The 72,089-nt window shown below is 39.7% G+C and overlaps 1 protein-coding gene across 1 annotated transcript; it reads left to right on the top strand.

Moving 5' to 3' along the window:
* The first annotated feature begins 18,584 nt into the window (after nt 1–18,584).
* stk17al (serine/threonine kinase 17a like) lies at nt 18,585–71,727 on the top strand. The gene is made up of 7 exons (XM_072561522.1): nt 18,585–19,089; nt 45,199–45,411; nt 60,919–61,063; nt 64,015–64,141; nt 64,426–64,474; nt 65,476–65,655; nt 67,851–71,727. The coding sequence occupies exons 1-7, from the start codon at nt 18,977–18,979 to the stop codon at nt 68,110–68,112; spliced, it is 1,089 nt and encodes a 362-aa protein (XP_072417623.1). The 5' UTR covers nt 18,585–18,976; the 3' UTR covers nt 68,113–71,727.
* Nucleotides 71,728–72,089: the final 362 nt, after the last annotated feature.

Genomic DNA, 72,089 nt, shown 5'->3' with positions numbered 1-72,089 from the left:
GCATTCTTGTATCAAATTTCTTTCTTCACTAATTTAATATAGATATTAAGCAATTTGATTTAAATGATTAACATCTAAATTGAAAACGGGAGGTATTTCTTACATGCCTACAAAATATCTCAATTTTATATTTTTAACTTGCGGAAAGATTTTCAATCTTTTGTATAAATGCATGGAAACACACATACATATTTTACTTACTTACAGATGCATTTGCAGGAATACTCTTAGATTTCTTCACTTGTTGGTCAGCTACATTACATCATTTCTTACCAAGTCCTTCTCTTGCTTTAAAATCAGATACTGGGAAAGGCAGAGGAACAAGCCAAGTTGATTTTCGAGTTCCTTCATTTCCTTCATTTCTGTTGTCCCCATTCTTCAAGGATCTGCACTATACCACCTGAGGAATTATAGAGAAGCTGTATCATATATCTGATTGTTCCATTGGTTAACAAGAGAATATCATTTTTGATAGTTCAACTGTACACTTTTTAAACATTATTCATGAAACTATACAATAAAATTCAAAAGAAGCTTCTCTAGCAGTTTCAGCAAAACTCCACTATTCCACTTGACAGAAATACCACAGTTCTACTTAGTGATAATCACTAAAAGTTTATGCTGAATTCAGTCTGAGCAGCAATTTTGTTCCAGAAATGTCCCAATAAATGGTCCTTCAAGGAGTGAAGTAGTTTGCAGCCTCTGTATGAAATCAACTGGATAGCAAAAAGTGGTTTGTTAAGCATATGACCGAGTTTGTATGATCTTATCTACATACACAGATTTGTTATAATGGCTTGGCCTATGGGTAACCTAAAAAGTATCCTTTTGAGGCCGTGAAGGGGATTTATTGACATGCAGATTACATGCTGCAAATCACCACAGTTCACCATGGTGCTATCGAGACCATTAAAATCAGCGGTAGACTGTTTCTTTATGTTTTTAATTATTGTCCATTTCCTAGTTGAGTGGTGCTGAAGAGGATAAAACATTCTGAATGTTTTTATTTAACATGAAATAAAACAGCATCTATTTTTACAATCTATGCTTTTTATTAAATGTTTAAAAATTTATTAATTTGTCGGATGTGGGTGTTGCTCGCTGAGCCAGCATTTATTGCCCATCCCTAGTTGCCCTTGAGAAGGTGGTGGTGAGCGGCTTTCTTGAACCGCTGCAGTCCACCTGCTGAGGGTTGACCCACAATATCATTAGTGAGGGAATTCCAGGATTTTGACCCAGTGACAGTGAAAGAACAGCGATATATTTCCAAGTCAGGATGGAGAGTGACGTGGCGAGGAACTTGAAAGGGGTGGTGTTCTCATGTATTTGCTAGCCTTGTCCTTCTAGATGGAAATGGTTGTGGGTTTGGAAGGTGCTGTCTGAGGATCTTTGGTGAATTTCTGCCAACGAGCATCGGTGGTGGAGAGGATGGATACTTGTGGATTTTTAACAAACTATGTATTCTATCATCGATTATTTATTTACTGAGATGTACCATACTGGATACAGTATTTTGGTGAGATCAACAAAGTAAAACAGTGTAGGCTGTTTGGGCTCAAAAAGCACTAAGGAAGTTGTTTCACAACCCTAGTCTGCACATGTCCATGGGGCACACAAGTGTTAATCACTCTCAGCTGAATATGGATTCAGCAGCAGACTGGGACACCATCAGAAGAGCTTTGTAACCAATGTTAAGGTGCAGCCCTTTTGACCTCTACTACAGGATCTTTGGAAATGTTGTACCTAACTTTGCAGCTTTTATAGTGAGCTCTGACATATATTCAAGGAGGACAAAGGGTCTGATACACAAAACATATGCAAGCTGTGACTGATGTGACTCTGGGTCACGGTAATGCTAATAGCAATCTACCAGCACACAAAATCTGCTCAAATGACTAACTGCACTGCTAAAATAATTTACACTCCTCTTCAAACATAACCAAGCTCCCTGAGTTGCCTGCATCCTACAATATCGAGCCAACAAAGTCTGAAGCAGATGTAGTTAGTTGCACCAACCCAAAGTCTGTCCAGCCTTTCTGGGTACCTGCAAAGTCTTGTGACACCAAGGGACCTTAGGCACCCACATGCAGGAAGTCTAGTTCCAAAAGCCAAGCCAGACCCCACACTGAAGTGCAGGGGAACGACAAGACAGTACAACACCACAATACTGGCTGCAAGGAAAGTGTCAGGAAGATACACAAACCCGTCAAAGAGTTTCGGACTCAACCAAGCAAAAGGCAAATTTCAAAAGATGACTAAGTTTTCCATATTATTAACCTCACACACCATGTTGATGATATAAGGCAATCAGAAGTTTTTACTACCACTAATATCACATGTCCTGCAAATTCTGAACAACATACACTTAAAGCCAAAATCTACGTGGTAGTTGATGCCAACAGATTACAACTACGCCTTCTGAAAGACATGGACTTCAGCAAATGCTCCATGGTTTAGCCTAGGAGAGATAGTCTGACAGCATATAGCAGATCTCCAATCCCATGCTGTGGCAGAATACACAAGCTCATTTTAGCTTCTTGAAATCTGGTGAGGGGACTACCAGTATAGCCACAATTCATAAAATTCAAACCACACCCTCTGTGGTAGAACAGACCACAATTGATTCAGTCAATGACCTGCAAGGTACCAGAATGATTACATCTACACACTCAGCAGATTACCTAATTCATACAAAGACCACAATATTCCTCTTGAATTACATATTAATGTCTAGATTATGAAATTGAAGACATTCTCAATGTTGATCTGGTTTTGTCTGGAGCCTGTGCAATCAGTTGCAATTGCCAATTGCCAAACACGAGCAACTATATAAGTTGTAAATGATCATTATCCAGTGATGCCTGACATTGTTAAAGAAGAGCTGAAAAATGTGTTGCTGGAAAAGCGCAGCAGGTCAGGCAGAATCCAAGGAGCAGCAGAATTAATGTTTTGGGCATAAGCCCTTCTTCAGGAATGTTAAAGAAGAACCTGAGAAGATGTGTTCATTTTGGCCATACAGAGATGAACTTGGTATATCACAAATCATTTTGAAAAGCAAATACGTCCTAATACCAATGCTTCTTAGAATCATTTCCATGTTACATCAGGGACACATATGAGCGTATGAATTACAAATAGGAGGAGGCTATTCAGCCCCTCAAGTTTGCACCACCATTCAATAAGATCATGGCTGTTCTGATTGTAGCCTCAAATCCACATTCCCAGCTACTCCTGATAATCTTCCAACACTTTGCTGAATAAGAATCTATCTACCTCCACCTGAAAAATATTCATCGACTTTGCTGCCAATGCCTTTTCAGGAAGTGAGTTTCGCACATTCATGGCTATCTAAGATAAAATCTCTTAGATAATCGCTATCTCAAATGGGTGAGCTCTGTGTTTAAACAGCAACCCCTGGATCGTGATTTTTTTTCTACCCCAAACTGCTTCCACATCTTGGTTTCCTGAATCTTGGCCATGTCTCTCTATTGTATTAGCACTGTTAATGATTAACTGAGCCACCTTCCACCCTTTCTTACTTTCCTGACTCTTCCACGTTCAGGTCTCAGTCCTTGTCATTATTGCAGCTATGTCTCTGTACTGGATACCAGACTGTATTCTACTGGCACTTTGAATTGCTCTGTTTCATTTTTAATGTAATGTGTATTTGGATACAGAACCTTTATTTTTATCCTTTTACTTTGTTTGTCAATTCTAGTCTTATCTGTTGGTTAAGTCTTAAATTCATACTCTCTGTCCCATTCTGTTTACCATTGGTCTGTTTACCATTTCCCTGATTAATATATTTCTTTTTGATCTTTCTGCACTTTTTGGTTTGCCACACCTTCCTATGTTTGATCCCTTGCCCCCATTATTCAGTTTATTCAGAATTTTAAGAGAAATGTATTTGTGGGCTGTGTGGGGTTCGGGGACCATGAGGTGGAAAGCTGTGGAGGAAAAATCTCCAGAGGACACAATACAGTGACAATCCTGGAAACATCAACGCCATGTTCAGGGGCGGAGTCATGAAGCAGTGGGGGAAATCAGAGGAAATGTCTGTGAACTGGTATTCAGCCTCTGCAAAAACGTATTAGCATCTTAGAACAGTTTAAGAATGGCAGAATGGATTATGAGTCAAAGTTGCAGCAGGTAGAAGTTCCTGCATGCTAGTTTGGGCCTGAGCAAACTGGTCTGTGGCTCAAACTTTAGGAGCTGGAAACTGAACAACAAGAGATGTGAAGTTGTGAAAATTATTAGGGATGAGAAGACTTGTATAAACATTAAGAGATTCTCTTTTTTTTTCATTTCTCTGCTGTGAATTTTAAGTATGTAGTGTTTATGATTCTGAATGCCATTTGACTGAGCTTAATTGTCATTACACCTCAGATGGGAGAAAGTTTGAAATCTTCTAACACTGACTACGAATTCATTGGTAAGAAGTGGAAGAATCTCACTAATCATACACATGCTGCTGCCCCCCTGCACCGTTTTAAAACCTATTTTTAAAGGATCATGAAATACGCAGGCATCAGTCAGATTAGATCAACTCACTTGGCTTTAAACTTTTCTGATTTTCTGCAAGGGTTTGACCATTTTGCACTGATGTTGCTGAAGTAAAGAAGTAAAAACTTTACCCCCATAAAACTATTCTTGAGCAACACAGAAATCCAACATCACTGCTGAAACTTTGATGTTGCTACTGGTTAATCTAAACTGTACTTTAGATCTAAACCTATTTTGTAATGTTTGGATTCAGTTATAAACTCTCTACCTTCCAGTTACCAAATGTTTAAACCATTTTTATGAAAAATGCATGAACAATAAAACTTATGTTGAATGTATTGAGGCATTTTCAAAGGTATGGCGCTACATAAAACATTTCAGGAAATATTCATGACCTTGAGAAGTGCTGCAGATTTCAGTGTCTTTGTAAAGATGCGAACACATCTAAATAGCAAGTGAGTGTTCAAAGGCAATCAAGAAGGAAAGTTTGTAGCTTTAAAGCACAGTTTAGATTAACCAATAGTAACATCAGAGTTTCAGCAATGATGTTGGATTTCCACATTGCTTGTTAAGCTCTGATCTCCAGCATCTGCAGTCCTCACTTTCTCCTAGCTTTCTTATGAGTGGAAGGATTGTGGATTAGCTGTTACTCCATTGCAGTACTGTGGGAGTACTGCACTGTCAGCTGTAATGCCTTTTGGATTGATAAAGTTAAAAATCACAGGACACCAGGTTAAACTCCAACAAGTACTTCAACGCGAGGAGCATCCGAAATAAAGTGGGTGAACTGGCAGCGTGGGTTGGTACCTGGGACTTCGATGTTGTGCCCAGTACAGAGACATGGATAGAGCAGGGACAGGAATGACTGTTGCAGGTTCCGGGATTCAGATGTTTCAGTAAGAACAGAGAAGATTGTAAAAGAGGGGAAGGTGTGGCATTGTTGATCAGGGACAATATTACAGTTGTAGAAAGGATGTTTGGTGACTCGTTAACTGAAGTAGTATGGGCTGAGGTTAGAAACAGGAAAGGAGAAGTCACCATGCTAGGAGTTTTCTATAGGCCTCCGAATAGTCCCAGAGATGTAGAGGAAAGGATAGCAAAGATGATTCTCGATAGGAGTGAGAGAGGCAGGATAGTTGTCATGGGAGACTTCAACTATCCAAATAGTGACTGGGATCACTACAATACGAGTACTACAGATGGGTCAGTTTTTGTCCAGTATGTGCAGGAGGGCTTCCTGACACAGTATGTAGACAGGCCAACAAGGGGCGAAGCCACATTAGATTTGATACTGGGTAATGAGCCTGGCCAGGTGTTAGACTTGGAAGTAGGTGAGCACTTTGGAGACAGCGATCAAAATTCTGTCAGGTTTACTTTAGTGATGGAAAGGGATAGGTGTACTCCACCGAGCAAGAGTTACAGCTGGGGAAAGGGAAACTACAATGCAATTAGGAAAGATTTAGGAAGCATAGAATGGGGAAGGAAACTGCAGGGGATGAGCACATTAAAAATGTGGAGCTTATTCAAGGAAAAGCTCCTGTGTGTCTTAGATAAGTATGTACCTGTCAGGCAGGGAGGAAGATATAGAACACGTGAGCCATGGTTTACTAAGGAAGTAGAATCCCTGGTCAAGAAGAAGAAGAAGGCTTATGTTAGGACAAAATGTGAAAACTCAGGGCACTTGAGGGTTACAAGGAAGTCAGGAAAGACCTAAAAAGAGAGCTCAGAAGAGCCAGGAGGAGACATGAGGAGTTGTTGGCGGATAGGATCAGCATTAACCCTAAGACTTTCCATAGGTATGTCAGGAATAAAAGAATGACGAGAGTTAAATCAAGGCCAATCAAGGATAGTAGTAGGAAGTTGTGTGTGGAGTCAGAGGAGATAGGGGAAGCACTAAATAAATATTTTTCGACAGTGTTCACTATAGAAAATGAAAATGTTGGCGAGGAAGATACAGAGATACTTGCATCTAGACTAGAAGAGATTAAGGTTCACAAAGAAGAGATATTAGAAATACTGCAGAGTGTGAAAATAAACAAGTCCCCTGGGCCGGATGGGATCTATCCGAGGATCCTCTGGGAAGCAAGGGAAGAGATTGCCGAGCCTTTGGCATTGATCTTCAAATCATCATTGTCTACAGGAATAGTACCTGAGGACTGGAGGATAGCAAATGTGGCTCCCTTGTTCAAAAAGGGTAGTAGAGACAACCCTGGTAATTACAGACCAGTGAGTCTCACTTCAGTTGTTGGTAAAGTGTTGGAAAAGGTTATAAGCGATAGGATTTATAACCATCTAGAAAAGAATAATCTGATCAGGGACAGTCAGCACGGTTTTGTGAAGGGTAGGTTGTGCCTAACGAATCTTATTGACTTTTTTGACAAAGTGACCAAACAGGTAGAAGAGAGTAGACCAGTTGATGTGGTGTATATGGATTTCAGCAAGGCGTTCAATAAGGTTCCCCACAGTAGGCTATTATACAAAATGCGGAGGAATGGGATTGTGGGAGACATAGCAGTTTGGATCAGTAATTGGCTTGCTGAAAGAAAACAGAGGGCTGTATTTGATGGAACATGTTCATCTTGGTGTCCAGTTACTAGCGGCGTACCGCAAGGGTCGGTGTTGGGTCCACTGCTGTTCGTCACTTTTATAAATGACCTGGATGAGGGCTTAGAAGGGTGGGTTAATAAATTTGCGGATGACACTAAGGTCGGTGGAGTTGTGGATAGTGACGAAGGATGTAATAGGTTGCAGAGAGACATAGATATATGCAGAACTGGGCTGAGAGGTGGCAAATGGAGTTTAATGTGGGCAAGTGTGAGGTGATACACTTTGGACGGAGTAGTCAGAATGCAATGTACTGGGCTAATGGTAAGATTCTTGGGAGTGCAGATGAGCAGAGAGATCTCGGTGTCCATGTTCACAGATTCCTGAAAGTTGCCACCCAGATTGACAGGGTTGTTAAGAAGGCATACAGTGTTTTGGCCTTTATTAATAGAAGGGTTGAGTTCCGGAACGAGGAGGTTATGCTGCAGCTGTACAAAGCTCTGGTATGGCCACACTTGGAGTATTGTGTACAGTTCTGGTCACTATAAGAAGGATGTGGAAGCTTTGGAAAGGGTGCAGAGGAGATTTACTAGGATGTTGCCTGGTATGCAAGGAATGCCTTACGAGGAAAGGCTGAGGGCCTTGAGGCTGTTCTCGTTAGAGAGAAGACGGTTGAGAGGTGACTTAATAGAGACATACAAGATAATCAGAGGGTTAGATAGGGTGGACAGGGAGAGCCTTTTTCCAAGTATGGGAACAGCAAACACGAGGGGACACAACTTTAGTGAGGGGAGATAGGTATAAGACAGATGTCAGAGGTAGTTTCTTTACTCAGAGAGTAGTAAGGGTATGGAATGCTTTGCTTGCAATAGTAGTAGATTCGGCAAGTTTAAGTGCATTTAAGTCATCATTAGACAGGCATACGGACATGGAATAGTGTAGGTGGGATGGGCTTCAGATTAGTATGACAGGGTGGCGCAACATCGAGGGTTGAAGGGCCTGTGCTGTGCTGTGATGTTCTATGTTCTATGACTATAGGATTCTTGCCAAGAAATCCAATGGGATCATTGAGAGAAACCACTTTATCAAGTGTGTTCGTAAAATGTGGAATTTCATGTGATGATTAAATTGGATGTATTTAAAGGGACACCAATGAGTTATGCTGTTAGGGAAGATATAAGAAAGGGCTTTTGTCCGAAATACAATTTTACTAAAAAAAAGTTTATTTGGAAGTACTTCCAAATCAACTTGTTGAATTGTAACCTGGTGTTGTGTGATTTGTAACCTTGTCCACCCCAGTCCAACGCTGGCACCTCCTCATTTTGGACTGATGCAAGAATGAGGTTTTGTTTGATTTTTCAAGTGTACATAAAAGATGCAAAACCATACTTGATGAAGAGCAGGGGAGATAGTTCTGTTGCCCTGGACAATATTTCTCCTCAACCAACATTCCTAAGTCAAATCATCTAGACATTTTCATTCTGGACATTTTTGTTCATGTGTGCTTGCTGTGCACAAATTGGCTGCATGCTTTCTAAATTACAATAATGAATATGATTCAAAAGTATTCACTTGGTTGCAAAGTACTTTTTGGCCTTCTAAGGTCATGGAATACTATTTAATATAAGTATCTCTTTTATTTATTTCCATTAGGAAATAAATTATTAGAAACAATTACATATCTTTTGCTGTAGTTCATTGAAGGTGTTTTGTTTGTGATTATGCAAAATAAATTGAGCAGAAACATAAGCGGTAACCTAACTAGTCTAATTTCTGATGCGGTTCAGCACAACTTCCCAACACAATCTTGAGTGGACCTCCGCACTGTATATATGTGCATTGTTGCATGCTGTCTTATAATGTCACATAGATGGGTGATGTTGTTAGAGCAGGTAAAACAGATTAAACGTTTATCTAAGCTTATTAGTTCTGAATGGATACAAGATTACTTTAAAGGATAGAGAAATGAAAGCAGAATGCGGGAGTCTACCGATAAGCATTTCAATGCGGTGCAGAACATTTGTTATTTTGCCTCAATTGATTTTTTTTTGCGCTGTTTGAATCCTCCTGAGCCATGTACCATTCCAGAGATAAAACAACTTAGCTGGCGATCTGTTCAAGGACTGTTGTAATACTGCTCCGTATCCAACTCTAAGGAATTGCACTATTGTACCATGGGATCTTATGGCCTTCGATCCCCTTCTCCCAAACAGAGAAGTACTTTGTTCAAAACATGCCCAATACTCTGAGATCATAAAGCTGCAGTGCAAGGAAAAGTGGATGTCGGATTTAATTTCCCATATTGAAGTGCTTGCCTGATGGCTGCGTTTGATCCTCTTGGAGTTTCTACTTTCTGGGTGATTAATGACCTTTATATTGGAATGCCCATTCTCTTGGTGCTGCATTCTGTCAATGATATCTTGTGGCTGTTCGGACTTGCTTGTTTTAACTTCTTTATCTTTCTTTCTATTTCTGTCTTGGCAATTCATCCAATTTCATTAGTTATTTTTTCCCTTGTTCACAGTTTCTTTATTTTGACACTTCCATCTTTTTAACATCATGGAGAAAACTATAATAGTTTCAAGGTTTGAGCATTTGGTTGGGAGAAGAGCTGTATGTCACAGATATTTGATAAATAATAGAATTTAAGTGGAGGTCCATTTTCTGAGTTCTCCTGGGAAATTCCATTGCACAATTTGAAAGTATATGTAGAGGAAGTGCACAGAGGACAGCTAGAAGACAATAAAATTCCCAGACTCTCATGTCAGTTTTTCTTCTCGTGGTCTTCTTCATTACTTAGCTGCCCAAGTTCCCCAGAGATCATCAGCAATACAAAACTAAAGGATTTTCTGGGTTATTCTATCAATGCCCATGAAGGTGTGGTAACTGAAAATCATGCTAATTGGCAGAATAAGACCCAGGTTTTCGCCATGAGTGAGGTAGTGAAAATGGCAGAAATGTCTGGAAATCTTTGATCTGCCCCAAACAGAGCACTGCCAGAGGAACAGGTGAAATCAAGCTGGGTTTTGCATGTTTGGTGGTGGTAGCTGACCAGCATATTTGCCAGCTGCCTCAATTGAAGAGGGTTTTAGACATTCCTGTAGCTGACTGTGCATATTGGAACTGTTAAGAACAGGACTGAATCTTGTATGTGCATTTGGATAACCACAGTACCCATTTGGAGAGATAGGGTACCTCTTTGGTTGTGGTCCCATGGCACATTTTGCTGAGGGGGAGTGGTCAGGTGCTCTTTGGGGTGTCTAGTACCCTTTTTGGGGGTGGAAGGTGCTTAGGTGCCTTTCAATGGAACATCAAATTCTAGTTAGAAACCAAAAGCACATGAATGTCTGCAAAAAATCAGAAATCCACTGAAACTGTCAAAACTGTCAAAGAACTGGCAAGACTATCAAGAAATTTATATCTGTGAGGCTTATTTTTTAAAAAATCTACATGGAGTTAAAATATTAATTGCTAGGTATTTCAGTGTATCCATTGATATAAACCATTATAGGATTTCTGCTGCACAACTGATTTCCTGCCCTATCATTTTCAAAGTGGGATGCCTATGAAGTGAACAGTTTGCTGCACTGCTTCAAGTGTTTGTACAATAAAAATCTTTGTTTCCATAACAGTTTCATTGAAGAAGATTCATTTCAATGTAGTGCTTTTTCTTTTTATCAACTGGAATTTTTAAAACAGTAATAGCATTAATAGACATGTAATTTTATTTTATGTCTGATTGGCTCCAGAGATTTTCCCATTGCAAATACTAAGGAAGTTGGCACGGAGAGGAAATGGTTAAAGGTGATGGGTGAGAGGTATGGATTGATTTGAGGGTTGAAGAGTGTGGTGCTGGAAATGCACATCCAGTCAGGCAGCATCCGAGGAGCAGGAGAGTCGACGTTTTGAGCATAAGTTCTCCTGCCTCTCGGATACTGCCTGACTGGCTGTGCTTTTCCAGCACCACACTCTTTGACTCTGATCCCCAGCATCTGTCATCCTCACTTTCTCCTAATGGATTGGTATGAGTTGATCATGTTGGTATAGAAAGTATAAGGACCATAGAGATGAATATGGGGCATTGATTAGCATAGGGGGTATGAGGGTATACGGATGATAGGTAAGAGTGACGAGGAGTGGCATAGGGGCTCAAAAGAGCATGGACATGTGCAGAGGGCATTCAGTAACACAGAGTATATGAGGGATACTGGAGGTAAATAGGAGCATAGGTTTGCATTGTAGGTGGGGTGCAGTCATGGGTTTGGCATAGGTGTGAGATGGCATGGATTATCATGGAGGATCATCGGGAATGTGTTTGGAGAAGGGAGGGAATATGAAAGGTGCAATCTGGAAGATTTTGTTCAATTTTTATCTATCTTTCACAGATTCCAGGTACATGGGTGCAGGCCTAGCACTTAGGCCACATCCACAACGAGCAGCCCTGGGTGACCAGCTCGAGTCCCAGGGAACCATGACATGAATGAAATTCCAGGCAGCCAGGCCAGTTTTTCCAAGTTTGCTCCCTTCTCTGCGAATGGAAATTGAGGCTTTTGTCTTTGTTAAGTAGAAATTTAACATTATATTGAAAATAATTTATCTGTGTAAAATGGTCCACCATGCATTTACACAGCACCTTTAATATAGTAAATTATCTCAAGTATTTTAAGGAGATATATTGAACAAAATTTGACACTGAGCCACAGGGTATTTGGACAGGTACCTTTTAAACGTGCACTTAATGGAGGTGAAAAGGCATTAATGTGTACAGAGGGAATTCCAGAATTCAGAGAATAGACAGCTAAAGGCATGGCCACTAGTGAGGAATATGGGAATGCGGAAAAAATCAGAACTGAAGGTGCACAGAGATCTCACACGATTGTAAACTGGAGGAGGTTACTCAGAAGGCAGGGGTGGATGGCATCAGAACACAAGGAAGAAAAGTTTTAAATCAAAGCAATTCCTAATTTCGATGCTACACAGCTCAGCAAACACAGAATAACGGTAAGTGAAACTTGGTGACATTTAAGATGTGAGCAACAGAAATCTGGAGAGTGCACATTTACAGATGATGGTAGGCTGGGAGAATATTGCAACAATGTAAATTCCACGCTATGGTACATATAACATCCCTTTAAAGCTTCCTCAAAGTTTTAACAAAAATCTTAAGCTCAAATATTTCATCACAGTTTGTCAGTTTTTCTCTCATTTCCACAAAAAAAATGTTAAAATTAGTTCATTATTGTGTGAGATCTGATTTTAAACAAAGGCATTCACTATTTTTATTCTTTTTTATGTATCAGTTCTGTGTGGCTTTTCTTGAAATAAATAAAACAGAATTTTGTTTCTGACATGCTAAGGCTCACTAAAATCACCAAATTTGTAAATTTAGCATTCAGATCATGATGTACAATTTACATAAACTGAAACTCTGATACAAAGATTCTGGAAAGTGGTGGTTACCCACAACCTAAAGGATCTATAAAGGAAGGCACAGTAACTGCTTAGAGCTCAGTTCCTGGAACCATCTATACTTCAAACTTCATCAGAATGTGACTTTGTGAAAGGTTACATTGCTACCCTATTTATTCCAGTTTGAATCATTTTACAAATAATTTCTGTTCAGAAGTACCATGTTTAAAGCATTTTAACCTCTCTAACAATTGCATGCAGTGGAAGAAGGCAACCCACTTTAACGAGTCTTACCTAGCAACCATAAGTAGAAAGGAACAGCAGTGGTCATTCAACTCTTCAAGACTGTTCCATCTCTCAATGAGATCTTAACTGATCTGTACCTTAACTCCATCTAGTAACTTGACATGATAACCCTTTGTCCTTGTCTAATAAAAATCTATTGCATCTGCATTTTAACATCCTAGTAAGGAACATCAACCACTCTAGAGATGACAGTAAGGGGACCCAAGTTGCAAATGAAAGCACCTGAGGAAACAGGAGTGAAAATTATGCTTCTCCATCCTTTTACAATTAAGTTATGACTAAAGTGTTGATTAACTACAAATTTGGCAACAAATAACGAGGTTGAATTAGCTTTTAATTTGGAAAGCTTCTAATATCTGATCTATATTCATGGCACAAAAAGTACATAATTCCATGCAGAAGCAGCCAAAATATGTAAATTGAAATAGGAATGCACTGGTAACCAATTTTCTGATCTTGTTTCATTGCCCTAGCTTTTGATATCTGGAGCTAGGATTCTTTATCAGTTTGGAGGACAAGCAGGACTTTGGAAAAACATGCTTCGTTGCAAATTGGATGCAACACTTCCCATTGCTCTCTGAGTTAGCAATCCCTCTCTGTCTTAGTTACCAATTACAGCTATACAACTGTGAGAAAGTGTTCAGTAACTTCAAACAATTGCTCATTTAACTGACAAAAGAGTCACTGTGGGCCATATAAAAGCACTTCTTGGTGGTTGGTTTCTCAGCTATGCTATTAGAAACCTTTAGAGCAACTTCTCTGTCTGCCATCTAACCAAAGGTAACATGCAGAACAGGAAGGCTGATAGAAAAAGGAAGGGCAGAAACCAAAATCATTAATCAAGGAAGTGGCTCAGTGGCTATCATTGCTACCTCACAGTGGTAGGGACCTGAGTTTGATTCCAGCCTCTGGTGGCTGTCTATGTGGTGTTTGCATATTCTCCTTGTTTAAAGTTTGGGAGAAGATTTGTAGCTCGGGTGCTCGTTGTTGTGGTTCTCTTCACCGAGCTGGGAATTTGTGTTGCAAACATTTCGTCCCCTGTCTAGGTGACATCCTCAGTGCTTGGGAGCCTCCTGTGAAGCACTGCCACTATAAATGCCGGAGGAAACACCGGTTTCTACCCACAGTCCAAAGATGTGCAAGTATGTGATTGGTCATGTTAAATTGTTCATTGTGTCTAGGAATGTGCAGACAAGATGGGTTAGTCATGGGAAATGCAGGGTTACAGGTGGGTCTGGGTGGAATGCTTTTTGGAGGGCCAGTGTGACTCAATGAGTCAGATGGCCATTGTAGGGGTTGTATGCAATAGGAACTCCCATTTTCAATAAATTATGGGCATTGTCCATCATTTTAAGGACTTCACCCAGTAATTTCATTTTCAAAGTTTGGGAGAAGATTTGTAGCTCGGGTGCTCGTTGTTGTGGTTCTGTTCGCCGAGCTGGGAATTTGTCTTGCAAACGTTTCGTCCCCTGTCTAGGTGACATCCTCAGTGCTTGGGAGCCTCCTGTGAAGCGCTTCTGTGATGTTTCCTCCGGCATTTATAGTGGCCTGTCTCTGCCGCTTCCAATTGTCAGTTCCAGCTGTCCGCTGCAGTGGCTGGTATATTGGGTCCAGGTCGATGTGTTTGTTGATAGAATCTGTGGATGAGTGCCATGCCTCTAGGAATTCCCTGGCTGTTCTCTGTTTGGCTTGCCCTACAATGGTAGTGTTGTCCCAGTCGAATTCATGTTGCTTGTCATCTGTGTGTGTGGCTACTAAAGATAGCTGGTCGTGTCGTTTCATGGCTAGTGTACAAAATCCCATGCAAGGACTACACAAAACACTACATAGGACAAACAGGAAGACAGCTAACAATCCGTATCCATGAACACCAACTAGCCACGAAACGACACGACCAGCTATCCTTAGTAGCCACACACGCAGATGACAAGCAACATGAATTCGACTGGGACAACACTACCATTGTAGGGCAAGCCAAACAGAGAACAGCCAGGGAATTCCTAGAGGCATGGCACTCATCCACAGACTCTATCAACAAACACATCGACCTGGACCCAATATACCGGCCACTACAGCGGACAGCTGGAACTGACAACCGGAAGCGGCAGAGACAGGCCACTATAAATGCCGGAGGAAACATCACAGAAGCGCTTCACTGGAGGCTCCCAAGCACTGAGGATGTCACCTAGACAGGGGAAAAAACGTTTGCAAGACAAATTCCCAGCTCGGCAAACAGAACCACAACAGTAGATTAGATTAGATTACTTACAGTGTGGAAACAGGCCCTTCGGCCCAACAAGTCCACACCGCCCCGCCGAAGCGCAACCCACCCATACCCCTACATCTACCCCTTACCTAACACTACGGGCAATTTAGCATGGCCAATTCACCTGACCTGCACATCTTTGGACTGTGGGAGGAAACCGGAGCACCCAGAGGAAACCCACGCAGACATGGGGAGAATTGCAAACTCCACACAGCCTGAGGCGGGAATTGAACCCAGGTCTCTGGCGCTGTGAGGCAGCAGTGCTAACTACTGTGCCACCGTGCCGCCCCCAAGTAATTTCATTTTTGACAAATTAATACAATGGGTCAATGCAGACTCCAGTATCAGGAAAGAAATCAAGAAGGAAAATGCTGTATAAACACCTGATTAAGGATTCAGATGATATGTCAAATTAGTGATTAAACAAGCAATAGATACCTGGGAAAAAAACTGTCTGATAAACTGCAGCAACTAAGTCCAAGCAATTTTTATGCATCTTAACGACTGACTGTGTGGAGTTTGCACATTCTCCCTGTGTCTGCGTGGGTTTCCTCCAGGTGCTCCGGTTTCCTCCCACAGTCCCAAAATGTGCAGGTTAGGTGAATTGGCCATGCTAAATTGCCCGTAGTGTTAGGTCAAGGGGTAAAATGTAGGGGAATGGGTCTGAGTGGATTGTGCTTCGGCAGGTTGGTGTGGACTTGTTGGGCCAAAGGGCCTGTTTCCACACTGTAAGTAATCTAATCTAAAGAAGTGTGCAACTTCAACCACAACGTTTGTTCAGCTCTAAGAAATTACACAGCCCAAGCCATTTCCTCTTCCTCCAAAAAAAACATATGCTGTGTTAAACCCCCACCTTCTCCTTCAATAGGTAATTCATTATCCATCCGGGCTGTAGCAGTTGCTTTGTCCCAGGTGAATAAAGATAGTGGGAGAATAAGTTTTCTTTTACAAAGGTGAGACCAATACTCCATGATGTGGAAGTTCCGGCATTGGATTGGGATGGACAAAATCAGAGGTCACATGACACCAGGTTATAGTCCAACAGTTTTACTTGAAACCACAAGCTTTCAGAGCGTTGACGAAGGAGCAATGCTCCGAAAGTTTGCAATTTCAAAAAAACCTATAACCTGGTGTCATGTGATTTCTGACTTTGAGACAAATAAGGGCTGAGCATTCCTCTCTGGATAAAGATTGGTACTGGAGATCTGTATTTTCATATCATTAAAGAGCTGACAAGCTAGATTAAGGACTTAGTTATGATCGAGGTCAGGTTTTAAAAAATCTGTTGCACTTGAAAAGGCTCTTTAGGTTGTGCCGGTATTGAAACAGTCGTTTGGGAAATCTCAAATGATTTGAGCATTGGCTGTGCTATGTTTATGCAATATTTCAAGTTCATCAAAGGTAATTGAATAAAGTTTTGCTACCTGCTAGTTTTTAATATCAACAACTTGCATTTTTATAACACTTTTAAAACTACAGAGTGCTTTACAGAACAAAAAAAGTCACAGAATGAAATGAACAGACATATGGACAGATGGTCAAAGAGGTAATTGTAAAAAACACCTTCATTCAAATGCTACCACCCAGATGTTACGCAGGAACAGAGGAACCTTAAGGTACATATTCATAAATTAATGAAAGTAGCAAGACAAGATGATATGTCAAGTAAGAAAGGACATGGGCTACTTGCCTTTTCACTAAAGGCTATGAAGAAAAAAAATGAAATTAGAGGAAAGTTCTGTGAATTCTGGAGATATGAAATAAAAACAGCAAGGAAGGGAAAATCAGCAAGTCTGGCAGCATCTGTGCAGGTAAAGAAAGAATTAACATTTTGAGTCCAAAGGAGAGACATACTGTGAAAGGGAGGTGGAGGTGATTGATCTGGACTCAACTCAACCCTTTCTCACTCAGCATGTCAATTTAACATTGGATGGGCTTGCTGAGATGGTCTTTTAATATGTCACATTCTTGACAATCCCATACAGGGTCCTGCCATTGATGGATTTTGCATCTAGATTTCAACTGGCTTTGGCCTCAAGATCTTGGAGCAATGATTCAGACAACATATAGCGCTGAGTCTGCTCAGCCATAGATAACATGAGTGAAAAGGTGATAAAATTGGGAGAATCATGTGAGTTTGACAATAAGGAGATTCCAAATGATAACAGGACAAACTGTTATTTTCCAACCAACCATGAAGTGACGACATGAGATTCTCATCTATGAACAGTAAGAGGTCAATTTGCAAGCATGAGCATATATTGACATCTCATTATTACATCATCTCCCTTCACTTAGATATAGTTTCCCGTTCTCTCACCTGCTGGATGGAAACTAGATGTCAACCATTCATGACATGAAAATCATTCTGGTTACCCCAGTTCACTGCTGGTTCCTCTGACCCTTCATCTTAGACACAAGTGTATGTATGTTTCAGAGACATCAACTATATACACTCCCAATGGAGTCCAATGGGGATCCAGATTCGTGTCAGCAAAGTGGAATGCCAATTACCCTCTGCTTGACATGTCTGGGGTAATTGACAGAGCCATGCAGGGTAGTTCCAGACTGCTCAATTTGGTACGTGTCTATGCTTTAAAGATGGCACCGATGCATTGGCCAGTACTTGCATCTCTGGTGAGTGGGGACACACAACAGGGGGTCAGGGTTGGGTGGGTGGGTGCGGTGGGGTACAGAGAGTCATGATGCATTGGTATTGAGGTGAATTTGGGAAAATCACATGGGAAAACTAGCTAGACCTCACAGGGAGAAACCTTCCATGAAACTTGCTAAAAGTAACATATAGCTGACTTTGCTAAAGTTCACCCCTTAATTCTGCTCCCCAAGGTGTTTCTATGACTCGTTTTAGCAAATAGGGCGTCCCTGAGGTTTCTGAAGAAAGATCACTGGGCTCCACATGTTAACTCTGCTTTATGTCCAAACCTGCAGAGTTTGTCCAGTCGTTTCTCATTCGTCACTCAGATTTCATTCAGTCATTTGTCCATTGCATCAGCAGTACCTTTGTTTTTATTTTAGTCCTTGAAGATTGTTGATCCTACTCTTAATCTGGTTTGGGTTTGACAATAAGTAGAGCATACCCCAACTTCATATTCAAGAGTTTGTAAATATTTCACACAGAGAGTGGTACATGTATGGAATGAGCTGCCAGAGGATGTGGTGGAGGCTGGTACAATTGCAACATTTAAAAGGCATTTGGATGGGTATATGAATAGGAAGGGTTTGGAGGGATATGGGCTGGGTGCTGGCAGGTGGGACGAGATTGGGTTGGGATATCTTGTCAGCATGGATGGGTATATGAATAGGAAGGGTTTGGAGGGATATGGGCCGGGTGCTGGCAGGTGGGACGAGATTGGGTTGGGATATCTGGTCAGCATGGATGGGTTGGACCGAAGAGTTTGTTTCCATGCTGTACATCTCTATGACTCTCTCAGTGCACAGGTTGGACTGCAGTCTGGTGCAGTTTGCAACTAAGCCTGAACAGCCTTGGTGTCGCTCCTTTGCAGCGGTTCAGCAGCTTTCTGTTGAGGCTGTGATTGGTTCTCTCGGGGTGATGTCGCTTGGATCTCCGTGTTTTGATGCCTGGCCACGGCTTGTGTGTTGCTAGAAATCTTGGAGGCGTTGAGCTGAATGAAACCTCAGCTCCCAGACGTTCATTGCGACGCGGACAGAGGCTGTGCAATTACCCCGTCGCCTGAAATCACAAGTCAGCGGGACTCAGAAAGTAAAAGACAGAGAGAAAAGCAAGAAAAACACAATTGTCAGCTCCCACCTAGTGCACGAGTTGAAAAAGTGGAAGCTACTTGTACCGAGAAAATGAACTGAATTCCCCATCGTATCGGACTGTCTGCAAGCTTCACTTTGCTGTGACTGATACGTGGGAGGTTTTGTTTTTAATTCTGTATTTCGAGAGCCCGCGACCGGTGGTGAATGCCCGAGACTACAATGATGAACCGCAAAGGGATGGTGGCCAAGATTTTGTCCCGAATAAGGACCGACTCTTTCCACAGTAATTACACTCTCCTGGGAAAAGAACTGGGAAGGTAAGGGTGAAAGGGATCCACCCGTCGGAAGCTCAGGTCTATCGATATTTCTTCCAGTCAGACCATTTAGTACATACCTGTGGTGCCCGAAATCCGACCTGACCGATTGCTGTAAATAAATCGCTGGGATGTATAAATAAATATTAGCAAGATGTATCGATGTTCAGTTGTGGGGGAGGACAGGAGTCTATACCAAAGGGTTAATTAATGACGACTTTTGGGGGGAGAGTGGGTATGGGTATGTTATGCACGAGTGGGCATTGTTTCTGAATTGAAGTTTTTTGGCGAACGCAAATGAAAGGGTTATTTTTCTAGGTTGGTCTTCAAAGGGTTAAAAAGGGACTGCAGTATGAGGCGCCTGGAGAAGTTGCACGGGGTTAACTTTGCACTGTAGTGCCAGTAAATGTAATCACCAGTTCAGAGTCTTAATTGTTGTTTAGCATTTTGCACAGCCGTAGGTAGTGAACATTTTTTAAAAAACAAGTAAAGCACCACAGCTACATTTAATCATAGCTCAACATTGAACCAGGATGCAAGCAAGCATTGAGGAAAATAGAGACTCTGGTCACTTTATGACTGGATAAATGCAATTTTTGAGAGCAACCTTTTACATAATCATCCCTGGTATTATCAGACTTCAGAGAATATGTATTTTTTTTTAGATTAAATGCAACAAAGAATATAAATGTAACTATTTTTGCTCATGGCAGACTTACCCCTTCCATCCTTAGCAATAGTCAGTCAGATTGTTTTTCGGTGAAGGCAGTTTTTTAGATGGGTGGTCAAGTCAGTGACATTAAGCCTGCAGTATTTAGGAGCACATTTTTATTGGTGTTGTGTGTTTTGTATCTCTATTGTACAAGAATTGATGGCTATTTGATTTTAAATGCATAATGTTTTCTTTATATTTGCCTTTTTAGGGAATAATTGCTGTGAATTTGGACATAATTCCTGTTTTCTGCAGATATTTGCTCAGGTGCTGCTCTGTGCACTTGTAATTGCAGTAATTTTCCCATGATTTCAGTCTCTTTGCTGTAACCCCAAGGGTGTTGAATGCCAAAGTCATTTGAGTTCAAATTGATCGAAGTTCTCTGCAGGATATTTGAGTTCACCCAGGTCAGGCTGATTTATCTGCAGACATCCAGACGAAGCTAAACTGCACCTTCAAGTACCTTGAATGATTGTGAGTTTTTAGATCATTCAATCTGAGATGTACTTTAGAAAATCAGGGAATAATGCTTGAGACATGAATTTGTGTATCCCCAAATTAGACACCAATGTCATAGCCTTAATAAATAGACAGCAACCTTTCCCGAAGAAAAAGTGTAATTCAGCAGCACCTCAGATTCCAGTGGTCTGTCTTTTGTCCTGGGATCTGTAAACTAACAATGCAACATTGGTCAGTGTATACCTTATCGATTGTCAGTTTATCTATTGTCTCCTAACCCTTCATAATTAATAGCTGTATATGGATTGACAGCACTGTCTCAAGACTAACTCTGACAAGAAACCTGTTTGAGAATTGGAGAATAGTGATATGAAGCAAGCGTAGGCCATTCAGCCCTTTTGAGTCTGCCCTGCCATTCAATGAACTCAAGGCCGATCTGATAGTGGTAACATTGTATTCCCACCTACCCGGTAACATTTGATCTGTTATTATGTTTATATATTATTATTGTGTTGGGGTAGGAAGGGATGGCTTTGTTGGAAGCCTTACAACAAGTAATGAAAGTTGCATGGTAACAGTTTATCTGGTATTGTTAATATCTCCTCAAGATTTGATTGTCTGAAGTACTGAAACTGAACAGATAAATGACAATAGATAATTATGTAGCCCTGTTTGGAGGATGAGCATGCATTTCCCACTTATACATACTGGGATACATTTGTAGCTCAAAATAAACTGTGTTTGTGATGTCCTTATCTGAGCAAATCTACTCTCTAGTAGAACTTGCAACTCCTTCCCTTACGCTTTCTTCTCACGTTCACGGAAGGTCCGAAGTCTTGCTGGGACATTGTTGCAAATGTGGTGTTCGAACAGTGACCTAGTATCCCATCACATCATTGTTCTTCACCTCGGAGTTGAAGGAGTCAACTATCAGAAGCTGAAAGGCCATGGCATTGAGATAGTTTTCATTTTCACTGCCATCAGCAATCCAATTTGGCAACTTTCAAGACTCTAATCCCGTAAGACCTAGAAGCAGAAATAGGCCATTCAGCCCATTGAGTCTGCTGCTACATTCAATGAGATCATGGCTGATGTGATAATCCTCAACTCCACTTTCCTACCTTTTCTTTATGCTCCTCGACTCCCTTACTGTTTAAAATCTCTGTTTCAGCCTCAACTCAGCCTTGACAGTCCAATGTGGCAAAGAATTCATAACCAACTGAGAGAAGAAGTTCCTCCCTAATTCTGTTCATACATACCAATCAATGTAGTCGGGAAATAGAAGCACAGATTCCTATTAGTATTCAGAACTATTTTGGGCATTTGGAATAATTCAGTGGAAATAATTGTCCAGTTTAAAAAAACAATTCCAGCAATAATTATGTAGTATAAAAGATGTCCTGTCTGCGCATGTCTCTGAAGTGTAAAGGAGGTATAAATGATAACCAGGTAGGATTGACAAAAATAACATGTGGAATAAAATGAGGAAATATCTTAAAATGCAGCATAGACAATTTTTGATCTAACTGTAATGGGAACGTACAGGCAAAACATGGATTCTGCACTTTGTTTTAAAAATGGTGTCGTATTACTTTATTAAAGACCTTCTCAAAATAAGAATTGCATAGCTGGGGTTATCCAGCAGGGTGGTTTTAGATACACCAGTAGCTTTTACAATAACAAAGTATTTTGGAAAGTTTCAAAAATGCTGACCATATTGCTCAGTTTTCCAGGATGACGCACCCTTTAAAACAATTTAAATTTGTATTAAAAAGCTGAAAGTATTCTACTTTTCTGTGCAAACTGAAAAGAAAAACTTAAACGTTATAAGGGTATATATCTCTCTGATTTAAAGTTATTTCCTTGTGGTCAGACTGATTTAATTGCTAATGTGACTGAGCTTGAAGTATAGATTGTCTGTCTATCTCCAAAGCACAGTTTGGAACTAAATCTTTATCCTCCGGTGAATCTCTGCAGTGTTACTTTTGTTGATCTCATTAACGTTCTGAATAAATCTGAGAAAATCTTTCAGAACATCTTACCATAACTTTCTTGTAATTCAGTAAAACCAGAATGTTGCTAAACTAAATAGAGCTTTGACACTTTTTAACCTAAATGTTTGGTGAAGATTACTAATCTGCAGAAGAAATTTGCTGCTGAAGAAGGGAAGGCAGGTATATTTCTGGAGAGTAGCCACTTCACAATAACACAACCTAAGAAGTCTTGCATTGTGCGTCTACAGGATTCCTTCCCATTCTGTGATCCGTATTATCCTCTACACAAGTTCTCTCTGTTGGAGCAATCCCCAGATTGGAATCTGTGGTGACACTGCCAGCTGTCAGCTTAAGATCAGCCACAGATTTGCTGGTTAGATCTGGGCGTTGCGCCAGAACAGCTCCTGTATCTTCCTGCCTCTGACTGCAAAGGCAGATCCTTGTAGATGAAGATGTAAATCAATTAATCTAATTAAAGTAGAATTGTAGCCCTTTATTCAGTCATCTTAGGGATTAAAACAAGTAGCTTATAAAGTTAAGTACAAATCTGTAATATTATCACTAGTACAGTCGATGATTGCTTGCACTAATGTATATTTTTATTAGCTCCCATAGCAGGAAATTAGATTTTCTGCTTTTAGTTAATTTCCCAAAAAATTGACATTTCATATTTTTAACTCCAGTCCTGTCTAGGAACTAAGTAACGCTTTCAAGAACTGGATTAAATGTACTGCATGTGTATTGTCTCTTCCTTTTACTTAATACAGATTTAATCTTGCACATTGTCACACTCTAGTTAGTCCTATTCAGGGCCAAACAAGAGGCACAGATTTTGCTCCTGAAACCTTGCAGATAGGGAACAAAACCTGAAAGAGCCCTATTTAGGCCTTCATTGCAAAATTAGCATCTGTTTTGAAGTTTGCTGCTGCATGTTAGACAGAAGCTGTTTCTGAACATCCTGCTCTTATAAAGCAACCCCCCTCCCCAAATCTCTCCATATTGGGACATGATGTAAGCATTTATTTGCATTTAGGTCTAGTACTGTGTTTGGAATTGCAAAAGAATGTGGAATTAGTTTTCTGGTTTGCTGAGTCTAACATCCTTTTGGAATGCTGAATAATCCAGTACAGTTGACCCATGAGTTGTTCAAGACCTAAAAGATCTGACTTGCCAAAGGGTATGCTGGAAAGTGGAGTTATTAATGAATCCCATGCATAAAAAAAAATTCAGATGCTATCTACTCAGACTGTGATCATGTATACATTTAGTGCTCAAATTTATATTGCCCTTTTCTGTCTCCTTCCCCAATTTGGCTAAGCAAGGTACTTGAGATTTCAAGAAAACCAAAAACACTGTAAATGCACAATGCATTGTTAACCCATGCACAATGACCTTATGAGGAAAACCCCATGCAAAACCAATTGTTCTGCCCACTGCCAGCAGTAGCCTGTTTTCCTGCTTAGTGAGGGAAAGCACTGGGGAAAAAGCATGAGCTGACTGCAGAGTTGGTGGAATGGACAGAGGAGGAACTGCTATTTTCCATCCACCTTGTGAGCTCCCAAAACCACCCGCAGTAGAATTTGGTTCTTTTAGCCACAACGGTGTCAAAATGAACAGGAAATCTGCTTGCTGTTTTTCAGTGCAATGAACAGGAACATGACGCTAATAAAGACGTAGAACTTATTACAAAATCGCAATTGAAATTAAATTGTGGACAGTTGGTACAAAGAGGACAAGATATATAATGTATTTATGTGTTAAGAATACAGATGCAATAAAGTTTCTTCTATACATGGTGGTCGGTTTATCGTGAAATTTCAGCTGAGAATCTGTTGACCACAATCTGTGGCTGTGAGGGAGAAATTGATATGCTGACACCAGACCGACACACCAGCTCGATGCAGATAGTCTGTGGGGGGAAAAAGAAATCTGCTCGATGCTGGCAGGCAAATCGTTTAACACTTCCTCACTGCCCCAGAGCTGAGACCTAAGGAGATCTGTGTCCATAGCCTGGCAGTCTCTTTCATTGTAGCATGTTCATGTTTCGAGTTGAATGCACTCATCACCAGGATTGCTGCTGGGACAAGTCAGCTGAATATTTACATTAAACCCAAAGATTGAAATCCTCTGACAAATATGTTCTTCAGAGCAGTGCAAACTTCTCCACAGATGAACAAAACGCGACAGAGAAATGTTTGAGCAATGTAGGAACTTAAAGAGCATTGTTGTTGGGCTAGGCTTTTTGCAAATGGACTTATTTTCTCTGACAGTGCCTGCCAGAGAGCTCCTGTTGAGTGGTGGTGGAAGGGGTCTGCCTGTTTCCTGATACCTTCTGTTTTCTGTCAGGCCAGTATTTTCCCAAGGTGCTTTCATTTAAAACTCACCCTTTCATTCCTGTGGTGATGGCTCAAACTGTAGTGCAATTCCAAGCAGTTATCAGCTCCTTACATCTTTTCCAAAGCAATCATTTTTCCCCTGTCCCATTAGAGCATGAATCATAATTCTCTCATGCACATAAGATCTCCATCAGGAGTATTTGATTCGTGATTAGGAGTTGGAATATTGGCCATTTTTCCCTTCCACTGCTGGGTGACATTGCGACCAAGAGACAACGCCACAGCTGACCTGGCTCTGATTACTTACCCACTCAGAGACAGAGGAAGTGAAATTAAACTTCAAGATTCAATCATTTTCAGGCTATGCAGTTTCCCATTGACCAGGATGTTGCAAATTATATGTTGCTCCTAATTCTAGTGGAGTCCGTGTGCAATTAATAAACACAGTGTTGAATGCCAAGATTAGGATTCTTGTGGTGCAGTGGTAGTTACCTCTGAGCCAGAAGGTCCAGGTTCAAGTCCCAACTGCTCCAGAGATATCATCACAGCCCTGAACAGGTTAATTGGAAACTATCTTGAATGCAAAAATCATGTCAATCCCTCAGGGATTTTTCTAAGACTTCACATTGATGGTTTTTCCTCTTAATATTTAAAACTTAGGTTATATGAGCTGTAAAGGTTGCCTCCATTAGTACTGTTTTGTGATAAATGCTGTGTCATTAGATCATTCTTTCTAATGGTATAAGAGGTCAGCCCATGATATGTTCCAGGATTGTAATGAAGTACCAAATGTTTTAGTAATGTTGCACTCATTCTCATTGCAAAACTGCAGTCGCTATGTCTTAAACATTATTGAGTCAGTTACTTAGCCAGTTTCCTGTAGAGGGAAATTAAGCAGCAGCTAATCTGTACATTTCAATCATTGACACATAGCTATCCCCACTCTTTGACCTTCTGCCAACCACCTGCATTGAAAATGTCTTGAGGACTCTCTATTGTCGCAGTGTTTGCTTCCCTGCTTGTAATGGATATTTGAAGAGTAGTTGGGGGCTGTTCATCTTGAAGTAAGTTGCAAATACCCTCACAATGCTTCGGGGGAGCATGACCTGAAATAAAAAGGATTAGACTTTTAGTTTTGCCATTCCTGGCACCTTAGTTTTCTTTTCTGAGCGTTTAAACAATACTTCACTCAAATTGAACTCTTTGCGTTGATGACCATGCTAGGGCTCCATGGTTAATGAATTAGGAGGTGTTTTGCTACTGAACTATTTTGATTCTGTTTAGGTCTCGACAACTGGCAACCTTGTCATTTTATGTCAAGTCTAATTTCTGGAACTGTTGATGACTTTAACAAGGTTATTAACAGTAAAAAAAAAGTCACAATTGATATTATTCTTTATCAGGTTTAAACCCCCTTTGTTCAGCTTTTCCAAGGTTTTCAGTGATTTTTTTTTCCATCAAAATTACAATCGAAGATCAGAAAAATCCCTATGGAAAATTTCTCTCTAGAAATCGTAGTGGTGCAAATGGAATTATCAGTTGAAATGCAAAAGTAAAGTTTTGTCAAGAGTTTAATATTCCAGATTTCTGGAAGCTTTAAAATCATATTTAGTGTACAAGATTAAATCCTTTAACTGGTTGGATTAGGACATGTCAACTTTACTGCCTGCAGCTCTCACAAGGGCCTTTTATGCTGTAAGCTACATCAAAGAGAAAGTGCCTGTGTGTGTCAGCAGCAGAAGAGATGCACACGTAGACCACGATTATGTCAAACTGATCACTGTGCCTGTTCAACAGAATTGTGTCGTGACATTGTTAACTAATGACATTAGTGTGCAAGACATATGTATCATTAAACAATTGCCACCAGTGCAGTGGTTTCACAAGGCACAATCAGGACGAGACCAGGCACTAGGACCCAAGAGGTAAAAGGAAGTGGGTATTCTTAGCCTAATCCTTAGACTGCAGGTGGCAATCAGAGCCAGGAGCCAAAGGACAATATAAAAGCAGCTAAAGTTACATCGAGTGTCACTGACCAGTTTCCCTCATTAACCTTCTGACCTTCCTTCAAAAGGAGCCAGACCTTGTGTGCTCCCAATCCAGCTTTATATCTACCAATACCTTCTGTATTTAGTCCTAGGAAACAACTGCAGATCAATTGTGTAAAGCTGGCCGTAATTTAATAGCAATTGCCTTCTTGTAATGTGCAACTTAGAGTGGTGCTTAATTTACCAAATTCGATAAAATAGTTCTAACCAGTCTGAAAATATAAATTGTCATCACACATTTGCAATGGAGGAAGTCACTGCATTGACCTAGAACAGTCAACTCTGTAACCTCTGTTCAAAGTCTGTCATATGAACAGGCTGCAACTGTTAGTTGTGTGTTGTAAAAGTTTTTTGTTCATGTATGTCAGGAAGACTATTCAAAAGGCAAAACTGATTCTTAATCTTTGAAAGGGGGGGAACAGGCAGACGAATGAGCCTAACTGAAGAGGTCTTTCAAAGAGCTGTCACAGATATGATGGTTGAATGGCCTCCTTTGTGCTGTCATTTCTATGATCCCAACCTTGCCTCTGTATAGGAAAACATCATTGGTGATCCTGATATTGCCACATCGATTGTCACATTAAATTTCTGTGTGTGTTATAAATGAATTTTTTAAAAATGTTTTTGGACAGGTTATAATACACTTCTGGGCTGGTGAGACTTTAGCTCAGATGTTCTGGCTCAGAGGTAGGGTATTGCCACTGTAGCATAAGACCCTCTGTTTGCATATTATATCCAATCATGGTAATTGTATTTTAATTTGTCTCAGTAGTATAAATGTGATGTTTTTAAATTTTCACCCCATTGAATCCTGATTGACTCACTAATAAGTTGTGCAGGAACCTTTTCCCAACACTGGGGAAGATACTGGCTTCCCAGAGTTAATCAAACAAATATTCAAACAAAGCTGCTTTAACTATAGGACTATGATATGCTCAGAACATAAGCAATTCAACTTAGCAAATGTACCCTTTCTTGCTCTTGTTAATGAAGTAGGGAGGTGATGGCCTAGTGGTATTATCACTAGACTCTTCATCCAGAAATTCAGCTAATGTTCAGGGGACCCAAGTTTGATTCCCGCCATGGCACATATCTGATGACTTTGAAACTGTTGTCAGAAAAACCCATCTGGCTCACTAATGTCCTTTCAGGAAGGAGATCTGACATTCTTATCTGGTCTGGTCTACTTGTGACTCCAGACCCATAGCAACATGGTTGACTCTCACCTCCCCTCTCAAGTAGCTTAGCAGGCCCCTCAGCTGCATTAATCACTACAAAGTCTCAAAAGAGAAATTAAACCAAAAGGACCGCTAGCATTGACCTAGACATTGGAAAAGACAATGATGGCAGAAATAGCACCTCCTTACCAACATCTGGAGGTTGGTGCCAGAATTGGGAGAGCTGTCTCACAGACAAGTCAAGCAACAGCCTGCCATTGTCTGTAATGTATGATTCAATGAGTATGACCATGTCCCAGCCACCACTATCATCATCCCTGGATATGTCCTGTCCCACTGACAGGACAGATCCAGCAGAGATGGTGACACAATGGTATGTTTTCAGGAAGGAGATGCCCTGGGAGTTGTGAACATTGACTCTGGATCCCATGAAGTCCAATGGCTTCAGGTTATACATGAGCAAAGAAACCTTCTGCTGATTATCATGTACTGTCCTCCCTTGCCTACAACACTCGAAGGATGTACTGGTGGCAAGGGTGCAGAATGTACTCTCGGTGGGGATTTCAGTGTTCATCACCAAGAGTGGCTCAACAGCAGGACTACTGATTGAGCTGGTCAGATCGTAAGGGGCATAGCTGCTAGACTAGGTCTTTGGCAAGTGCTGAGGGAACCAACAAGAGGGAAAAATTTACTTAATCTTATCTGTCTGTGATAGTATTGGTAAAAGTGAACAGTGTACGCCTTCGCATTGAGAATACCCTCCATTGTGTTGTGTTATCACTGTGCTAAATGGGAAAGACTTCGGACAGATCTAGCAACTCAAGTTTGGGCATCCTTGAGATGCTATGGGCCATCAACAGCAGCAGATTTGTACTCCAGCACAATTTGCAACCTCATGGTCCAGATATTCCCCACTCAACCATTACCATCAAGTCAGGGCAACAACCCTGGTTCAATAGACAGTGCAGAAGGGCATGCCAGCAGCAGCACCAGGTTTTTCTAAAAATGTGGTGTCAACCTGATGAAGCTACCAAACAGGAATACTTGTGTGCCAAACAGCACAAGCAGCAAGTGATAGACAGAGCTAAGTGACCAGTGGATCAGAGCTAATCTCTGTAATCCTGCAACATTCAGTCTTGAATGGTGAGTGGACAATTTAAACAACTCACTGGGTGAGGCTCCATAAACCTCCCATCCTCAATGATGGAAGAGTCCAACATATTAGTGCAAAAAATCACGCCAAAGCATTTGTAGCAGTCTTCAGTCAGAAGTGCCAAATGGATGATCCATCTCTGCCTTCTCCACTGGTCCCCAGCATCATAGATACAAGTCTTCAGCCAGTTTGATTCACTCCACATATTATCAAGAAAATGTTGAAGGCACTGGATACTGTAAAGCTTTTGAGCCCTGGCGACATTTTGGTAACGGTACTGAAGACATACTCCAGAACTTGCCCTTCCCCTAGCCAAGCTAATCCAGTACAAATCCAACACTGGCATCTACCTGACAATGTGGAAAATTGCCCAGATAGGTCCTGTACACACAATGCAGTAGAAATCCACCCAGCCACTTACCGTCCCATCAGTTACACTCAATCATCAGTAAAGTGTGATGGAAGGTATCAGCAGTGCTATCAAGCAGCACCTGCTCAGTGATGCCCAGTTTGGTTTCCACCAGGGCTATAAGCTCCTGACCTCATTACAGCCTTGATTCAAACTCGAACAAAAGAACTGAATTCCAGAAGGGAGAAGAGAGTGACAGCCCTTGATATCAAGGCTGACTTCGATTGAGTGTAGCATCAAGAAGCTCTAGCAAAACTGTTTCAGGGGCAAACTCTCTGCTGCTTGGAGTCATAGCTGGCACATAGGAAGATGGTTGTGGTTGTTGGAGATCAGTCATCTCAGCTCTCGGACATTTCTTTCAGAGTTCTTCAGGCCAGCCAGCAACAATCACAAGTAAATTAGAAAAGTAAATTTCTTTATCTGTCTAAGAGCTGATGATAGAACAATTCTTCTAAGGGTCCACATGTTAATTAGTTGTCTAGTTTCAATTGTGTTGACTGTCAAAATACTGCTGGGGAAAGAGTCTGTGTGGATGTGTGTATACAGACAGAGAATCAGGGTTGGGTGTCACTTCAGATCCCTAATTGGCAGAAGTGTTATATTGTCACTGCAAATAATTTTAATGTTGCAATATCTAAAGCTAGTCTATTTTTGTAGTTATTCTCTATTCATGCTGGTGATCATAAAGCATTGATAATGGTTAATTGGGTAAGTAGTATTAACATCACCCAGTTTTTAGCAAATGGTTGCTCAAATATATGTTGAGCAATGATCTGTGGATATGTTGAGTAATTTCATATCTGTGCGAACTTCCCCTCAAGACTTTGCAGAGGCTTGTTACATTTGCTGTGCAAAACATGATTTTACAAATAATGCACTCCTTTTCCTCTCAGGATCAATAAGCTCACCATAACCCACTTTCGAGATGTTGTTAATGGTGGTCTGTTGGTATTCCCATTAATTGACCATGTGTTGTAGAATGTAACACACGACCTTGAGTGTCCCAGTGGTTTTGGAGACATGTATTTAGTTGGAGATGCATTGGATGTCCTCTTAAAAAAAAAAGAGCCATTTTTGAAATTTCCTTGTCCCAATCAATCATGTGTCTCAGGCCTGCAATAACCTTCATACCAGATTGAAAGCATAAAGAGGAAAAGCCCAACGTTAGATTAGATTAGATTAGATTCCCTACCGTGAGGAAACAGGGCATTTGGCCCAACAAGGCCACACCAACCTATTCCTCTACCCTATATATATGCTCCTGACATGCAGCTCATGGGCTTCCAAATAACTTGTGCCACGTGGAATTGCTGCTGTAAACACTGACATTTCTTCTATTGACCTCCATTGAATTAAGTTTCCATATCCTCCTCCTTTATTCCTGACTTCTCCAGTATGTTTCCCTCTATTGTCAAATGGTTGTTTTGTAAATTGCAATATCAATTCTGTAATTTGACTTTGTAATGCAGATGACAGGATGTGCCAAGGAAAGCTGATTTTATTCATCTAATTATTAAAGTAGAGTTAAGTAAAAGAAGTTGAAACTTCAACCACAGAAGCCCAGTTATGAATAATGTCTAAATTTATTGGAAACAAGTTACTGTCCTCGACATGTCAACAGGTTTTGTTCTGATATAAAATAAACATGTCAGTTAAAATGGAAATATTAGACTTTTCTTAGAACCTGAATAAGCAGTTTTGAATTTTAATGCGCACATCTGTTATTCAAAGATGTTGGTCAGAAGTGAACTTGTATAATCATGTCATCTTAAGTACTTGTTCATTCTGAATGGATAGAAGGGAACTGGGCTTACATCATAGTAGCTTCAAGTTGCATAAATTCACTGTGTCAATTCATATGCCGTGCCTCATCTTGTCTTTTTAGGATAACTACATAATCCAAAAGGAGCCAAAACTGTTCTCCTTATTCTGTCCTTGAGATTGGAAACTTAGATTGACCACTAACAATCCTACACTCACGGAAAAAGGCCTCAGATTTTCTGGTTATAAAACATGACAAAGACATACCAATTCCTGCTTGTGAACATAGGTGAGAACTTAGGGTCACTGAGTCATAGAGATGTACAGCACGGAAACAGACCCTTCAGTCCAACTCATCCATACCGACTAGTAATCCCAACCTAATCTATTCCCATTTGCCAACATTTGCCCCATATCCCTCTAAACCCTTCCTTCCTATTCCTATACCCATCAAGATGCCTTTTAAATGCTGTAATTGTGCCAGCCTACACCACTTCCTCTGGTAGCTCATCCATACACCACCGCCAGTAAAAGTCGCCCCTTAGGTCCCTTTTATATCTTGCCCCTCTCACCCTAAACCTATGCCCTCTAGTTCTAGACTCCACACACCAGGGAAAAGACCTTGTCTATTTATCTTATCCATGCCCCTCATGATTTTATAAACCTCTATAAGGTTACTCCTCAGCCTCTGACACTCCAGCCTATTCAGCCTCTCCCTATGGTTGAAATAGGGATTTACTTCCTTGTAAATCTTTTCTGAACCCTTTCAAGTTTCACAACATCCTTCTGATAGGAGGGAAGTCAGAATTCCAATATTCCAAAAGTGGCCTAACCAATGTCCTGTACAGCTGCATCATGACCTCCCAACTCCTGTACTCAATGCTCTGACCAGTAAAGGAAAGCATACTGAACACTTTCTTCACTATCTTATCTACCTGCGACTCCACTTTCAAGGAGCTATGAACCTGTACTCCAAGGTCTCTTTGTTAAGTAAAACTCCCCAGGACCTTTACCATTAAGTGTTTAAGTCCTGCTCTGATTTGCTTTTCCAAAATGCAGCACCTCATATTTATCTAAATTATCCATCTGCCATTCCTCAGTCCACTGGCCCATCTGATTAAGATCCCATTGTACTCTGAGGTAACCTCCTTCGGTGCCCACTCCACCTTCAAGTTTGGTGTCACCTCAAAACTTACTAATAATATCTCCTTTGTTCACACTCAAAACATTTTTAAAAATGATGAAAAGCAGTGGACCGAGCCTCATTTGTGCACATTATGTATGGTACCCACAGAGATTTTCACTTAAACTACAGTAGTCTATAAAAGAATGTCAATTCTGATTTTGTTTGTTAATCTAATTTTAATTTTCAGCATTGGGCTTGTTTAGTCAACTTTTCCAGTGGGCCTTTTGGATGAGGAGATGTGTATGTTAAAAAGCTCCATTTAAAATGTTCTTCTAAACTTTGTGCAGACTTGTGACGACCCAATAGTTTCCAAAGATAGTGTTGTCATCAGTGACACAAACTTAACAGTAATAGAGATCTTATCAACACTCTTATCTGTCAATTCATTCTCATGTTACAAGAAATTGTTCTATTATTGCCCCGTACAGCTTGTTGCAAAGATTTGAACAATGTTCTTTGTCACACTATTTAAAGAAAAGGACTTGCTTTCACTCTAAATTACCTCTAGATGTACTGTGTCTTTTTATTTTTAGATTCATTCCTTGGAATATCCTGAATATTGTGATTTGTTCCACAGCATGTGCAGCCCATCAGTACCTCATTCAAATGCTCAGGCTACGTGTATTAACCAAGACCATGGGTATCAGCTCCCTGGTCAAGTGCAATGTAGTCGAGTCATTACCTGTTCTTTCATGAAGTCTTAAATTCACTTCTCAATTGGGATCACAAAAATTCCAGACTAGATCTGGTGTTTCTTTTCTCTTCCTTTGCTCTCCTTTCCTCACCTAGGGATGGTTAGGCATGCTTTAATTGTTAAGTTTTAAAACCAATTAGATTGAAATCCGTTAACTCAGTACAGGGTGCTTTAAAAAAAAAATTCCTCTCTTTCAATCTCCCCAGTATTCCCATGAAAGTCATAATACTAGACCACCGCTGTCTTTTGTAATGCTTTTTGAATCATTACTTGACAGTTCTGTCCATTGAGGCATCTTTTCATTCCTCATCCCAGTTTTGAGTTGTTAACTTAAGTCCAGTAAAATGACATAAGGCACCACTACTGCAATGAAGACTGATGATATGCTTAATTTATTAAACAGTTGTACTATGCATTTGGAGACTGCAGGTCCTTTGTTACTGCAGTACTGCATGAGCAGTTCAATTACAATTTCAGATTTCAAAGTGCGTTCATGTTAATTATCTAAAACATTTTGCTTGGGGAAAGAAAACAATTTTGTAGGCTTGTAAGGGCAAAGTCACAGAAGGGTCTGTGAGAAATCATGCTCAGCATCATTGATGCCCAGCCTGTGCTATCCCTCAGAAGGATAATCGGGCAGACATCCTGACAAACTGGCAATTCTCTGCAGCTGACTGTCCTCTTTGTTTTAATCCAAGTAAATGCAAATTCTATTTTTGTAATTTTAAGGAGGTAGAAGTAACCTGCGTTATCATTTCAAAATAGACTCAGAGCAAATCAGTATCTAATTTTTTTTTGTTTTAATTCACCCTATCTTCTTTACACTGAAATTCACCAAACAATAATTTGTACTTATTTGGTTGACTAACTCCTGCCTTACTCACTTTTACCTGATTTGAAATTGAAAGTGTTGAAAATATAAGCCAATGGAAAAGAACCAGAGAGACTAAAAAAAAATCAGCTGTTATGTCCCTGTTAAATTTCACCCCCAAATGGAGATGATGTCAGGTGACTAATTAGATCTGCAAACATTAGAGGTTAAACTGTAGATCAGCATATTTTAAGAATTTTTAGTTTGTAATCTGCAGAATCACTTATTAACCTAAGACCATAGCTCACTGCACCTGGGCACCCACTGTAGAAGGCACTAGAATAAGATTATCATAGTCTGTATAATTTCATTTCAACAATGGACACATAGATGGGAGTTGAGGTGCAAACTCACACTGTGAGGTTCTATCACGGTGTGATAGAATGGCAGAACTGATTTGATGGACTGAATGTCCTACCTCCTGTTTACGCATCCACGATCTGCTTGCCCATCATGATAAACCCAAAGACAAAGCCCTTTCTAAGTGTCATTGGGTATACTGACCTTAATTTTCCATTGTCTGTTTGTATGTTGGATTTGGGCAACATAAAATTAACCTCTGTCACAGCAATATTACAAGACTGTTTTAATACTAAGCAACCAGTAATTTATTTAAAGTGAATTTCCATTTTCAGACCTTGAAACATGCTTGGTGTTGGGACTGGTGTCCTGGCTTTAGAGAGAAATGAGCTGTGTATGAAAATCTTTCTCTTTACCTTCTGAGCTCAGCATTTATCATGAGTTGCAGGAAGTCTGAGCATTTGTAATTTGACGATGGTTTCCACAGAATTCAGATACCACTTGAAAAGTACACAGGCTGGATTAACACACACCTGCAGTTCTGACAGGCATAGCAACTTAAGACCAGCTTGGTGTTCATTAGCCAATTACCAGTGACACATACAAGAGCAAAATACTGTGGCAGTTGGTGTCCAGAGTAGTGTGTGTGTGTGTTGGAAGTGCTCAACACACCTTGAAGCGTCTGTGAAGAAAGAAGCAGTACAGTTCTGAAGTTTTATGAATTGAGCATTGATTCTGTTTCTCACTCCCTACCTGGTGCCAGGCCTGCTGAGTATTTCCAACACTTTGTTTTATACCAGTCATTCCAATGTGCTTATAAAGGACGGTGCAGTTCTGTATCATTGCCACTCTCATCATGTATTTTTTGTTACATTTAAGTGATATCATGTGTATTGAGTAGAACTGTGGAGTGTAATTGGTTGGGCCAGAACAGTGTAAAGCTTCATGAAATCACCATCATTATACAATTGACTGACAGTCACCTCTAGAATTGCGATAGCTCTTTAGAAAACTGAGTCTCTTTCAACATTGGTTTAGTGTAGTAGACGCCCTAAAGACCTTGATTTTTGTCCTTGAATTCATGCAAAACAGTGAAATATGCCAACAGGTATGTAATCTAGATGGTTTCCGTTTTAGTAAGAGGGCAATAAGCATTTTGTTCAATGCTTCAAGTTCTGCTTTCCCCAGAGATGAGTTGAATTTGGGTGAACCAGTTACCTTATGGACCAGAGCAAAACCCTGTTAGATTTTCAGGGCCCATTTTCCTTTTGTACGGTGGCAATTTTTTTTAACTCCCCACTTCACTGCATTTTAAACAGGTGAACATCATGTGAACAGATGTTATTCATTTTGTGCACAATCTAAACTGACTGACTGAGTTCCGTAAACATTCAACAAATATCAAACATTAACCACAGTTATGAAGCCAAGGTCCAGTTAAAGGGGTAACTGGGACTGAATCTGAATGCCTCCTGGGAATAATTTTAGCAAGATAATTATGTAGGATGTTTTAACTATTCTCAACATGTGCTTGCTGCAAGTTAATTGGTCTTGTCTGCTTCATATGCCATCTTGTGGGGTCCATAATGCGCTATTAACTAACATGAGAGAGACAAATTAGTGTGAAGCCAAAACTATGCTGTGGTGGTTCTTAGTGATATTTTCAAGAGGATATGTTTTTGAGAGGCGAGCACCCAAAACCTGTTTTGTATCACAATATCAAATAAATCTAGTTAGCCATGAAAACCTGTTTGCTCCTTACAGTATAAACACAGCTCTGGAATTTGGCTCCCAGATCAGATGCACAAAGATGGGATTCAGATGCACAATCTCTTACAAAAGCTACCATTGGAATTCACAGTCCCCTTTGTAACTGTCAAATATGAAATAGCAGGAACCCCACTTGTGATGAAGGTTGGTTTTGAATTCAGTCATGCAGCAGTAATCCAGCAACAGAGCCCCCAGGCTTATGACAACAAATGTTGGGAAATAGCAAAAAAAAATTAACACTTCAAACATTTTTCACAGATCTAAGGGGCAGGATGTTTAAGTCTCTTAACAGTTTAACAGCTTCTATTGATGAGTCCATTTAACAAATCCTGTTAGCGCTTTCGATAAGTCCCTTTTACAGGTGCTCTTGACTCTTGAGTTTGATAGGTCTTTTGGCCATTCCAAAGGAATTAACAGTAGTGAGTTTATATGCTTTTTTTTTGCACATGTATGCTTGCTTTAAACTATTCCACAGGCCACATGACTGCCACCATAGGGCACTTTATGCCCTGTAAAGGTGTTCTAAGACCTGTTCCAAAGGAGTACCTCTCAAAAGGGACACCCTGTTCATTCAAAGAAATTCAAAGTTCCGTGCATCTCTTACCAGGTCTACGCATGAAGGCTACCAATGTCCCATTTCCTTGGAGCCTGTTGATTGTTTGTGGCCAACTGCTGCTGTGAATTGCAGATGCTCAAAATCAACCCCCACAAAAGTGCAAAGCACTGTTTTTGAGGGAAGGGACCTCCAGTTTCTGGGCTCTTGCTATTGTTGCTGCCATGGAATGGCTTTCCATTTTGGCAAAAAGTGCAGACAACTGTCTCCTTTCCATTGAAGTGCAGAGGGAGAGTCTTGACCTATCAAGCTGGAGAACCTCTGCTGATCTATCTCAATCAAATAGGGCATTCAATTCTAGAAAATATTCCAGATATTGTGAACACATCATGCTGTCGGGACATGGGAGGTTAAATTGTTTCTGAGTAGAACCAAACAATGTAAATTAAGGAAACATCATATGCACACTACAGCACTTACTATAAAATAACCATTCCTGGCTGTCCCTAGGGCCCTCTTTGAATCAAGAAATATTTGTTTTAGACCATGCCTTCAAAAAAATTCCTCAGTGGAACATTCTTCCTTTAAGATAACAGACTTAAAAGATATTTAATTTCTCTTTGTATTCCAGCCATGCCAATGCTGCCCTGATATGTGGAATTTGCTTCCACATCTTGTACTACTTATAAAACTGCAAATTGTATGCGTGACAAACTGTGACAGCTAACAAACCTGCCCTAGCTTGTATTCGTGGGTGGAAAGTTTATAGATGGAAAATTGCAACAAATAACTCTTGTGTTCATCGTTTGTCACCAGTGGAATTTTACTGTTGAAAGGTGAGGAAATAAGCATTTGACTTGGAGCCAGGAATTCCACGTCTGCAAAACTCATCTAATTTGTCAGTGATTATGAATAAGTAGCACCACCACACCAACCAGGTGGGATATGTCGGTGGGTTTGAGCTGATGAGCATGGGTCTTGACTATAAATGCCATTAAGAAAAGGGAAAAGTAATGTCAGACAAGAGCTGATGTACCTGTAGCTTTGATAAAACTGGAATTGAGGTGACAGTTTTAGTGAGAAGCTCAATCTTGACTCCTGGTAATCTTAGAGTAAAAAGACTTTGGAGGAATGAGTTGTGAGTCACGCTCTCTCTGGACCTGATTTTCCATAGAAGTACTTCAGCTACTGAATTGGATGTTTAACGATCCAGCACCACTAATCCAGAATCTGATTTCCAGCATCTGCAGTAATTGTTTTTACCTGTTTAACGATCAGTAGAGTCTGAACATTGACATTAATTACCAACTGCCAACAGCGGGGCAGAACATGTCACCCGAACGTTCTGTTGAGATGGTGGATTTGCTAGTGGTCTTTGTTGGATGGAACAGCTGGAACTGCCAACCAAAGAATAAAAATAAATGAGAACAAAATTCTCTGGATGCTGGAAATCTGAAATAAAAACTAAAGCTTCAAGAAACGGCCTGGTGGACTTTCAACAGTAACTCTGTTTCTTTCTCCACAGATGCTGCCAAACCTGCTGAGTTTCTCTTCTTATTAATTTTGTCTTTTTTTTTCCCAGTTTCCTTTCTTTGAAGCAGGAAGGGTCTGGCCACTTTGATTCAGCTTGGCATCTGACCCAGTCAATATTTTTGAGGCCCTGCCCTCCAAGCTACATTGGAGGACCCATTGGTGTCTACAGCTCGCCACTCCCCTGAGGATGAGGCCCTAGGCTTAATTTTGATTGAGCTTAGACTCAACTTCTTTCAGTGCAGTGAAGACTTTGCTGCGTGTCTCCTACAGTATGTAGGATCTACTTGCGTTTCTCCCCTTTACAGTCGTCAAGATCAAATTGCTCATATTTATCAATAATTTTTGATTTATTTGAAGTAAGAGCAGCACAGATCATACTTCTGGAATAAAGATAAAAGACTGCTGGTGCTTGAAATCTGAAACAAACTGTGCTGGAGACACTCAACAAGTCTGACAGTATTTCTAGAGAGAAAGAGTTAATGGGTTTGCGTATGGCTTCTTCAATACTTCTTCGTTTTTATATATATGTATATTATGTATCTTTGAATAAGAGCTGATCAATCTCTTTGTCACTAACCTGAAATAGAGTTGTAGGCGGACAGGGTGGTGAAGGAGGTGTTTGGTACACTTGCCTTCATTGGTCAGAATATTGAGAGCAGGAGTTGGGACCTCATGTTGCAGCTGTACAGGACATTGGTGAGGCTGTTTCTAGAATAATGCATACAGTTCTGGTTGCCCTCCTACAGGAAGGACGCTGTTAAATCTTTTCTGCACCCTCTCAAATTTATGAGGATGTTGCTGGGACCGGAACGTTTGAATTATAGGGAGAGGCTGAATAGACTGGGGATTTTTTTCTTTGGAGTGTCAAAGGCTGAGGGGTGATCTTATAGAGGTTTATAAAATCATGAGGGGCACTGAGAAGGTAAATAGACAGGTCTTCTTCACTGGGTGGCTGAGTCCAAAAGGAGAGAGCATACTTTTAAGGTGAGAGAGCAAAGATTTAAAAATGACTTGAGGGGTAATTTTTTCATGCTGAGGATGCTGTGTGTATGTAATGAGCTGCCAGAGGAAGTGGTGGAGGTGAGTACAATTACAACATTTAAAAGGTCCCTGTATGGGTATATGAATAGGAAGGGTTTAGATGGAGGGCAAATGCAGGCAAATGGGACTAGCTCAGATTGAGATATCTGGTCCATGTGGACAAGTTGGACCAAAGGGTCTATTTCCGTGCTTTATGACACTATAAAGACCATCCATTCAGCAACCTGTCCTGTTCTCCCTTCACATTGCAGTGTTCCTTCTCTGAGATTTCCACTGTCCTTTCTCTGAACCTTTTCTCTTTGACTTCTCTCTCATTTCCTTGCATGCTGCAGTTCCATCCACAAGATCACCCTCCCTTCCATGACCATATGCCTATTCCAAGCTTTCACTCCTCAGATCCTGACCTTTTGAGCACCCCTCCCAAAACCCTGCCTTATTGGCCAGTGATGCTAAGGAACGTCATCAGACACAGAATCTCCATGTTCTAGGAATTTGCTTCCTCACCTTCACCTTCCTCTTGTCCTGTACGAACTTCCTATAAACTGACCTCTTCAACCATAATTTGGTTACTTATCCTCATACTATCCTATTCCCATCTCTCCTACTTTTAATGCACCTTTTCATTGCCAGGCATTTCACAAAGAGTCAATGTTTTGCTTGTAAAAGGCTATATGTAGATAGACATTGTTGGATTAAAGAGATACATGCGTGAATGTACACACACTGTAGAGATGTTAACAAGAAAATCTCACACAGGCCCAACTTCTCCACCACATTGCCATGCCCAACTGAATATTCCAACAATTAATACAGTTCAAACGTTAAAAGAGTCTATCTGTCCCATATGTCAGACTGGAAAGGGTAGTTTCTTCTCCAGGTACAAAGAACAATGAGCAATAGCAGCTTATCCAATTTTTATTCAGTTTTCTTCAACTCCAGTCCAAAGAGGTGAATTGGCCATGCTAAATTGCCCATAGTGTTAGGTGTATTAGTCAGAGGGAAATGAATCTGGGTGGATTATTCTTCAGAGGGTCGGCATGGACTTGTTGGGCCAAGTGGCCTGTTTCCACTCTGTAAGGAACCTAATCTAATCTATTCAGGATGGCCATTGATTTGGCTACAAGTTAGTTTACAATCTGCGAAAGAGCAGATAGTTTAAAATTAAAACCCAAGTCAGCCACAGGTAATTTTCCCTAGCAGTTTTAGTGAGGCTTGAGGTTTGTAACTATCTAGACATCATCATCCACTCAATGACTCAGGTGCCTGACCTTCTCTTTGTGCTGAGAACACACAGACATGGAAGGGAGCTTGCACGCAGCTACTCCCGTCACTTTATCTTACAAAGTGATTATAGAATAAACGAATTGTGCATACATAACAATCTCAAGGTCTGTTAATAATTTGCTGATTGCTCCCATACTTCTGAAGGTTCAGAAATGGGATTTGACATCATTCTGAAGAATGATTAATCAGCATTTGTTCATTTGAATTCAATTCAAATGAAGCAAAAAGTAGGCTTGAATAAAATGTGAAAATCGTCTAATATGGCGAGTATTCACTTCATCCAACTATTGTACAATGCTACTCAGTCTTGTCCTGGAGATAAACATATGGATTCCCTGCAACTGAATAAATAAGAATTATGTGATGTACCTGAAGTGAAATATATATAATTTGAATATTCAGTTTAATGCATAGTTGGCAACCAGTGACAAGCACTGTATGTCATATGCTTTAAATTAGGTGTTAACTGGTTCTATAAACATTGAAAAATATTCCAATTGTCTTTCAAACGGTGTTTCTTTTTGCAAGAAACCCACTAAAAAGACCCTGAAGATTCAATACAGTGTTGCCAAGTGTGAAGCACAGAAACATCTCTAAGGAGCTTTCTTACAAAATAGCGTGAGATTAAGGTAAATGCTGAATCTTCATGTATGATTTTAGACAAGTCAGTTGATTAAAATAATAATTAAGACAGATGGCTCTAGAAAGTGCCTCACATAACTTGCTTCTCAACTTGTTTTGCTTTGAACTATTTGTGTCCCTCAAAGTACTACATTGTACTTTTGAGGAAATTCACCTACTCCGTTCTGGTTTGGGGATGCCTTCTTTGCCTACACACATTCACATCTAGAGAGCAAATGGGTAAAGACTTTAGAGTAAAACTGATGACTCACGAGTCTCATGTTTGGACCAAATGACCTTGGACTGAAACCTCAAAGTTTTCCTGGTGCTCAGTAACCCGATTAAACCCCTAAATGGATTCAATGCCAAGTGCATAGCACATCAACTAACCTGGGTAGATTCTGCCAAAGGTATTAATGCTAAAGTAAGAAATAACATGTTGGCTCTATCCTGTTAGGTGGATGCTGATGGAGGTTCAAGTTGTAATTCTGAGATGATTGGACCAATCTTTACAATTTTGAGAAGGTTATGCTGTTAGCAAAGCTGTAAAATTGGATGTATTTTTGGTCTTTTCGTAATCACATCTGGATACTTAGCCATAACCCCACATAACAGACATTGCACATAGGTCGGAGCAAGTTGTGGCAGCTAAACCAGGGTTTAATATATGGAATGTGTTCCTCTGTCTGTTGTAATGCATTCTTGTGAATATTCAAACAAACCTTTTTACAACCCTTGTATCCATATGACATTCAGACTATTAACTCGACGCATGTGAAATCTTTGTGTTTGCGTAGTTAACGTTTGTGCCCAGTTTGAGAAATGAATTAAGTTGTTAGATAGAGTGAACGCTCTTTGTTTTTAACATTTTTATAGCTATTTTTAATCCCCCTGTTCAGAGTTTTTATGAACATTGATCCCATAATGTGCAATGCATTGCTAAGGTTGGTGAGTTGCTTATTCAATCACTGTTTAAATTTCTCCTCCCCTGATCAGAACATAACCTGATATAAAAAGAATGGAAGCACTTTCATTTGATTAACAACTGTACAGCAGTGATGAGCTATTTAAAGTGCTCGTTAACCTGTTAATCCTCCCTAAGGACAATTTAGCTGTCTATTAATAAAGCTGCTAATTTGCACTTGACTTATTAATAATAATACAGCTATGGCAATTGGCTTTAAATAATGAGAAACTGCCATTAATGTGGTCAGCCTAATGAGACTGCACTTAGAACAATCTGTGATGGCAGGAGCAGATGGGGTTCTGGCTTTGGAAAGAAGCCTTTGATTTTTAAATGATTGAAAATCACAAACACTGTGTGAATATATCCAACCTACTTGTAAAACTTTTTAAGTAGGATTACCCCAAGCAGATATGCAAATAAGTTCATGATTGTGCTGCACTGCAGTTCTGATTTACATTCACTTCTCCCTCGTGTCTATTTGGGGTAATTTTTGTAGCACCTGGTTTTTCACTTTGTTAGCACCTCTGATTATATTCTTGATGCTTGCTCTGCTTCCCCTCATTGATTTCAAGGGTATTCCTTTCAGGACTGTTGTGTATACCTCCTCGATTGTTTCTGTTTGTCCTGTTACAGCAGCCTTTGGCTGTGATAGTCACACCATTGCTATCAAACACCATATGTTTGAAAGATGTGTATGAAATTTACATGAGCTCTTGCTTTTGGTAGCTGCACCGCTACCTCTATTTGTATCTCCACATCCTGTTGATGGCTTAATTAGACCTTTTTAAAAGTTGCTAACATTTATAGGTCTTCTGGTGCAGTGGTAATGTCCTGCTTTCTGGGCCAGGTTCAAGTTCCACTTGTCCTGAAAGTATGCCTTAGCATGTCAGAACGGGTTGATTAAAAATATTTGAGCGGATCTTGTATCACTTTGGTAGTGGCCCTACTTCTGCAGCAGAATATCCGGGTCTAATCACCTCAGCAAATGGCAGTAACAGTGAACACATTGAAACAGGTTGGCAATACATTTTTCATTGAAATATAGCAACTTGGAGCTCAATACATGCTCTATTTCATACTATGCCTTTTTAATCCTGGGAAATCATTTGTAAAATGTGTATCTCATTCTGCATGTTATAACTACTGAAAGATTGACAATGCTAAACTAAATAATTAAACCTGCATGCAAACATAGCTGTTTGCCACATGCTGATCAGCAATTGTTTATCCCAAAAATATTTCATTGCCAAGGATGTCAGATTAGCAAATATTAATTTACATAAAAATACGGTAGTTTAGGCAACTCGCTGTTCGTAGCTGGTAATGCCACTTCTCTTTTTTTTAGTTACTATTGACTGCTGGATACTTTCTTTAGTTCTTAAATAGAGGAAGTTATTACTACCTGGTATAGCCTTTCGTGCTTTGTCGTGCCTATTTAGCTAGCCACAACTTGACTAATGCATAATGAACCATTAGATTGAGGCGAGCTGTGTGAATGATTGATTGAAGTCCTGACCATACAAAGGCCTGTGGTTAACATCTATATCCATAAGACAATGCAGCACGCATCACCAGTCTAAACCAAAAAGATCACGCTACGTGATGGTTAACCATTTTCAGTACTTAACTTGATCAACCTTTTGCTAACTAGTTAAAAACATGGATTTTTAAGAGCAGGAGGAGGCCATTCATTCATTTTGATTCGCTCCATTATTTGATAAATTCATGGCTGATCTGATTGTGGTCTCAACCCTGCCGCCTTGTGTGGCCACTGAAAAGTTACCAAACCTTTAACCTGGAGAAAGCAACATTCTGTTGCCAGTCTCTCCATCTCCACCAGACTGAAATAAGATGGATGGTTGGCGAAGATAATGAAGGGAGAAAACTTGGCATTGGGTGGGCTAGCCAATGAATATCAAATAGAACTATGAATTAAATGCAACAGAACTTTTTGTTTTGTCAAACCCATCCTCCGGCAGCATAATATAGAACAATGTTCTGCAGCTCCCTCCTCTTCTGTGTTTCAAGTTCAAAGATATTTGAAAAGGTGCCAAGCCACCACATTCTACTGACTTGTGGAAAAGAAATCTTTAAGATGTTTTAAGGGAAAAGATATGAGGGCTTTAGGGAATTTGCTGCATTCTTCAAAAGCCTGCATGCAATACTTTTGAGATGTGAAAAAGAACAACAAAGTATTTGAGCTGGGAATATTTTATTTTCGAGAAACTGTTGTAATCATTGCAAAATTATCACTGAAGTGAATTGCACAATTGACATACATCCTTAAAGGACTGTCTGTAATTTTTCTTACTTAAAACCGTATACAAAATCAGAGATTAATGGTTTCCAGAAAAAGCCACAAACATCTCAAGCACCTTGGTATGAGCATAATCGAGGTCTCTTATGCACGAATATTGGGAATTTCCAGCCTATTGAAACAGCCATTAATGTAAATGTGAAAAGATACTATCTGTAATTTCTGGCCTGTCACTGAAATGAAAACATGCTTCTCTGCTCTCCATTCCTGAGGCTTGGTTCTAAATGCACAGCCACATGATAAAGAGTTGGGTTCAATGCCAAAGAAATCCAGAGTTTGGAGCAGTGAATCATGGATTGTATTAAAAATAAGGAGTGAAACATTTCCTTTTTCCTCTGCTGGTTGGATATATTTTTTGCAAATGTTGCCAGATTTTTAGCCAACTCAAGCCAATTTTACCCAATCCTAACGGTAGTCTGTTGCAGTCAGAGTAGCTCTCATTTACCTTTCCTTCAGCACAGTGAATGGTATGCCTTCACAGTTGTACAGTGTCGATGCACAATATTTCACTGTATTCTGTTGGGATGGTGATCAGCTATTTCTACCACCAATGTTTTCAATTAGAATAAATATGTAAAGTTTTGGACAAGTTTAGTAATTATTGAAAATTATAGAACTTTCAGCAATATTACTTTGACACTTTCCCACAATGAATGATAGGAAAAGCTTGATGGGCTGAATGGTCTACTCCTATTCCTATATATTTAACTTCTATAAAGTGTAATCTGTAAGTCTATAAATCTTATGATAAATTGCTTCTTGATGTAACAACTGTGTGTCCAGAAAGTATCAGTGAACTTAAGAGTAGTGACCCAGTAGTTCTAAATGTGATTGTCTTCGTCCAAATTTCAGGTTGAAACTATGTTGAACATGATTTTTTTAACCCACAGACAGTACCTAATGCAAGAATAATTTTTGCTCACAGGGGAAAATTTGCTGTTGTCAAGAAATGCATGGAAAATCCTTCTGGAAAGGAATATGCTGCCAAGTTCTTACGGAAGCGAAGGAAAGGACAGGATTGCCGCATGGATATTATTAATGAGATTGCAATTCTTGAGATCGCAAAAAGCAACTCTCATGTGGTAGACCTGCATGAAGTGTATGAGACAACTTCAGAAATCATCTTGGTGCTAGAATAGTAAGTACTCTGCAATAATCTCCGTGTATGCGAATGCGAAATGTTTGAGTGTTTTCTTTTCAGTGATATACTTCGTCTTCAGTCTCACGATGGAAGATTGCTGTGGTGTGTGGTACTCCTGTTACAAAATAATACAAATATTAATGGTTTTGCTCATGACCACATAAAGTATGATATCTGCAAGAATGATGAGTGTAAAATCTTTTTATTAATTAGGTCAATGAGTTGACGTGCATCTTGCTGTGTCATCAGCAATTTATGGACATTTTACCACTCAATGAACATATGATACACATTTCTGATAACGGGTGATGCAGTTGATTAATATGGAAGGGAAATACCCTTTTGTGTTTCATATTCAAAGATTCTGTTGGCTTGGCATTTTTACAAGGTTGCTAAAATGCTTGTGACAGCAAAACCTAATGGAGCACTTGAAGTGGCAAAGCATTCAAAACTGCAGGGGTCATTCATTAGTCCTCCAGCATACACTTCTGGAAAAATCAATTCCCTTGAGAATCAGAAGGCAGTCAGTTTAAATTATTACTCCACCACTTGACCACGTAATCTAACCTGATACATAAGTGTGTAATGATAATCATGATGTGTTGTAGGAAGTGCTGTCATTTCCAGTGAATTTTTTAAATCAAAGTGCATTTTGCCTGTCCACATGCTTCAGAACAGCTGGGAATCTTCCAGTATCCTGATCACCATTAATCATCTTTAATCTGAACAGGTTGGATGATTGTTTCTTTCTTTACCTGCCAGTATTAACTATATGACAAAAGTACCTAACTTTCAGAAGTGATTTAATGGATGCTAACCTCACCAAAGCTGCTCTAACAGCAGCTTCCAAACCCAGAAACTGTATCATTTAACAAGATGGGAGCAAGAGATGCACGAAGACACAATTAAGTTCTCTCCAACCTACACACTGTCCTGATGTGGAACAATATGGCTGCCATCCCTTCACAGCACATGGCCTGCAACAATTTATGAAGGTGGCTGAGCATCAACTTCTGAAAGGCACTTAGAGATGGGGAGCAAATGCAGGCCACATCCCTTGTAAGAATAAAAGCAACATCTTGAGATAAAATAATGATGTGTAGGTATTGTATGAATGCAAGTCCTATAGTTCTTTAACTATAAAATAATTCTTGCCTAACTTGCCCTTACTTGTGAAGTTTTCAGATAGGACAGATCTGAGAAGTGAAACATCCATGACTGAATTCTCTTAAGGATTGAATGAATTCCTTAAAGAACAATATATCTAAACTCTGGCCATAATGGCACTTGCACAGTATTTAAGGAACTTGAAGCAACATTTACCCGTGCATGGTACGAGCTTTATAAATCAAAGTCTTTGCAACATGATGGGTGACACATTCTGTTGGCGGTCATGTTCATCACAGAATTATTTGAAGTTACAAAATAAGTGACATTGCCAAAGGTTATGAGGAAAAATAGTGATAGTAACACAGATAGCTTTTTAAAATTCCTGTCACCACAAAATGTGTTTTATTTTCAGTTGGCATTTCTTAAGCTACACACCAGCTCTCTGGTTAATCCACCATTTGTTGCTTTGTATAACACTACAAGAAAAGTGGGGCATCTACAATATTGCAGGTGAAGTTCCTAATCAGCAAGGCTATGACCCTTTGATGGCAAAGAGTGGTTGCTGTTATCCGCCTAGGATGTAAAAAATATAGTGGAATTAATTTTTGCCTTCATCTATTGGAGAGTAATGTAACAGGACTGATAGCAGTTCATTAAAGTATCCATCATTGAAATCAATGAGCAAAAACTGGTCAGGACAGAGGATCCAACATTTGCAGTCCAGGCCCTGCAGGTAAACATCTAATCCAGTGAGTGTAAGGTGCTGCATTTTTGCAGAGTGGAAAAAAGTCAACTCTGTGGCCTGAGTATCAATGGTGTTGGAGTTGAACACAAAACTTCAGTCTTGTTTGGAAGTTATTCAGAAATTATTGATATTTCTTGCCTTATTTACTATTTCACTAGGATAATACTTGGACTTTTATTCATTAAAATGCTAAAATATAGAATTGAGAGGCTTATGAGAACTTTAATATTAATTACTTGAAACAGCTGTAGCTTGCACGCATTTCCTGTTGCAAAAGCAGACAGAATTGTGAAGCCACATCCTCAGTCTGACTTTATTGGTCAGACTATCTCCGGTAACTGTCAACAGATGACTCCAAATGATATTGACTGCAAATCATACAGACTATTGTCCGTATATGGTTATGTGAAGTGATCGTAACTTAATGCTGGTCCTTAACTAGACTTATGAGGTTTTCTTTAGTATGGCTGGGAGAAAAAATGGTATAACATTTGTAAGCTATGATTGAGCTGGACAATGTTGAAATAAACTGAATGTAAATTGCTTTGGCTGATATTCCTGGACACCACTTTAGCATTGCAAGGCCATGTGCATGGATTAAAACATTAAAGGAAAATATTTAGAATTCAAGGGTATAACAATAGAAGGACTAGCTCCTGATGGCAAAATGTAGGTTGGGTGGTGGAAAAGCAGTAAATCAAAGGGAAAAGAAGGTACAGTATGTGACTGGACATGGCTAGGATAGATATGGCTAGGCAGAGGCCACGAAGTTGGTTGTATGGGATTCAGGGATCCTATGTAACACAAAAAAAAGGATAACTGACTCTGATCACCCAGTAATCCAGTAGTAAAAATGTGAGGTAAGTGTTCACTATCACTTCATTCTATAGATTGAGCTATTTCTTTGTTTTCAATAGAATCCTCCATCTCAACTTCAGAATTCAATGTAATTCATATATGGGAATGAAGTGATCCATTTTATAAGCATACTGCAGATATTAATGTAAAAACAAAGTGACGTCATTGTATCTATTTGCTACATTTTGAGATTTTTAAAAATTTCAATGTCTTACTTTTTCTTTTGAAAGTCGATTCTGGAGCACAGTTTCACGTGTTCTGAGTTTGCACTTCCTCAGTCAAGTGGGAGCAAACATTGACTATCAATTTGGTTGTATTTGAGAAATTAAAACCTAATCTTACCCTTCACTCACCAGTCTACAGACAGCTTTCAAAGGCATTCACTTGATAGCCATCATTTGTTAGTACCTTTGCACACTGTTCGACTCTTACTGCCCTGAAGTCATTTGATGTAATTTTGACCAAGAATTAAGGCATATGATCAGAAGCAGGCCATTCAGCCCATTGAGTCTGCTCCACCATTTAAAGAAATCATGGCTGATCTGATCCCCAATTCCACTTTCCTGCTTTTTCCCGATTAACCCTTGATTCTCTTACCGATGTAAGGTTTGTCGATCTCAGCTTTAGATGTACTTAATGACCCAGCCTCAAGAGCTTTCCAACTTCCTAGTCTTTATTGCTACATCTACATTAGTCAGTGCACTTATGAATGGATAGCGAGGGGAGTTAAAGGATTATTTCTAAAGTTGTTCATCAAGATAGCTTCTAACATTAAAATTTATATATTGTTGAGGTTACTAAAACCTTTTCTGTGTATAGGATTTATTTTCCAGTCTAAGCTGCAGTATTCAGACTGCACACTCTCTGGATATAGTCTTTCCATTTTCTGTGCCTCCGATACAATATTCTTTCAAGCTTATGGTCTCCTGTGACCTACTTTGAGCTGAAAGTGCCATCTAAAACTATCTAAAAATAGAACGATTCTTTATCTGGAGAGGTACACTTGATTGGGATTGCCTTCAGGTCTTTTTCTTTTGTTCACTTACATAAAGTAAAAGTTACACTTTCCAGTCTCCCAGTCAACAGTGACAGTGCCATAGAACATTAAAAATGGCATCTTTCAGTCTTGCCTTTAAAATTTAAGAATACATCAGATCAGCATTTTTCAAGGTGATTTACATTTTGAGAGAGAAGTTTATAAAGTAATGCACTGAAAGGTAGGTGTGTGGTTATGTGGTCTGCCTAGACATTCATTCTAAAAGCTAGCTTGAAGCACGAGTTCTTGTTTCACACGTAACTTGTCATCCGGTGGTTTCATCTGGTTCAGCAAGCATCATTCGAGAAAATGTGCTCAAATAATGAGAATTTGCATACATCCTATGCACCACTTCTTTGAACTTCAGCGTTTTGCTGAAAGATTCTGAACTTTACAAATGTTCAGCAACATGCTGACCAGTGAAGTGATCTGACTTTAAAAGGAAAAACAATTGTATGGTTATTAATGGTTAGAACAGGGAGGGTTTCTGAAAGGAAGCAAATTGTTGCAGGGACATATGGATGGCCTTATTGCATTTGGATGAATTGTGTTAAGTGGGCTGACGTAAGGTTCAGTTTAGATACATGAGCCAAACTGAGCAATCCTCTCTCTCTAACCTTCAAAAGTTGGATAATATCTACATGTCCTGCCATGAAACTTTCCTCTTCCATCATTCCTTAGCCCCATCATTGTCAGCTAGATCACAACATCTAGCTGATCATGCAGGAAGTACCTGAAGGGAGGAAGCAGATTGTAAGGGTGGTATTCTGGAGCTGGATATCTCTGAAAAAAGTCTCAGCCAACAATTTTGGAGCAGCTAAAATCAGGAATGTACAAGCTACCAGAATTGGAGAAGCCCCTCTGGGCTAAAGGTGGAGGAGGTTACAGAGATGAAGACAGACAAAGTCATAAGAGGAATTTGAAAATGAGGATAAGAATTTAAAAGCTGAGGTATTTCCAGATCCAGCGTCAATGTGAAACAGGTGAGCAGAGGCTGATGGGTAAACAAGACTTTGGTGCAGAGCAGGATAACTGCTGCAGAATTCTGGATGAGTAGAAGTTTATGGAAGGTGGAAAGTAGAATGAGGGTGCAGTCACAACAGCATTTGAATAGTGATGTCTAGAGGTGAAGAACTTGGGATTGAATGTTTCAGCAGTTGTTAAATTGTGGGAGGAGTGGAAATCTGCATTATTAAGGAGGTGCAAGTTGGGAGTTTTGTTGGGAAGGATACTGGGTTGAGAACTTGGCTCAGGGTCAGATAGGATGCTAGGCATGATGATCCTTTCAGTTGATGTAAAATACATGCGTTTTAATGTTTGGTATTTATTTCATCCATTAGTGACAGTAATTCTCTTTCTTTACTGTCTGCTGTAACTGTGTCCTGGTGACTCTTGTGCATATTTGAAACCTGTCACTCACTGCGATGTGCTTTGAAAATATATAACTGTGGTTCAGTTCACATGCTACCATCATCAGATATTCTCATGAAAATAGCTTCACATGTAAATGGAGAGTTGCATAGGCTTTTTATATTGCATTTATATCACTTTCAAAGACTTAACACACCCTAGGTTTCATACGCCAATCATAAATTTCTAAATTCACTCTTTAACTTTATAATGCCTTCTTAACATGTCAAAGAGTGACACACCCCAATCTGCACATTATCCAGGGCTGATTAGAAAAAATGTTTGGCACGAAATAGATACCATTTCTTTTCCAGCACAGTTAATTACCTGCTAGTGAGGCGTTTGAGCACACGCTGCTACATTCACAGTGATACTTTATACATGCTGATGGCTGATAACCGTGCAGCAAATGATTGCCTGCCACTGACTGAAAATAACTGCTTTAATAGGAGAGTGAAAGCCAGCACCTGCAAGATTCAGGAAATGAATCTCACTTGGGCAACTGGCAACCATCTCTACTGCTTTAAATATTCAGATAAAATGTCTTTTTGATCGCCAGTTCTCTCAATTAAAAAAAGGTTTTGCATTTCTATCATGACTACTGGATGTCTCAAGTGCTCTATTGGCTACGAAGTGCTTTTTTTGAAATACAGTCACTGCTGTGAAGTAAGAATAAAGCAGGAATGTAATGGAGTTTGACTGTTTATGAAAGTTAGTAACTTTTTTTAAGCTCAAATGAAGACTATTTATAAGCTGCTGTTGCACTGTCCTGACTTTGCTTTTCGATCAGAACTAAGGAATGGTAGAGACAAGGAGAAAGTGAGGTCTGCAGATGCTGGAGATCAGAGTCGAGAGTGTGGTGCTGGAAAAGCACAGCAGGTCAGGCAGCATCCGAGGAACAGGGGAATCGATGTTTTGGGCAAGAGCCCTTCATCAGAAATGATAGAGACAAGTTAGGCTATTTTAATGTTTTCTAGTTCTGATCAGGCAAGGGGATCTGAAAACTTGTTGTTCTCCCTCCACTGTGCCTGACCTGCTGAATCTCTCCAGCATTGGTTTTCACTTCAGAAATAGTACATTGGTTAAATATTGCTGTGGATAACAAAAGTCTCAGCAGGTTTCCAAAAGTTGATGCTTTGCTCCTGGTTTTACCGAGAAAATGGAATCTCTGACCTTATTTTATATATGATTCATTTCTGTACCACCTCAAAACCTGCCAGATCATTGGAAAGCCTAAATGTTACATTTCCTTCCTGTTGAGAATTAATTCACAAGTCTGACTGTATTGAAATAGTACTAAAACAGTGCTACAATCTCAAGGACATGTTCAATGCATACCTACAGTTCCATGATTGAAACCCCTCTAAAGCAGTTGGTAATATTGATACTTTTTTTTTAAAAGAAATCCAGTATCAAATATACCAGAACAGGTTTTGCAATTTTTGAATACACAACTGTAAACTGAAACAAAACAGAAACTCCAAAACAGGATTATTGAGCCTGTGATTAAGTATGTCAGCTGTCTTAAAAGGATACGCATAATTACAAAACACTTGAATAAGGATGTTGACCATTTTTCATACAAAATAGAATGTCACGGCGGTTTTCCAGTGTATAAGAGATACTTTGTTCATTACTGACTTCTGATCGATCAAGAATGGGGCCAATTATTAAAAACGTGTGACCCATGTTAACTGCGCTATGTCCAAACTGACTACATCCTGTCTACATTGGGCCTGCTCTGCCACTTCAATAAATGGGATAGGGGGTCCGCTTTGGTTAGTATTTAGTGCATTGTTAAGGGCACAGTATATTAAGAAGCAGCACTCATTTCCTTTTAGTCAACTCTTCCAGGGCACAGGTAGCCACACTCTCTGGTTTTTAGAAATGTAGAAAATAGGACCAGGAGTCGACATACTGTAAAATACCCTGTATCCTCAACATTTTGTGTGTGCTGCGGTGCTCTCCTTGTTTAATTGGTAACTTAATTCTGTGAAACCTGTAAACCACGATTTTGTCCAAGCATTAGAAGTGTGAAGGATTATTCTCTAATTGATGCGTACAACTCCAACAATCCACAGACACTTAACACCATCCAAGTCAATGCAGCAGCCCATCCACTACCTAATACATTCACTCCCCTCTGCCAGTGGCATGCAGTGTGTGCTGTCTGCAAGATGTACTGAAGCAACCTGTCATCAAGCTCCTTGAACAGCACCTCCCAAAGTCATGTCCTCTACCACTTAGAAGGTCCATGGCAACACCTGCATCTGTTACACCCTGGGAATGTATCAATGTTGCTATCAAAATCCTAGAGCCCTGTCCGTAACTAAGATTTGGAAGGTGATGTCTAAGGAACCTGGTGTGTTATTGTAGTTCCTTTTTATAGACTGTGTAAAGCTGCCAATCAAGCTGGCTGGTGACAGCTTCCTTGTGTGTTGTTGAAGGTGCACTGCTCCAGGCAGGTGGGAAGGATTTCATCAAATTCCTGACTTGTGTCTCTTAAATGATGGACAGGCTTTAGGAAGTCAGGAGGTGAATTACTCAGCACAGGATTCTTAGCCTCTGACCTGCTTTTACAGCCTCAGTATTTACATAGCCAGTATAATTCATTCTGTGGTCAGTGGTGACCCCAGGATGTTGATAGTGGGGGAATTCAGTGATGGTGATGCCATTGAATATCAAGGGGTGCAGGATCGATTCTCTCTTGGTGATATTCATTGCCTGGAAATTGCGCAAATGTTATTTATCAGCCCAATCCTGGGTGTTTTTTGCGTCTTGCTGCAGGTGGACATGGACTAATTTTAACAAAATAAGAAGCTTTAGCATGCATTTGAAAAGTTGATTTCTGAGCGAGTTAATTTGTCCCTTTGATTAGAAAGGAAGTGGTGTCTATACTTAGCGGTGGCTAAGTTTTATATGAGGAAGTGAAGTAGACTAATTTTGTTCATTCTGTATCATTTGATTTCTGTTTGCTGTTTCCACACTCTGGTCTGGTTTTGGTAGTTGATAGTTGAAGTGATCTCTCTGCATTTTGAGTACCTATCTATGTGCAAAGTCAGATTTTTAGGTGGTGATATCCCAATAGTTACCATTGATATGAGATTCTGATAATTGGTGGGAGAGAGAGAGAAGGAGAAGTAACAAACTACCTAATTAATCATTCTTAAATGAGCAGATAGCATTTGAAAATACCATTTTGTTTTTCTCATTTTCCTGTAACATTGCTGAAGTTAACTTGAGGTTTGCATCTATTTTGGCTTTCAACAATTGCATAAACGTCATTTTTTGGAATTGCTTTTCCATAGTAACTTTGTGCTTGGATGATAATTCTCTGCTGGAATTATGAAGCTATCTGGAGTCTGATGTTTAATTTGGGGTCAAGAATGTTGTCAGAAAATTTGCTTGGTTATGATGAAGTTCAGTGAATTGGTTGAGTCAACATAAAGTTCCCAGACACATTAATATGTACAGATGAAGATTAAGGAATTCATCACATTGGGTCTTGAGTAGAATTGGATGATAAAGGGCCAAGTGGTGTGTATCTTTTTCTACAGTCTTGTATTTGTATTCAGCACTTTTTGCCTACAGAAGCCACAACGTATTGCAGTATTATATTAAGCTCTTAAAACCAATGTATTCTGTAACTTCTTCTATTCAATTCAGAGCCATTGTTTTGACAGTGTGCCAGTGCAAGCATAGTACTTCAACTGGCAAAGTTTCTCCTGTAGTTTTTATTGTTTATGGCTGGCATTACCTTCCATGTAGGATTAACTTTTGTTGAGTTACATCCAAGGGTAAATACCAACAGAAACCTCTCTGTGAAGAGTATTAAAGACTGAAAATTGTTGTACTGATTTTGTGGTGAAGATAGCTTTGTTCTTTCAAATTTAAGTAGATGGCAAGGTGGAGACCATTGTAGTGATTTTTCTGGGTGTGTAAATTGATGTGGACCAAATAGCCTCCCTCACTTGTATTTATTTAGGAAACACCAGTCTCTGGTGGTGCCCTGTCTGTTGTTTCTGTAGACAGTTTACAGTCAGATAGTGGATGCGTTGGGGGTAGGGAAGGAGTGGATTTGAACATTACGACAAGAAATGACCTTGTTATCTAATCCACAGTGTTTGTTTTTCTAAGTCACTAAGACGTATGGTCACAGCAGCCATCTCACCAAACTCCGCAAAGTGTAATTAGTGCAGTTTTGTGCAGCGATTGATTTGTACTTTACATGAGGACACTGTCATTCAGGACTCCAGCTAATGAGCCAGCTCAGAACAAGGTAAACTCAGCCAGCGATTGGCCAAGTTACAGAATAAACATGCAATATGTTTACCGGAAAGCCTGGTTTCCTTCTGCTATTGGCCACGGTGTTAATCTGTTGAGTGAACAAATGTCACCACTAGAGAACAGAAAGAAGAATTTAGTATTAATGCAATGCCATTTATTGCTGCTACCTTCACAGGATAATTTCACTGCCTTTGGAATAAGAATTGTTTCCTGCTGGGTAGGTCAAATAGAAATCTGTGGTCTGCTTTCGCTCAGCTGAAACTGCATTCCGACTGCTAACTGATTCCCAACCTTTTGAAAGCGATACCATTCTTTCCCTGAGAGAGATCACTGCAATATCCAGGTAGCTGCAGAAACATAGGCCTATAAACCCTTTGTCAGTGACTGTTAAGACATAATCTGTTTGTGACCAAAGTTTAAAAATGGAAGATGGACGCCTATAATACCACAGAATGCACATTCCTGAGCCAAAAAGATGGCAATGTATCAACCAATGAAATGTTCAAGGAATTCTGCCTTGGGTAAACATCCTACTTCTATCAGCTTGGTAGCAGATTAATAATCTTTTAATACCCTGCACAGACAAGAGCCTGTATTTCAGGATAAGCCATATCTGAGCAAAAACCACAGCCAAAAACAATAAGACCAAAAGATCTGCGGTGCTTTTGATTTTTTGATGGCAGGCAACAGCTTTATATTGCCTGCAACTTTATCCTGTTGAAATATTTTATGAAAGCTCTTTTCTTAAGCTATAATTAACTATTTCTTTCCCACCCCCTGAAGTTTGTTAGTCTTCCTTAGTGCAACTACTTTGTGGTATTTTTCTGCAATTTAGGCCTATTTCCTAGGGACATTGCTCCCTTTTTATGTAAAGAATCTGAACCTGGAAAATAGATGGAAGTGGACTGGTTGAATTCCATGCTGGGTTACTGAAGTACTGCACCATGCAGTGTTGAGATACAAATCTTAAACAATCAATCAAGTATTAGGAAAGCTGATACGCCTCCTGCCTTCAAGCGAGGAAATAGACAGATGACAAATGTATATTTTTATTCAGTGAGAAGCCAAGATGAAATTTTCGAGGCAAAGATATTGCCAAGCTAGTAATATAATCAATGCTAACATAAGTCTAACAGTAGGGTTCAGTGACTGTCAGGTTTGGGTTTTAAGGAGCTCGAGGAAGGGATGATTGTGAGATGTGTAAGGTTCCCCGGTTTTGAGTAGGAGATTATGGAATCGACCCCAATTTCAGTACAGTTAGGATGTGGATCCTGTAGCTTAGAGGGACATAAGAGGGACAATCAGAGGAGTGTTGAGTGTAGTTGTGGAGCTGTGGCACAGTTGGTCTCACAGTAAGCCCTTAGTCAGAAAGTTGAGAGTTCAAGTCCCATTCCAGGACTTCAGCACAAAAATCAAGGTGCAGTAAAGTACGGTGTGTTGAAGGTGCCATCTTTTGGCTCCCTCTGTCCTCTTGAGTGAATGTAAAAGGTCCCTTTGTCACCATTTTGAAGAAGAGAAAGGTGTTTCAGGTGACCTGACCAATATTGATCCCTGGAGCTAGTTGCCTTAATTGGCTAAGAGCAGGCAGCACTGGTTCAATTTCTCTGGTGACTTGGAGTTTATCTCACCTTGCCGCATGGCGATGTCATGGTACAAGGCACAATTAGCAACACTAAGTGGACTGTGGTAAAGGGCAAAAGCAATGAAACAGCCAGTCCTGGGTGTCTGCTGCAGGTGTCCAGCTACCCAGACATCTTGGCTCATCCTTGCCTCTGGGATCATGTGTAAACAATCAAGGAAATGGAGGCAGCAACACAAACCTTTCCTCCAGATAATCAAATTCCTTTAGCTGCAAAAGGTGTATGCTGTGAAATCACTCACTGCTGGAGCATGGAGCCTACCACTATTTATTTCTCAATCATCAGAAAAGCAGAATATCTGGTCCTTGCTATTTGAGGGAGCATGTGGTTGTACTTGCTGCATTTAAAACAGAGAACAGACTTCAAAAGCGTTCATTTTGCCTTCTGGCTGTGAAAGGTGTGATATAAATGTACTGACAACAGGCTGTTCTTATCTCCAGACCATAAATAAATACATATGGTCATTCCTTTGGGAGGGGTGGGGGTGGGGGGGAGGAGAGAGTGGGGAGGGGAGGGGGAGTGTTTAAAAAGAGACCAAAATGGATTCGATAAATCACCATAATGGACAGGCGTGCAGAATTAAATTGAAACAATAACCAGGAGAAATCTTAAAAAAAAATACAAGAGCACCTTTCACCATTTTTTGCTGCAAAGATGTGGCATTACATTTTCAAACAGGTGATATTCCTTTAGTTTCAAGCAGCGTCTGTTCCTCGAGTATTTCCCACCCCAGCCACTTCCAATTTCCCAGCACGCTGACCCAGGGACTGCAACATGGAAGTTGCCCTTGGTCAGTCATTGCCAGCAAAATAATCCAGTGGGTGAGTTTTGAGAAGGTTTGTAGCTCAGGTTGAGTTCCTGGATGTAGGTTTGCTCGCTGAGCTGGAAGGTTCATTTTCAGACGTTTCATCACCATATTAGGTAACATCTTCAGTGAGCCTCCGGACAAAGCACTGCTGATGATTCCTGCTTTCTATTTATATGTTTGGGTTACTTTGGATACGTGATGTCATTTCCTGTGGTGATGTCAATTCCTGTTCTTTTTCTCAGGGGTTGGGAAATAGGGGCCAAGTCAATGCGTTTATTAATAGAGTTCGGGTTGGAATGCCGTGCTTCTAGGAAGTCTCTTGCATGTCTTTGTTTCGCTTGTCTTAGGATGGATGTGTTGTTCAGTGGGTCATGACAGCTGGGTCACACCAAATTGGCCATGTTGCCAGAGTTGGAGGATCTGAGCTACAGGGAGAGACTGAACAGGCTGGGGCTGTTTTCCCTGGAGTGTCGGAGGCTGAGGGGTGACCTTATAGAAGTTTATAAAATTATAAGGGGCATGGATAAGGTAAATAGGCAAAGTCTTTTCCCTGGGGTCGGGGAGCCCAGAACTAGAGGGCATATGTTTAGGGTGAGAGGGGAAAGATATAAAAGAGACCTACAGGGCAACGTTTTCACATAGAGGGTGGAACTTGTATGGAATGAGCTGCCAGAGGAAGTGGTGGAGGCTGGTACAATTGCAACATTTAAGAGGAATTTGGATGGGTATATGAATAGGAAGGGTTTGGAGGGATATGGGCCGGGTGCTGGCAGGTGGGACTAGATTGGGTTGGGATATCTAGTCGGCATGGATGGGGTGGACTGAAGGGTCTGTTTCCATGCTGTACATCTCTATAGCTCTATGAATGCCCAGTGTCAGGATGAAAATTGTCAGTTTAAGCCATTTGAAGACTGCTTGCATGTTGTGAATTGAAAGAAAGACTTGCATTTAGGTAGCATCCTTCACAAATACACCGTCCCAAAGTATTTTTTGAAGTATCCTCACTATTCCAGGACTGGATTTGCAGCAGGCAGTTTGTGCAAAACAAGCTCCCTCAAACAGCTCTGTGATAATGACTAGACAATTTACTTTGTTGATTGAGGGATAAATACTGGCCACGGCTTTAGGGATAGCCACTACTCTTTGAAAATCGTGCTGAAGATCTTTTACCCGATTTTGGGGGGTTTGGGACGAGACATGATATGGCCTCCGTTAACCCTCTCATTCAAAACAGTGGATGTCTAATGTGCAGCACTGTCAGTGTATGAAAGTGTCAGCCTTAATTTTTGTGTTCAAGCAGTAATATTGAATCTGTACCCACAACCCTCCTCAGTTAGAAGTGAGAGTCCTGTCATTAGTGATGTGGTTTGAATCCTGGATGGGTGTGTGTACCTGTTTGCAAGGTGAAGAAAGAGACCACATTCTGCAAAAAGGTATCTGTGTCTTGCTTGAGCTTATCTTAAACATCAAAATTATCAGATTAACTGCTTGTTAACAGCAAGATGAGCATTTTGCATGCATTTAGGTTGACTGTACATTGCAAATTGGTAAAACCTGGGTTAATGAAAACATTTTAAAAAGTTAGCTTATCTAATTTTTATAGACACAAAAACTGCAGATGCTGGAATCCAAAGTAGACAGGCTGGAAGAACACAGCAAGCCAGGCAGCATCTGGAGGTGGCGAAGTCGACGTTTCGGGTTATGAAGAGGGGTTGACTTCTCCACCTCCTGATGCTGCCAGGCCTGCTGTGTTCTTCCAGCCTCCTGCCTGTCTACTGTCTAATTTTTTCCAGCATTGTACTAATCTCGATTTAGATGTAGAATTTAACAGTTAATCAAGCTGTTCTTGATTAAAACGAAGGTTTCCACTTTCACCTGTCACATGATGTGATGGTCTGCATTCGCTCAGCTTGCATTGTTGACCATCCACTTATCAGGGCCAAGTTGGCCCAGGAACCAAGGGAACTTGAGATCAGTGAGTCAGATTTGAAATTTGTCCCATCACCAAAAGTGCATTGTCCAGTTACCTGTCACTGCCAGTAACCTTTAGCATATCTACACTTCTGGGAAGCTTCTGTGTTCTAGGAACATAAGAACAGGAGTAGGCCATTGAGCCTGCCCTGCTGTTCATAGCTCAAGGAATGCCTCAATGCCTTTATGCAGCCCATTCCAATAACTGTATGGACCACTGGCAGTGAAGTCATGGGTTCTAAACTGGATTTGAAGATTTAAGGATGGACACTGTGTTTTCCCCATTAGAAAGGAAATGGATTATCAGTTGCTAATGGAGTAGGGAATTGCCTTTTTTGACCGGGCATGCATTAGCAAATGCCTTGATTTCTTCAATAAAACATGTATAGAATTATCTATCATTACACTACACTAATCTTGGAGAAATTTTTAAAATTCCTCTAGCGGCTGTCAAGCAATTCCAAAGGACGTAATCAGTCTATAATCAAATCAAAAATAACTATCTTTTCCCCTATTTTGATGTTTCCATGAAAATGTCTTGTTTCTTAAATTTTGCCCCAAGTATTTTAGAACGTACATCTTGTGTTTATGCGGCCTTCAGCTGTATAGTTCTCATCATTGGCCAGAAAATAGTCAAAGTTTTTGAAGTTCTCCTCCACTCATTGTGCATGGGTAGATTTGTCAGTGTGAGAGAAAGGGAAGAGAACATATGTGAAAAAGCAAACATTTACAAAAGTCTTTTGTTTCACAATAGTTAGTTGGTAAGTCAAGCAAAGCAGAATATTGCACAACAGTTTAAGGCATTTCTACAAAACAACACCAATAAGCTAAATAAAATCAGTTCCAAATAATAATTCCTGAAAAATGGAACACACCACTTGTTTGTACAAATACTGATGGATGATTCAGACTCTGTCTTTCAGGAGGTACTATTTTGCCTTCAGTTATTTTAATCAAAATTTTGGATCAGTGATGGAGGGGAACTAGCAAAATCATGGTCTTAAAGAGTATATTTAACCGTTCTCCTGTTTAATAGTTCACATCAAATTGCTTCTGTACTCTGCCCCTAATGGAAATTAACTTTTCAATTTTTGATTAAAGTCATCTTCTCCGCTCCAGTAATCACGAGGTAGCTGCAGAATGTTTGTTTGTGGTGACATATCTCTCTCAAATGGAAGAGTTAGCTTAATGGGGAGTGTAAGGTGTGACAATTTTTCCACATCAACATTTTAAAATGCAGGGTGTGGCTTGTTTTCCATTGATGAAGTAAAGTATACCTTTGTCACTGTTCTGTGAGCTAAAACATCTAAGCCTGGCATTTACTGTTGATGATACTAACTGCGTAGTATGTTGGCAGAACGTTGCATCCAGTCAAGAGAATCTGAAGAAAAACTAGCTCCTATGCTAAGCTTACTAACATACTTTAAGGTTGAAAGTAGTTTGACAAGTGATAAACATTCGGTACTTATTAAGTTGCCATCAAAGCATTTCAATATCTGTGCTGTACATCAGGAATTTTGAATCCCTTTATGGGGGGGGCAGGAAAACAGTTATGAATAACATCCTTCAGCATTAGATTTTGCTTTGTTCATTTAATAAGCTTGATGTTAATGATTACTTTACCTTACCCCATTTACAGTGCTGCAGGTGGAGAAATCTTTAACCAGTGTGTTGCTGATAAAGATGAGGCTTTCAAAGAGAAAGATGTCATCCGTCTTGTGCGTCAAATCCTAGATGGAGTCTCCTATTTGCATGGGAATAATATAGTGCATCTAGACCTAAAGGTAAGGCTATTCCTCAGCATATTAAACTTGGAATAATTTGATGTCTAGAGTTCATTGCTGCCAATTCTGAACAACCAGAAAGCACAGGTTCTGTGGTTTGAGTAAAATTGTCACCTTTGCACCATATGTTGCAATTATGCAATGGTTGATGTGTTTTTGCACGATTCTTGCTTGGGCTGTACCAATAAAGACAGGAACCCATTCCAATAATTTAAAAGCTGCTGAGATTGAGGAAATCTCTTGGTTTACATCTGAGAATTATCTACATTGGCCACGTATTGCTTTCCAGATTTTGTGGTGATTACCAATGAATGAATGAATGGAATGATAAGGCCATTTGCTCTCATTCAGTTGGTCAGAAGTTTAAAGCACTGGCCTCAGTGCTGCCACTGTTTCATTTGACAAATCAAAATGTGCCAGCAGAAGCTTTCTTTCCACAGACAAGGAGCAGCGGGATCAATAAACATCATGACATTTTATTTTGTACGTATGAAACCTTTCCCTAATTTTCTTAAGTATGTTCCACTAAAGGTGCTTTATGCTCAAATACTAACCTACATGATGTTGACTAAGTTTTCGTAACATGGACGTCAACCCACAACACCACATTGAGATTATAGATGCGTCTCAATCAAGGCTTGATAGTGTGCCTGCTTGTACATGTTACTTAATTGATGGATTTAATGACCTAGTGGTACATTATGACACATTTGTACAACAAGACTCTCTCTGACTTTTTACAAGATTGCTGCCTACTCATTTCATTTCATCTGTGGCTAAGTGGATTTTACCTGAGGTTCCACGGGATACTTGCCAGGTTGTAATTAGCTGCTGATTCCTTGTTTTTTTTTATTTGGCAACTGTTCAGCAACTACAGACACAAGTGCAGGTCTTGACTGGTAAACAGTATGGATGCAGTTCATAGGAGTTAACAGTAGACCATTTGCCTTATGTTTTCCTATCTTGGCTCGTTACATGTTAGCTTAATGCTGCAATTAAGAATGACCTTTTATTCATGTTAGTTTAAAATTTACAATATACCTGGAATTGAATCTAAATTAGAAATTTAACTCTATTGTGACTCTTTTTACTTTACATGACTGTCATCTGTTGAAGAAAATTCCCCTTAAGAACAAGCGGCATAGGGTTAGAATGAGTGAAACACTGACTCTGTATGCACCTGAACTTCAGATGTTTCAAATGCTTTCAATACATTTATCAACTGAGAGTCCATTTTGAAGCTGGAAAATTGCAAATGAAACCTGAGAGAGTCGGGTGGTAATGAGCTGGGACGTGGAGGGATGACCAAATGCTTAACCTACAGACAGCATTTCAAATCAAAAATCACTAGCTTTGTGAGCAGGAATCCAACCTCAAAGATTTATCTGTTGTCCAGTGCCCATGATTCTTCAAAGAAAAAAAAAATCAGGATTTAAATGGACCTCTCAGCTGTTGATGCTCGGTCAGAGGTCACAGCAGCTATGGCTGCCTTACAAGTCTCAACCCCAGAATGTCACTTCAAAACCCCAGTGAGTGTCGCGACCTGTAATCTGGGATGCCCTGAACTAATGGGTCAGATTCAGGTCTGTGTTTGTGTAAAGTGGAACTGTGTTATGGTGTAACCAATGTATGCAGCACCATCATGTGCAAAATGGGAATCCACAAAACATCGCCAGTGGCTGTGGGGAACTAATCTTTCAACGTGCATGTGCTTCCCTATTTTGTTAACATACTGCCTTCTGAGGAAATTTAATTTCGCAGCAGTCCATTCTATTAATTGAGTATTAATTCTTCCAAAATATAAAATATCATAATTCCAAGAGGCAGAGATCCAGAAGGAATGTTGATCATTTTGATTGTGATTACTTGAGTCATTAATAGCACAATCTTTTGTTACCAATTAAGCTTGCAACGTCACATTGAGATGGTAAACAACAAAAGAATTTCCAAACATTTTGTTCATGAAGAATGTGCTTCCTTAAACATAAATAATTGTCAATACACATCAAGTTTGTAGTTGACAAAGCAATTTGCCATCATTGCTCTCGTACGATCCAGTTCAATCAGTGTCTAGCACACTTTACCCATTCTTTCACTGCCCTGTTTGTAATTATAAATCCACTTTGAACTGAAGCTCTTTTGTTAAGATGCCCTTGATGCTCTATGGGTTACAAGACTGGACCAGCAACACAGATCTCACAAGGGCAAGTTGTGAAATTAAGTCAGTAATTCTGATAACCAGCAAAAGAAGCAGAGGAGAAATGCCTTTTTATTATACATAAGTTATAGTGATCTGCAATCTACTGCCTGAAAGAATGAAGACAGCAGTTCAGAAATAATTTCCAAAAATAAAATGGATAAAAAGATTAGATGCAAAAAGATCAGGGGTGTGGAAAGATTCAAAGTGAGTGCCTTAGGCAGAATGGCTTCCTCCTGTATTGTGTAATTCTTTGATTCTGTGCAGCAGAAGGGCTATGATGATATAAAGTTGCTGATCATTAATGTTCCATTGGGAAGGGAACAGGTAACTCTTGCCCCTATAGACTGACAAGCAATTCTAGCCTGTGCCTTTTGATTGAAATTATTTGGCAAGGTGTGTAGTTGTTTTTAAAAGTCCAGAGTGACTCAGGATGGGCGAGAAGTGTGGCTTTTAATGTTACCTCCATTCCAAGAGCAAATAGGTTTCTCTTGAATATGTTTTGCTAATTAAAGTTGCTAAGTCTGGTGTTATGTGACCTTTTTATTACTTGCAAGCAATCTTTACAAACTCAGAAACTGTAAATTTTTGACTATACTGTTCCTATCAGTGTGCTAACTATATAATAGCTTGGCAGAGCAGTCGTACATTTAAGAACCTATGTCCTATGTTCTTGACCGTATTTGTGCTCTGAACCTGAAAATCAGTGAACAGTGTACTAGAAACTTTATTTCTGTTCTGCTCCCCCTTTCAGCCTCAAAACATCTTGCTGACCAGCTGCAATCCATTGGGCAACATCCGGATCGTTGACTTTGGGCTATCCAGGAGAGTGGATAATGTTGAAGAGATTAGGGAAATTATGGGCACTCCAGAGTATGTAGGTAAGTGCCAACTGACAACACATGTCTTAACAAAACTGTTAGCAGTCTGCTAAGAATTGAGAATTAATATTAAAATGTACGTTTGCCTAAAATTCAGGTAGCATAATATGCTACATTTACAGTAGCTAATATGTTTAGAAATAATTGAATTCTTGTATTTTAATTGAATCACATTGTGCAGGGAGTGAAACCACTAAAAAGTGTTGTCAAATGGTTAGTCAACTGTGCATAGACAACAGATCCTCAACTTCCAAGGTATCTAATTGTGTTTTCAATTCCATTAGCTCCTGAAATATTAAATTATGAGGCAATCACAACAGCGACAGATATGTGGTAAGTGCTTTTTTTTTTGCTGTATTGGTAGGTGTGGATTTTAGTGGTATTTTCTGACCAATATGCAAATTGAAAATCATTGACATGTGTACCTAGTCACTGATATATAATACCTATGGGCTTGGGTAGTTGCCAAAAATGTAAGGTCAATATTTTATTTTTAAGTCATTCTCTGGATGTGAACATCACGTTATTGCCCACCTCTAATTTTTTCTCAAAGGTTGTGGTGCACTGTAGCCTTGAATACAACTGAGTGGCTTGCTGGGCTGTTAAGGATCGACCATATTATTATGTCACACTGTAGATTAGACTGGGTGAGGATGGCGGATTTCTATCTGTAAAGGACAGTTGTGGCCCAAAATGGGTTTTTACGCCAATCCAATAGTTGACCACCATAATCTGCTAATGATGGGATTTTAATTGCTAACTACATAACATTAATCCAAGCCTCAGGGCCAGTATTCCACTAGGCTGTCATGTCCCAATTATATATTTAACCTGGGTAGATGTGAATTATGAAATAAAACAGCAAAGCCATTCAGTTAACAAATGCTTTTGTACAAACTAACATCAAAGCACTTGATGGAAAATTCAAAACTTGAATATCCTTGCTGCCTGACTAGCGTTCTCTGCAAGTGCAACACTTTATGCTAAACAGTCAGTTAAAGAAGTGGCATCATTAAAAAGATTCTAATATAGGCTTGCCTGAACGTTCCATACCATTCGTCCAAGTTTCTGCTATAGCCTTGGCAGAAGATGGGTGCATCACTCAAGTCTCATGTCTCTCCTGACATTGCAGTATAGATTTCACATTTACAGCCAAGTGAAAATAGCTCTACCAAAGTTGTTGTGTCAACAGTAATGTTGAATTGTTTGATTCCTTCGTTACCTTGATTTGGAAACAGGAGTGTTATTGTGGTTCATGCATTGTCATCAAGGATTGGTTTATCTTCAAATGAAGAATAAGAGCTCCATTATGCTTTTTGTTTGCTGTTTTTCAGGAGTATTGGGGTGTTGGTCTACGTCATGTTGACAGGCATTTCACCTTTTCTTGGAGATGACAAGCAATCCACGTATCTCAATATTTCCAAAGTGGACATTGATTACTCAGAAGACATCTTTGAAGGCATCTCCAATTTGGCTTTAGACTTCATTCAGAGCCTTCTTATTAAGGACCCCAGGTATGAGATTAATATGCCTTTGAATACCTGTCTTTGGTGTTAGCTGGTCATGACAATAATACGGAGTTAAAAAGAGACAGAAAATCAAAACTTGTTAATCAGCAAAGTATCAGATTCTTGGAGTACTTGGGATTCTGCATAAATCACACTCTCTGGTAAAAATAGGTTGGAACTGTAATGAAATTACAAGAAAACAAACTCTCCCCCTTTCCCCATCTGTCAATGGGAATTTGCTGTCAGTGGATCTCATGTCAAAAGAGAAACTTTACATCACTCCAATTGGAAACAACTACGTAAAGCTTCTTTAGCAGTACCTTCCAAACTCCTGAGTTCCACTGTCAAAGGCAACAGATATCTCCGAACACCACCATCCACAAACCTCCTGTCTAAAACATGCACCATTCTTACTTAGAAATGCATTGCTGTGCCTTCATTTTTTTGCAAAGTCAAAGCCATGGAACTTTCTCCCCGGCAACACTGTGACAGTTCTTTTTATTTCATGGGATAACAGCATTTAACACCCAGAGGATAGTTAAGAGTCACCCACTTTGCTGTGGGTCTGAGGTCATATGTAGCCAGACCTGGTAAGGATGGCAGATTTCATTCCCTAAAGGGCATTAGTAAATCAGATGAGTTTTTACAAGTTTAGATAGTAATTACCTGTTTAGCGCTTCATTCCAGATTCTCAGAGGCGGTTAAAGATGGACAACAAAACTACACATTCTCTGTGCATAACTATAAAATATAACATTATGTTTCTCAACCAAATTGTCAGAATTTAGGTTGTCAACCATATGCCAGATGGACCTACACAGAAGCAGAAATTAGACTGTGCAGTCCTATGGTCTTCTCCCAAAATGTAATACAGTAGATACGCTCCATTGGAATTGGAGCTTATTTTTACTTTGACCTCCATTTTGAGGTTCAATGATTGATAGATGAGTAATGGAAAATATTTTCTAAAGTCCCCTCAGGCCCAATTACTCATTGCTATAAGTGAAATTTAAGGACCTTTTGGAAACATTAGTTCATTTGGAACCTGCTCTGGTACCTTGCTCAATTTCTAGATGTGTCTCACTATTTTCATGTTGTAGAGGATCAGTAAGGCAGAGAGATCTAAAATCAATAAGTTTCTATGCAATAGAAAGCTATATTTGATCAATTTTGTGTTGCTATGTGGCGTATTGAGCATAATATCTTTTGCCTGAAACAGTCTGACTGGATAACTGGTCACTGATAAAGTTGCAATTGAATTCTGGCTTGCCAATTTAAAAAAATATCTTGTAAGGTTGCTGGCTAGGAAATATGTCATTTCTCGCGCGCGTACTGTCCAAGTGGACATTTGACTGCACATCACAAGGTCCCTGGTTCAAATTCATCCAGCTATTTTGTCCATCATTTATTTCACCCCTGTCATTCTACTGAGTAGTCAGGCCCCTATCTCACCGATCTGAGCAGTGCAGGGTGCCTCCTATGGAAGTCCAGCTCTTGTATTCATACGTCATTTTTCCAAGTTAAGGTAATCTTTTAATAACTTTACAAGTAGGCCCATGTAGAATTATTTGAACGGTTCAGGTGGAGAAATGAATCACCCCTGAATTGGTTGAGCCAAATGACATTGGCACAATATATTTCTGTGTTGTGATCAAACTAAATTGATGAGTAGTTCTTAGAAAAGCAGTTGGTGGTCTTATTTTTATCTTTGACATCTCATAGAAATTTTTTGCATTGTTATTTCTCCAAGCAAAGTTCAAAACAACACAGTAAACATCCACAACATATTTTAATGGGAGTCTATTTAGCATCAATCAAAAAGAAAATATTCTCTGAAACAAAGATTAGCCATGAAATTGTGCCTTCAGTGTTGAATACTTTTCCCCCCTGTATTTCTTTCACTCATTGCTTATTTGGAGTAACACCTCCATTAAAATAGCAAACAAAGGAATGTCATACGGACACTTGTAGTATTAATACCGTAATTTTCATTCAGCAAAGTCTAAGCCCTTGCATCAATTGTTTGGGATTTACCTTTGCAATGGAATGCATTAAAATTAATTTTGCCAACTACAGTAATTTTTTTTCTCTCTGGTAAACTTAAATCTGCATACAGATTAAAGAACACAAAATTGTGAGTAATTAGATAAAGGTTTGGAACACAACAGTATCTGTATTAATTTTCTGCTTTGTCATTAAAGGAAACGAGCAAAAGCAGAACAATGTTTAAACCACCCGTGGCTTTCATCCAAACTAGAGGTGCCAAAATCCATAACCGAGTCGGAGGAGGAACAGTCTGAGTCTGAACAGAACAGCCCGGATTCCGAGGAACTAGTGCTCATGGCCTCCTACACCCTGTGTAGGCAGTTGGACAAGGACATTGAGATCGAGCGAACAGCAGTGCGCAAACAGTTCAAATTTGAGGAGTCTTTCACGACATTGCGAGATTTTCTGAGTGCTTAATGTAAACTGGACTTGAGAGTACACCGGCTTCAACTAGCTACACCGAGCACTGCATTTGTTCGCTGCTCAGAGTGCCACATGGCTGAATGCTCTGCAGGCTTTCATTACTTAGGGCAATTAATTTTTTATTGGGCATAAGCCTGGTGTAATATAGAGCGGATGGCCTGAATTGAGCACCTGGTTTAAGAAGAAAAGTGCAGTTTTTCTGGAGAAATAGTGCCCTCTGAGGTTTGCTGATTGAGTTAAGAGATGTGGTTAAAACCTTTGCTAATTAAATCTGTGACTTCTGCATCTCATTATTTATCCAATGAAAGGTAAATTTTGCGATGGTTAGAATGGGCAACATGGAAATAATTGTAACAGAGAGCACCCTGTAGACTGCTTGTGGAAGTTACAATCTTGCATTCATCCAGTGCTGTTGGGTTTTCTCTGGCAACTCTGTATTGTCACTCTGTGGTTCGAGAAACCTTTCTTTGGTACTGCTCCTTTAGGCTTTTAAGAAAAAGCTTGCTTTATTTGAGTTTAACTCACCTATTTTGTGAGAGGCATCTCTCTTCACAGTGTAGCTGCAGAAAGCTTCTTGTTCGGATATACTGATGAGAACATCCCCGACTATTCCACATCCACTTTACCCCCTTCATGAGAGCGTTTCATACTTGCCTTGATTCTAGTTGGAAATGAAAAATGAGAAATTCCGCAAAATAAAATTGATCTTCTAAAGTTGTCGAGAAAATGCCGAAATTGATAATAAGTATGATTTTTCATTTGCTTTGAATGCATGCAATGGTAACTTTGCATGTTTTGTATAGTAAATAATTCCACGTTGGTTCTCATTTCAATTCCATTACAATGTCTGACTTTTCACCCTGCAATTATACAATATCGAGCTTTTAATTCTTTATTGAATTGAAGGAGAATCCTAAGATTTGGGTTGGGGGGGGTGGGCGGGGAATCAGTGGAATCTAAAATTCAAATCATGAAGTTAACTAATAATTAGAGTTCTGTGGGCTGCAAGATATCTTAAGAAAAATTCCTTGCAATACTATACATTGGAATGTGTCAGGCTGCAATGAATTAATGGCACATAGAGCATTAGTGCACATTTTTTTTGTCTGTCTTGGGTTTAGGGACTAAGTGTATTTTTTTTCCTTATTTATTATATCATGATTATCAAAAGAATTTTGTCAGGGGTTAGAATGTAGTCATTTTCTAAAGAACATTCCAGGAACATATCAGAACAATTATTGAAGCATTTTTGACATTCATGTTGCTTATTCACTCGTGCGTCCCTTCCTTTAGTTGTGCATGCAAGCACATGTTGTAAAGTTCTCGTGACTGAGAGACATACAAATATAGATATATCGTTTAAAAGATTTACAGTGCCTTGATACTTGGTTAAATATTGAGACCACGCGTATTCAGATATTTTGAAATTTGACGTGAATTTTTGAGTATCATTGAGTATCGCTAGACACAAGAAACATAGGAAAACCCTTCAGGGTGGGAAGATGAGACAGTGACAGTGGGTGGTTGAGAGCAGTGAGCAACTTTTCTGGCACATGTAGCAGACACACAAACCGTCACTTTATTTTTCTATTGATATAATATAAGGAAATTCAAATGTAGGCTATTGGAGTAATCTAGTCTGTGCAGTAAACTGTGTGAATGCTCTTTCCAACAATTGAATGATCAGAAATGTAACATTTTGCTAGTAATGTGCTGTGTTTTACTTTTGGTTTCTGATGTACAAAGTCTTATTAACAAAGGGCTACTGCCTGTGCTTCCTGACAGTGGTCTAATTCTGACATTCATGTTTGCACATTTGACATAGACATAGTCAGAGGAGGGAGGGTGGATAGAGGCACATAATATTGTCTTTCTGCAATGGAACAAATCATTTACTTTCCATTACACCAGCTCATGTTGTCTGCATAAGAATACACAGCTCCTTCCCTTGGTTCATTTTGTTTTGAATCCTGACTAATTTAGATCACAATAACATGCTGCACTGCAAGAAGTGTTAAGGCATTTACAGCAAAACTGAGTCAAGCACACAGCAGTGTGACCTTCAGAAGTCAATTGCCCAACACAAGTGAAAAACTGTTTCACACAGTATTCCTGTCGTACATTGGAGTTCAAAGACTTTTGAGATAAGGAGTATTGTATTCTCAACAATTGAGTGGAGTTATGAAATAATTATTCAGATGTGTTCTTCAGATGGAGACTGTTGGCCAAGTGTAAAGACTGTGCTGAACTGATAAGGTGTAATTTTGATTTAAGTTTCTTTGGGCAGCTCCTGTTTTAAAGTGACATTGGGGTTATTCAATGTAAAGAAACTGGCAGCCAGTGCTATTATTACTTATTTTCTCTTGGATCACTCCTGTTCAGTAAGGAACAGCATTTCCCAGGACCATATCAGCATTCTAACATTCTATAGAGGTGCTCAAATGTATCTGTTTGGCACTGTGGGAAGAACTAAGTTCATGTGATGGAACATTACTGCCACATTTCAATGCCAGATCACTGCAGAGAGCATTATGGGCAGAATTACTCAATCATATTGGTCTTGTGAAAATGAGATTTATTAGGAAATCTTTTGAAGTCTACCTGGAAGTCTGCCATGTTTTCAGAAGTTTTTGACAGGACAATTGGAGGGATAGGTCAATGTTGTTTAATTGTGTAAAAAAGGTTAGATAAGGTAAAGCATCATTTTCCAAGTGATGCCACTTGTTTTGTGAATGTTGGCGCATTCGATCTACTGTTCTAATGGTCATTAATCCAGTTAAAATAAACAGGTTAATGATGTAATAGTATGATGTAATAATATGATGTAATAGCAGCCAGATGTGGGCTGACTGTTAAAGAGACGTCTGTTCCCGTCTCCATCTCTGTCCAGGTTGCAGAGTGAATTCTGCTCTAATATGGACTCTTAGCACAGACATGGACATTATTAACCCATCTAGGTATTTGTGCATCTTTAAACTCTGAGGAACAAAGAATACCCAAATTTCAATGCTTAAATGGACATAATCTGAAGATAGGAGAATAGAGAGAGGGAGGGAGAGCATAATGTTGAAGGAAAAGTGTGGAGCCTAAGGAGTGATTTTGGGATTGAATGAATGGAACATGTGGAGAATAACTTTGCATTTTTGACCCTTTGCTTGAGTGGTTTAGAGTTAGCAGAAAACATTCCTTACCTTCACATTGCTATTATAAAACACATTTGTTTTGTATGATAAGTGTCACATTTTGGTGCACAAAGCAACAGCATGGACACGGGCTTTATAAAGAGCATAACCATTATATTAAATAATCGGGTGAATAAATATTCAAACTTCATAATAACTACTGTAATTTCACTGGATGACTGTGTAGTTGATAATTCCTTGAAGTGGGACGTTACTTGGACTAGACTTTTGAAATGTAATCATCATAACTATTTGTCTTCTGAAATGCTGCCAACTTTATCAGCACCTCCCCAAACAAGAATATAATGTACAGTTTCTTTACTGCGATAGTTTTGACAGCCAAACTGATGACAAAGGTACTGTTTGACATTGTCCACATAATGTGCTTTTTTTTTTACAACAATAAAACATTATTATTTAAGTTCAACAGCTGCCTTTCATTTATTGAAAACCAATTATCATTAAACAATTAGAAATGATACTGGGGACTAAAAGAGTGATTTTTGTGAACTGGGTAGTCAGTGTCATACACGAAAACAGTCCATGGTTACCATCGTCTCAGACGACCTGGCTCATATCCCTCCAACATTTCCTATTCTTGAACTTATCCAAATATCTTTTAAATGTTGTACCCACATCCATCACTTCCTCTGAAAGTTCATTCTGCGCATCAACCACTCGATGTAAAAAGGATTGCCCCTCGTGTCTGTCTTAAAATCTTCTCTCACTTTAAAAATATGCCCCTTAGTTTTGAAATCCCCCACCCTAGGGAAAAGACACCTGCCATTC

This window comes from Chiloscyllium punctatum, chromosome 42, assembly GCF_047496795.1.
Source record: "Chiloscyllium punctatum isolate Juve2018m chromosome 42, sChiPun1.3, whole genome shotgun sequence".
Lineage (NCBI taxonomy): Eukaryota > Metazoa > Chordata > Chondrichthyes > Orectolobiformes > Hemiscylliidae > Chiloscyllium > Chiloscyllium punctatum.
This window is presented reverse-complemented; position numbering and strand designations above follow the sequence as displayed.

Excerpts from the sequence above, each read along its gene's own strand:
- stk17al (XM_072561522.1), top strand. The coding sequence starts at position 18,977 with ATGCCCGAGACTACAATGATGAACCGCAAAGGGATGGTGGCCAAGATT. Across the intron at positions 19,090-45,198 it reads CTGGGAAAAGAACTGGGAAG|GGGAAAATTTGCTGTTGTCA; the intron begins GTAAGGGTGAAA and ends TTTTGCTCACAG. Across the intron at positions 64,475-65,475 it reads ACAACAGCGACAGATATGTG|GAGTATTGGGGTGTTGGTCT; the intron begins GTAAGTGCTTTT and ends GCTGTTTTTCAG.